Source organism: Pongo pygmaeus, chromosome 6, assembly GCF_028885625.2.
Source record: "Pongo pygmaeus isolate AG05252 chromosome 6, NHGRI_mPonPyg2-v2.0_pri, whole genome shotgun sequence".
Lineage (NCBI taxonomy): Eukaryota > Metazoa > Chordata > Mammalia > Primates > Hominidae > Pongo > Pongo pygmaeus.
This window is the reverse complement of record NC_072379.2, coordinates 69,897,003-69,957,950: the sequence shown is the minus strand read 5'-3', so window position 1 is coordinate 69,957,950 and position 60,948 is coordinate 69,897,003. Positions and strand designations below refer to the sequence as shown.

Below are 60,948 nucleotides of genomic sequence, written 5' to 3'. Positions count from 1 at the left end.
TTGACAAGTAGCCTTTTAATAGGTTAAGCTGACTTGACTTGGACTTTGAAGTCAAGGTCCTTGAACTGAAGGAAGTTCTATTCTTGCCTTAGATCTTTTAATGATTTTTCTCCTGACTGGTATTCTTACCAGTGATTGCTAGTTAGAGGGTTCTTAGTAGACTACTTAGAATTACTGAATTCAAGAAAGAAAGAAAACAGATTTAGACAGTCATAGAAGATCATTTGAAGAAGATTGTTGCTCCGAAATCGGTAAAAAAGGTTTAATTAGGCATGTTGACCGTCTGTGTAAATGACGTTTACAGATGATTTATGTTAGCTACATTTTTTTAACAGTTATTTCCTGTTTTTTTCTCCCTAAGCTGTTGGATCTCACATAAAACTGAAATTTTTGTTATTGTGGTAAATACATATAGCATAAAAGCTATCATTTTAACCATTCGTAAGCTTGTAGTTCAGTGGCAGTAAGTACATTCGTATTGTTATGCAACCATCGCCACCATGCATTTCCATAACGTTTAATCTTCTGTACCCATTAAGCAATAACTCCTCATTCCCCTCTTCCCCTGGCAACCTCCACTCCACTTTCTATATGAAAACGATTCTGGGTACCCCATATGGGTGAAATTGTATAGTAGCTGTCCTTTTGTGACTGGCTTATTTACTGAGCATAATGTCTCAAGGTTCATCCACGTTGTTACATATGCCAGAACTTTCTTCTTTTCTTTCATTGAGATGGGGTCTTGCTATGTTGGACAGGCTGGTCTTGAACTCCCGGGCTCAAGCAGTTCTCCCACCTCCACCTCCCAAAATGCTGGGATTACAGGCATGAGCCACTGTGCCCAGCCATGAATTTTCTTCAAGATTGGATAATATTTCATTGTATGTATATGTCACATTTTGTTTGTCCATTCATCCATTGATGGACACTTAAGTTGCTTCCACCTTTTAGCTATTGTGGGTAATGCTATGAGCGTGGGTGTATAAATATCTGTTCCCTGCTTTTAGTTCATAAGCATATACCCAAGAGTGGAATTACTGGGTTGGATGGTAGTTCTATATTTAATTTTTTGAGGGACCACCATATTGTTTTCCACAAAACAAAAATGGCTGCACCATTTTATATTCCCACTATGTTATTAACATTTTTATTTGGCTGTTTGAAATAGCACTCTTCAGTCTTCTTGTACTCTTCTACTTCTCTGTAGTCAGAGAAATAGTCAAGATATACTTTCACTTGAAATTTATTTAAATGCAAATGATAGATTGTGAGATGACAGAAGAGGGATTTGGTAGAAAGAACAGGCATTGCTAATATTTCAATGAGTTTAGAACAACCATTTCTGTCTTTTTATCTTCTATTTTTTTTTTTGGAGACAGAGCCTCTCTTTGTCACCCAGGGTGGAGTGCAGTGGTATGATCTCAGCTCACCGCAACTTCCGCCTCCCTTGGTTTCTCATGCCTCAGCCTCCCGAGTAGCTGGGATTACAGGCATGGGCCACTGTGCCTGGCTAATTTTTTTGTATTTCAAGTAGAGTTGGGGTTTCTCCATGTTGGCCAGGCTGGTCTCGAACTTCTGGGCTCAAGCGATACGCCTCCCAAAGTGCTGGGATTACAGGCATGAGCCACCACGACTGACCTCAATTCTGTTTTTAACCTTGTATGTACACATTTCCTGTAGTTGCAATTATAGCATAGAAAGTCTTAAATTCTTTTTTACTTAGGCCTTTTCTGTTTCACCATTATGTTTATTATTTTTATAGATGACAACATAGTGCATTTTGTCTTAATATACCATGTAGCCATTATATTTTTGGGAGATTGCTTTTCTTTGGTACATTTAAATAATGTTACCATTGGCATCTTGACAGAACTGTTTCTGTTGAATGATTTCCTTAGGATAAATTCTCAGTGATAGAGGAGACTGATGGGACAAAGTCAATTAATGACTCATGCTTTGTGTTTCTTCAATGCTTTTAAAAGGGGGACTTATTTTCCTTACAGCTGTAACATTTGATTTCCTAAATATTTATTTATATTTAAAAAGTATTTGTATGTGTTAAGATATTTTGCCATTCAATACATTTTAAGAAGTTAACCTTAATTCACGTCCGCACAGTGAAAAAATATTTTGCTATACTATAGGAGAAACTTGAATCACTTAGAAGTTGTCATTTAAAATATTTGTTTATGGAAGGGAAACCTCTTTTTCCTCTTGTTATCCCTCAGAGAGCTTTTTAAATGGAATGTTTTACCTTTTTCAGCACATGTAAGTTATCTACTTGTGAGAAGGGAGCTGATTAACCTGTGATATTTTTGCTGAAGATTTGTATGTCATTAAATCAGCAGTATATGCTCAACACCTACTAATGATAGTAGTCACTATGAGAGAGAGAAAAGATTGAAAATATATCCCTGGAAAAATTAATAATGCCAAAAGATCTGTTCAAAAAAGGTTTTATCCAAAAAAGTTAATCAAGACAAGCAACAGATACTGCAAAGCATTATATACAGCACCATAGTCCAGGGGCCAAAGAAATCAGTAGGGGCTGGGCAATAGAGGAATTCCATATATTAATGAATGTGAGATTAAGTATAGAGTGAAGAAATTAACACATAATTCTAATTTCTGTTAGGCAGAATGCTCCCCTACCCTGATGCCACAGCCTTTCACGTTTCCTAAACCCTAGTAACCTCTGATCTCCATCTGCCTCATCAACACGTCACCACCCTTTGCTCTTCTTCCAATTAGTCACACGTTGGCTGAATTCATTTCACTCCAGTACTTTAGGATCTTGACAGACAAATTGATTACAAGGCCAATTCCCAGGATTTCTTTAGGGTGTGTTCAGGGGTGCAGATGTTCTTTGGATGACCTTTGTACTAAATTAGACTTCTGAAGGAGAAAGCTACCTGCCAGAGGCTTTCCCTGAGAGCATTAGGTTGGGCAAAATCTGACTAAAATTTAATTACTAAATGAAAGTGTCTACATTAGAGTTCCTGGCCAGAGTTGACTCTAGGTAGTAACGTGATTTTCTTGGGATGTTTTTCTAAATATTATTTTATGCTAAAGCACATGGCTTGATACTTCTGTTGATTAAGCTTATGTCTACTTATGGTCATCTAGTGAGAACCTGTGGTGTGGTGAGATGATAACTTGGTCTTTGGTCTTCATCATTTGAACTAGTTTTGGTTTTGTCTTGTCCCTTCCTTGAGCATTTTGTGTGTGTTTAATCCTATTTGGTACGCGAACCACTGTGAAAGACCAAGTTGGAGAAAACAGAACACCCCTAAAAGGATTTATTTTTTTTTAGAAAATCATGGCTCAATATAGTAGTATACAATATTGTTTTCACACATGTACACTTGAAACCAAATTTCTAAAACTTGTTTTTCTTAAAAAATAGTTGTTGTAACATTAAACCATAACCTAATCAGTGTGTTCACTATGCTTCCACACTAGCCAGTCTTCTCACACTTCTTCTCGTTTCAAGTCTCAAGGCCTGACGTAGACAGAAGGGCTTGGAGATTTTTTTTCTTTACAATTCGGTCTTCAGCAACTTGAGAGCTTTCTTCATGTTGTCAAGCACTAATGGGGGATAAAAGCAGGAGAGTCAAGACACCATCATACGTTATATCGATATAATAAACCCCAAACTTGGATGCTCGATTCATTATTTAATGGGATGCTTTTTTTTTTGAGACAATGTCTCACTCCCACTCAGGCTGGCATGCAGTGGCTCAATCTCTGCTCAGTGCAACCTCTGCCTCCTGGGTTCAAGTGATTCTTCAGCCTTAGCCTCCTGAGTAGCTGGGATTAGAGATGTGCTCCACCATGCCCAGCTAATTTTTGTATTTTTGGGAGAGATGAGGTTTTGGTATGTTGGCCAGGCTGGTCTTGAACTCCTGAGCTCAAGTGATCCACACACCTCGGCCTCCCAAAGTGTTGGGATTATAGGCGTGAGCCACTGTGCCCAGCCTGATAGGATGCTTTTTAATCATAAGGTGAATAGTTGGTAATCTTACTGTAATTTAAAACAATTATATGAAATGGCTTTTGTGACAATCTAGTTTTCTAGTGTATTCATTCCTTCCCAGATCCTTCATCTCCAACCCTCACTTCCAAAAGAATCCTTTTATAAGCTGTAGCAGCAGAAGATAATTTTGGCTCATTTAGAAGAAAATTTAAATAATGTTTAAAAGAAATGTCTATTAGTAGGTGTGTGCGGCTACTGTAAGTTGGTTTAGAAGTAGGGGAAATATAAATAATAGCAAACCAAGTGCTTTATGCACATGAATTCTTTAATCCTCATACAAACACAATTAGAACTTTATATATACATAATGAAACAGGCAGAGAGAGGCTGAGTAGCTTGCTCAAGGTCACACAGCTAACAAGTAATGCAGCTACTGTTCCAGAGCCCAAACTCTGGGTCACTGTTTCTTCAACAGCAATTCATCAAAATGAGGTATGTGATCTACTAAAAATAAGATGTCCACTCGATAGGCATTGAACAGCCACTTATTCACTCTTCCTACAAATCTTTATTAAGTGCCTGTTCTACAAGGGATTGTGATATTACTTGTGTAGAACACCTGCCTTTTAAGAGCTTAGTATTATTAAAATGTATGGTATTATCTCAAGAATGGCTGACACTACTTGGAATGTGCTTCCCCTGGTCCAGCACACACTGGAAACATTGCTAATGGACCATGATCATCTCTCCTGCTTCCTAGACACGGCCTCACTTCTCTTCCCAACATGACGTTCTAAGTCAGCACTGGCCAATAGAAATTTCTGTCATGATGGAAATGTTCAGTGTCTCGGCATTGAGCACTTGAGATGTGGCTAGTGTGACTGAAGGAATGAATTTCTAACTTTAACTTAAGTAGCAACATATGGCAAATGGTTAACATATTGGACAGTGCAGTTCTAGGCAGCCACTACTAATTGATCAGAGTTGGTTCCTAGGATAAAACCCACTTTTCTTCCCAGAGGACTAATCAGATGTCACAGCTAGCTACAGCCTTGCATTGAGGTACCTCATCTGCCTTAAGTCAGTGTCTCTCTCTCTCTTCCATTGATGGCAACCATAGGGAAGGTGATTTTCTTGGCAATCATTTGGATCATCTTCAAACTGATCTTTAAATTGAACCTGCATTTAATTTTAAGCTGGACTGCACATTCTTTCACTTTTGTTATTTAAAAAATTAAGACATGCAGATTATTACAATTATTACACTCAGTTCTTTGATAGAAGGAGTGTGTGCTAGTGTACCTAACAGAAAGCCTGAAAATCAGGTAATGTGGTCATATAATCCTCCTAGAGAAAAAGATACCTAATCTAAATAATTCATCTTCAATTGAGATTAAAAACAAACAAACCTGAGATGGAAAGAGTGTGATTTGCCTGAGGATGCAAGGCTGGTTAGGGTCAAACTGAGTCTGAGGCGTCCCTAAGCCTAGCTCTCTCTCACCTCACCTTGCAGCCTCTAGTCCCATCACTACAGCAATAGAGGTGTTCAACTCTTGGGCAACATCCAAATTGAAGGTAACACTTACACAGAGCTGTATCTGTAGGTTCGTAAGCATAGAGACGATTTGAATATCTTCCAGTGATATCGGCTCTAACTGTCAGAGATGGGTCTGCAAAGATAAACGAGGCAAAAGGGAATGGAATGGTTTGTTTTCAAATAACCTGTATTTATTGCCCCGGGGAGCTGAAGTTCATGTATTCATGTCCCGTGAAGGAATGGAGTGTGTCTGCACTCATGAGAGCTCTGATCCATCCGCTCTACTACCCAGCCCCTGGCAGTTAGTAGCAAATGCAGGGCTGGAAACATCAACAGCTGTGCAGTGCTATTTGTGGAAAAGGTTATGAACCCTTCTGTCCTATCTACAGCAACCTGAAAACAGAATAATATATATTTAGGGGTGACATGGTGTTTAGTTTTTTGGTGAAAACATTAACATTCTCTACTGCAAAATTATTTTAAATTCTTGAAATGATTATGTTGTAGTTTACATGTTTCTAGATCACTGGAAACCCACATCCAATGCTAGTTTTCAAAACGAGTTGTTTTTTTTTTAAATTAATAGAGGAATGCAAGTCCTTAACAACAGCAAAGTTCAAATAAGCATATAGTACCTTCACTATATTTTACTTTATTGTTAATTAACTGCACTTTTAAAAGTAGAGATTGGTCTTCTTTTATGTATACTTATATCCCTCTAAATTTAAATCCATCTTGCCATGTTTTATATTTAACTTGAAGTGATCTAATTAATGAGAAAAAGGGGTATTTTAAAATTAAGGTGCATCCAAAAGGGAAGCGTGAGGATACAGAGAGATCTGGAAACCTTGCCTTGAGAGACGTAGTCGAAAGAACCTAGGACACGTGCTCTGAAAACGAGACAAGGAGGCCATGTGAGAACCATCTGCATGTTTGCAAAGTCTGTCGCTGGTACTGGAGTGGGCAATCTGTCATTTCAGAATGTTGGACTAAGGCCAGACACATAAATTACAAGAAGCAGATGTACATTTATTCACCAGATTTAAGACCAACTATACTTCTGTTTGGTGCAGAGGATACAAAGACACGGTCTAATCTTTGTAAGAAATTAACCTAAGAAGGGCCTTTTAAATACCCAACTAGCAGCTTACCTGGCTGCACATTGGAATCATCTGGAGAGCTGTATGCCTGCGTCCCACCCCCAGAGATTCTGATTTAATTGGTTTGAGGTGTGGCCTGGGCAACTTGATCTTTAAAATCCTCCAGGTGATTCAAACATGTAGTCAGGGTGGCTGCTACGGAGCTAGAAGAGCAAGCTGCCTTGGAGCTGGTTCTTAGGACTGAAGGGATTGAATGTGGGTTAAAATGCCCTTCCTCGGGGATGCTGTAAAAAGAATTCCTGTACAAGGTATGACCAGACAATCTATAAATTCCCTTTCAATGTTAGGATTCCAAATGTACTAAATTCTGACAAAACTAAACCTATAAAATTAGTGCTTTAGTTCAGCCTTCCTCCTTTTTTTCTACCTCTTGTTTTTCTTTTCCCTGCTTTGTACATTCAATGTAAACTTTAATGAATTACACAGGTGAATCATATGATTAGCATGAATTCTTGTAAGTGATGGATTTCATTATGGATTGTCCTTAAATCAGTATGACTTTGAACAAAGCGAAACTCAGTACATTCATTCAATAATTCAACACATAATTGATGGAGAGCCTACTGCAGGGTCATGTTGGGAATATCATGGTGACCTGAAATAGGTACAGTCCCTGCCATAGGGGCTTATAGTCCAATGTGGGAAATATTTATTACATAACCACCCCCAAAATGCAAAATTATACCTGAGGAAAGTATTACTAAAAAGAGAGACATGGTGCCACAAGAGCACATAGGGATTTGACTGGGTCAATGAATGATGATTGGGGAGTTAATGATGTGAAACTGGGGGACAGGGAAGGAAGTGGGAAAAGCACAGGAAAAGTACCAGTGGCAGGAAGGAGCATGTGGCTCCTTTCATGTCTTTTTCCCACCTCATGTTCCTTTTTTTTTTTTTTTTTTGAGACAGAATCTCGCCCTGTCGCCCAGGCTGGAGTGCAGTGGTGCCATCTCTGCTCACTGCAACCTCCGCCTCTAGGGTTCAAGCAATTCTTGTGCCTCAGCCTCCCAGGTAGCTGGGATTACAGGCTCCTGCAACCACGCCTGGCTAATTTTTTTGTGTTTTTTAGTAGAGATGGGGTTTCACCATGTTGGCCAGGCTGGTTTCGAACTCCTGACCTCAAGTGATCTGCCGGCCTTGGCCTCCCAAAGTGCTAAGATTACAGGTGTGAGCCACCCAGTCTTATTCCTAACTTTCTTAAAAATAATGATAAAAAATGTCAGAAAAATCTAATACACAAAGTGAAAGTTTGCTAGATTAAAAAATAAATATTTGCAGGCCTCTTGTATTCAGGAAATTTATCAATATGTTTAAATAGTGAATAGGGTGCTTTGTTCTCAGAAGTAAAGCAGAAGATGAAAAGTTACAATTAGCACGTGAGAAAAAGTGTTGTGTGGAAATAGGTAAAAGCTCACATTTTCTAAAGAAAATATGTTGCGGAACTTAAAGGAATGTCATACTCCTTGCTAGAGCTTAGTGATGGCATGGGCCATGGCAAAGTGGCAAGGGACAGTGGGGAGGAGAGAAGGAAGATGGCAGCACTAGTATGTGTTTCTGAGTTATCTCATTGTCACTTCCACTTACCAACAAACATAATCCTGGGGACATACTGGCCATCAGGAGAAAGGTGTTTGTCAGTTGTTTCATACTAAGATAAAAAGAAAAGCATCTTTTAGTTTACTTTTACTTTTCAGTCGTTTTCAAACTTGTTAATACAAGAATCTGTCCATTTCTGGCCAGGCATCTCAAGATATCATAAGGCACCTCCCTTCCACAAACAGTTTATTGTGTAGATGAGGAGACAAGTTACAAGCATGAAATAATAAATAAGATAGAGCAGAACATGAGATAAAGTGCTGAATGGATGTGATAAAGAGCAAAAAATTAAGGGAAAATTTGGAAGGAGTTACTGTGTTTGGGGAAGACATCTTGGATGAAATAAGAGGCTATTAAGGAAAAAAGCAGATGTTATTTCTAGAGAAATTACAGACAAATATGGGATTTTCTTGAGTATTCATTTATCCTTTTATCAATTTTTATTTAGAACTGTATTTAGCAAGGCACAGTGCTTATCTTTAATGAATGCACACTCTATTGAGAGATACAGGTAGGAAAATGAATATTGAGGATTCAGTGGGTGAAATGTTACAGTGTAGGATGTGCAGGTTTGGTGATTGCCTTGAGCAAGACATTTAGCCCAGAATGCAGATTCCACTCCGACTAGGACTTTCTAAAGTGGATAAGGAGGAATCTTTCAAAATGAACAGGAGTCAGTTACGTGGAAAAGAAAGACACTTCGTGCAGGGGCAAGAGTATGGAAAGGACAGGCGGAGCATTTTCTTCTATGGCCAAGTGCTGGGGAAGGACTGAGTTGGGGGGATGCACGAGGGCAGTGGTGAGAGAAGGTGCTAGAGCTGCTTCAGGGGCCAGCTTAGGAATGACTTTGCACACCATGCCATAGTGTTTTCCTTTGTTCAGAAATAATTAAGAACCACTGGAGGGATGTTAGAAGAGGCACTGTGACCCCAGTTTGGTCTGTAAAGCAACTACTCTGACAGCCATGTGGGATTAGACAGAGTTTATCTTGTAGACCGGGAGCCATTTAGCAGTATTACAGTAAGCTAGGGAAAGTGAAAGAGGCTTACTAAAATAGTGGTCCTGAGTTTATAGAGAAGTGACTAATAGCAGGAATACTTGGAATTTAGAAGCACAGGGCTTATTGAATGCTGTAGGTGAGTAGGAGAGTCCAATCTAGCACAGTACCACTTTCAATAAAATAGGGAATAGAGAAAGAAGAGCTATTGGAAAAGCGCAAACCAAGATGATTAATGTGTGAGATATCTGGAATATGGTTGGATAGACAAGTTGGAAGTTGTTTCATGTTTAGGTAAGATGTAGGAATTATTAGTGTGTTGGAATTGATTAAAGGCAGTTGTGGATGAAGTTGTTCACTGAATACAAAATACGGAAAGAGAAAAGGGTCAAGCAGAGATTCATCACGTCACTCACATTAAGGAGGAGGAAGAGGAAGAGGAAGAGCCCATGGAAGAAAGGCAAGGAAGAACTACTGGTGCGAAGTGGTCTTTAAGGAAGACAACCTGTGAAGAGGAAGGGCAGGGGGCTCAAAAGGACATATGATTATGTAGAGTCATTTTTTTGTTGGCTTGCTTTTAGAAGGAAAATGAAACATTTGTATACAGTAAAAAGAACTTGCCGAGACAGAAAGCTTGAGCACCATGAGGGGTGGTGATGGCGAAGTAAGGTGGGAATGCATGAAGCTAAACACAAGAGGCATGATTAGAGTTGGAAAGCCACAGAGCTGTCTCTTCCTGAGAGATGACCAGGATTAAGAATGGGTGTAGAGAAGCCGGGACTGTAGAGGGATGGGTACAGCAAGTAACAAAAACCTTCCAGCAACAGAAAAAATTCTGACTACGGGAGAGAATTTTTCAGACAAACTAAGATGATTAATTACTAAATAAAAACAGACACGCCAAATGGATTATTAATAAAATGAAATATCTTCTTTCCCTCTAATTTATGAGATGGGATATTTGGAAGCAATCCCAGTTAATGCAATATAACTAAGATGTATAGGAAAAATGAATCATCCATTTCAAGTAATGAGCCATAGAGAAATGTTAGTTAATGATGAAAAGGAAACTTACAACCAGATTGAGGAGGACAAACTGCTCTGCCAATTTCTGGATTTCTTTATTTTCAGCAAACACTTTCTTTAAAGCTATAATATAAAGAAAAATCATTAAGCATCCATCTTAGCATTGGTTAAAAGCTTTGTTCTATTTTAAGTTAAATTGCATTTTATTTATTTATTGAATTGCATTTTAAATACAGTATTCTACTTTGGCCTTTTAGCAAATGATTAGTGAAGTAATATCTATGGCATTGACTACCTCTGCTTTCTATTCACTCATTCATGCATTCATTCATCAATTCATGTTTTCTCCAGTTCATATTTATTGAATGGCTGCCATGTGTTAAGCACTGTGTTATGCACTAGGGATAGTGCAGTGAAAAAAAAAGCATGTGTTTTTTTTCATAGAGCTCAAATACTTGTGTGGGAGACAAACCATAAACAAAGAAGTAAATAGATGATAATTTCAGGTAGAGATATGTGCTTTGAAGAAAAATAAAGCAAAGCAAATGGTTTAAAAACTGTGACTGGTCAGGGCAGAGCTTCCTGAGGAGCTAACGTTGAAGTGAAGGAGTGGTCCATTTTGAGGTAGGCCGCTGTGGGCAGGGGGAACTGCAAAAGCAATAGCTGTGAGGTGGGAATGAGCTCAGATGTGGGAGGAACAGCATGAAGGCCAGGCTGGAGAGAGTGAAGAAAGCAAGAGGAGAGTGGTAGGAAGGGAGAGATAGCTATTGGCCTGATCATGTCGGCCTCATAGTTTGTGATCAGGAATTTGGATTTAATTATGTGATAAGAAGCCACTTGAGCACATGAGTGATGGGATCTGATTTATGTCTACCAGCCTCACTCTGGCTTCTGTGTGGACTGGCTGTAGGGTGGCCAGTTAGGTGACTGTTAACGGTAGTCTAGACAAGATCTGATCTGGGCTTGGACCAGGGCAGTAGCATGGAGGCAATAGGAAGTGGTTGGATTTGGGCCCAGTGCAAAATGAAAGGGTAGAGCCCCTTGTTGAAGAATTACTAAGACTTTTAAGACAATGACAGCCAAGTTTAAACCAAGTGTGGAAACCTTCTAAGCTTGGGGCCCTGTGAGATGGCACAGGCTTCATGCCTGTGAAGCTGGTGCTGGTTTAAGGATATATTTTGAAGATAAAGCCAGTATTTGCTGGTGTATTGAACGTGGACTGTAAGAGAAATCAAGAAGTTGAAGATGAATCCTAAAACTAGTTTTTCAACATATGTACCAATGGTTATCACAAAATGTGGAGATATTTGAAGTCACTTTTAAATATGTTTTTACTATATAAAATATTCTTTTTTTAATGCAACTCTGGTTCTAAAGATACAAACATGAGTGATCTGAACCCTGGCCCTAAGGCTAAAAGCCTATAAAGGAAATCATATTTAGAAGAATAAATTACCTTGACTGTGTGGGCACTCATCCAAGTGATGAATAATCATCAAGGGTTTGTTGCTTTAAAAGACAGAGAGATTAGACAAATTTTAATGAGTAAGATTTCACATATATCTACATGTCACTAGGTGGTGCTCTTGAGAGCTTTGAGGGAGCTCTGAGTAATCCTGATCTTTACCTTGTCTTGGATTTATATAGAGCTTCTTCATATGTCTGAGTCCAGATGAGTTGGTCACCCCAACCTAGAATGAAATGAATCATTATATTTGAAGCTTGTATAAATTCAGACCCAAAGCTGTTGAAAAGCAATGGTAAAGACTGGGTTAATAGACGTGATACTAAAGAAGAAAAACCCTTGGAGAAAGTAGAAATAATTATAAACAATGATAAATCTAGAAGGAACACAACCAAAAATAACCTGGCGCCAGGTTAGAACCAGGTTTAAGCACCAAGAGAGAGGAAATCTTTTCCAATTAAGTAGCAGTTGGAAGCCAACAAGAAGCTGACTCCTACCTCTGGAGAGGGTCTGGGGCAGTTTGGGTCGAGAGTCCTTTGTGTCCTTTTTGGCTGCAGGTTTGACTGTGGTATCTCTGGCCAGAGTGTAGGAGAGGGCCACAAGGAGCAAGAATGCTGACACTGAAATTTTCTCCATGGCAACTCTAGTATGGAAAACCAACCAAAATCAGTAAACAAAATTGAACTAGCAGTCTTCAGGGTCTGCAGGTTGCCCCACAACGGTGGAATATACCAGAAACTAAGGCTCTGCTGAGACTGGACATAGGAGATTGGCGTAAACAACTCTGTTCCATGGGGTTTTCCTAAGAATACAGGTGGTCTTTGACTTACAATTGAATAATGTTCCAATAAACCCATTGTAAACTGAAAATATTGTAAGTCAAAATGCATCCAGAGTAGTCTCTCCTTTCCCAGGGTTTTACTTTCTGCGGTTTCAGCTATCCACGGTCAACTGCGTCCAAAATAGGTGAGCACAGTGCAATAAGATATTTTGAGAGAGAGACCAAATTCACCTAACTTTTATTATAAGATACTGTTGTAATTGTTCTGTTTTATTATTAGCTCTTGTTAATCTCTTATTGTGCTTAATTTATAATTTCAACTTTATCATAGATATGTATGCATAGGAAAAAACATAGCATATGTAGTGTTTGGTACTAATCTGCGGTTTCAGGCATCCACTGAGGGTCATGGACCATAACCCCCACAGATAATGGGGGAACTACCGTAATACACCTAACCTACTGAACACCACAGCTGAACCTACCTTAAATGTGCTCAGAACACTCACATTAGCCTACAGTTGGGAAAAGCTATCCAACACAAAGCCCATTTTATAGTAAAGTGTTGAATATCTCAAGTAATTTTTATGAATACTGTATTGGAAGTAAAAACCAGAATGGTTATATGGATACTTGAAATACAGTTTCTACTGAATGTGTATTGCTTTTGCACCATCATAAAGTGAAAAAATTAGGTCAAACTTCTGTAAGTTGGGACTGTTTGTATATAGTATGGATAGCTGTCTATTGATCCACATAGATACAGACAAAAAGATATAGATCTCTATAGATATAGAGTTATCTATATCGATATATCTGTATAGAAATAGATAGAGATATATTTTAAGAAAATAGATGTACATACTCTAGTAGCTAAGGAAATTTACATTTACTTTTTTTGGAGACAAGGTCTCATTGTGTTGCCCAGACTGGAGTACAGTGGCACAATCTTGGCTCACTGCAACCTCCACCTCCTGGGTTAAAGTGATCCTCCCTCTTCAGCCTCCCAAGGAGCTGGGGCTACAGGCATGTGCCAGCATACTTGGCTATATTTTTGTATTTTTTAGTAGAGATGGAGTTTTGTCATGCTGCCCATGCTGGTCTCAAACTCCTGACCTCAAGTGATCCTCCTGCCTTGGCCTCCCAAAGTGCTGGGATTACAGGAGTGAGCCACCATGCCTAGCCAATATCTTAGTTAAATTACTTTTTCTTTCTGGCATTCCACAGTTGATTCCCAGGAAAAGCTAAAGCCTATGAACAGGAAAGTAAATGGCAAGATAAGTTTTGTGAGTGAGGAGGGAGGGAGGAGCAAAGTGAGTTGCTCTAGCAAGTCACTAAGGTTGTCCACAGGGCCATAACACGGAAGGCTGGAGATTTGGGATTCTGATAAAACCAAACACTAAAAGTGCTAAAAAGGAAATATGAAACCACAGCACCTAACTCTAGTATTGGTGAATGGTTTTGAATGAAGTCAAATAAACTCTGCAAGGAATTACTATTGTTAAGCAGGAAGTTTTTCATAATCTAATATCTTGAGTGGAAACCTTTGCTAAGCATTAGCTGATTTTTTTTAAAGTGTTGCTAAGTTACCAGATCAAAATGATGTTTTGTATTTAACTGACCAATTATTAACTAATTCATAGAATGTAAGCACAAAATGTCTTACTCAGAAGAGATGTAAGCAAAAATCAGGGATATACTTTTTTCATTTTCTATACCTATAAAGATGTGGAAATACCAATAACTTTTGTCTTCTGGAGTTTTGCAAAAACAACCTTAGTGTACACTGTAAGTCAACAATTCTCAGCCCTCTTTGTATAAAGACTTCTTTTTAATGTTAAAAAAAATCAAGAACTTTTACATGAGAATAATTATACTTTTGGAATACTGGTTGGTTCAGAAACATATGGCAAATAATTCCTTTGAATCTATCAACAAACATTTGATTTTGTCTTTTATTTATAACAGCATCTATGTATATTCTAAAAAACAGTAAATTGATGGTAAAGCATTTTTATTTACTTAGTCCATTTACAGTTCTTGTTTTATAAGTAGCTATTAGGACCTTGCAATATCTCCAAAGATCACAGGTTGGAACTATTGATATATTGCTTGTGTTTTACGGCAGGATGACTCAAGGAAGGCTAATATAACTCCTGCTGTACAAACATCCTGCTCTGCGGTGACTTTCTGAGATTCACTCCACTGAGTTTTCGTAATATGAATAGATTCTGCCCTGCAAATTTCCTGCATAAACCACCTCACAACACAATTCCATGGAACATATTGATAATTTGGAGACACACAGACACACACACACACATAGGTACACACACACACACTGTGTGAAGTCAGCACTTTTTACTCGTCACCGTATCCCTGTCTTCTTGTCTTTAGCAAAGAATGAACTTGCAAGACATTTTAGTGTCCCTGTTTGTAAATGCTTCAGGAAAGCAACCAGCTCTCTCCTCTAACAGCCTATCCCATGAATTTAAAGATTGCAGAGGCAACAAGAATGTCTTTGCACCAAAAAGAGAAAGAAAACTGTTTTCTGATTTGCAATAATATATTCCAAGTGGGCAATCTGAGCTGAGGTGTCATAGTGGAGAAGCCTATGTATGGGGCTTTGCTTTAGCCCGTGGGAAAGAAAGCTTTAGATGGTGACTGAGACGAAAATCCCTGGACCCTGTCCCAGGCTTGAAAAGTCCTAGGATTCACCTACTCTTGGAAATTTTGTTTCCCAAAGGAGAAAGCATTTCTCTGAACTAACTCGGGAACATCACACTGTGCCAGCTCTAGCCAAAGAAAGGCCCCAGTAAGCCTTTGCTGGAAATTCCATGATTTCCCTTCCGAATCCTACTTCATTGCCCTTGGAAACTTGCAGTTCTTTGTTGCTTGATTGCCTACAACTTTATATAGCAATCAGAGGCCAGAATTTGCTCCAGCAAGTACCCTTCTAAAGCTGCTGTCAGGAGCCTTACCTGGATTTCCTTACCCACCTGCCTTGTGTGAGTCGGCGGCTAGGATGCGGTCCAAGCTTCTGAGTGTGCCAGCACAGCTGAGTCTCTATTTATGCACCAGGGCACACCTCAATCCCACCCACTAGTGCTGCATTTACTTGTTGCTAACTCAGAAACGAACCTTCCTTTCCCCAAGTGATTATCTTCCCTGGGTTAAAGAGTTCCTTGTTTTTAAAAATAACATTGCAAAAGTATGCTTTTCAGTATGCATGTTTTTAACTATTTGTGAAGTGTATTGTTAAGAGGTTTTGAAACGATGGGCAGAGTGCCAAATCCAGGTAGACTTTGAATGAAGACATTTGATTTGCCTGAAGGCTGATTTGTCTTTACATGATTGGACGGAGTTTGTAGTTTGTAGATTTTTTTTCTGCCCCGTGGGCAGATTGCCTTTATTTACTTGAAAACACACAAGAGATGATTCACAATTCTGATCCTCACAGTCATATATCCTGCCATACTCCATTATGATAAAAATTATTTTCTACAATACTTCCCTGCTCCTGTTAAAAAAATGCATCCTAACTTCTACAGGTATGAAAAAAATACAAATCAAGTAACCCATATAATTTTTCAAAATTGAGGAAGTGTCGGCAAAAAAAAAACAACAACAGCCTAATATCGTGAGCTTGTAATAACTGCCTTGCCATTGAATGTATGCAGCAACTTCCCTCCACAGAGTTCAAAGGTATTTCACAGATAATCTCTTATTTAAAGGCAAACTTTCCTGCCACGCAAGCAGGAAGCAATTTACTCCATTTTCTCAGACCTAAAAACTAAGGTCTGCAACTAAGTTTTTTTTTTCCACTCAAGATTATTTAATTACTCCCTGAAGATTTTAAAACTGGAATTTAAATTTTCTGTCAGAAAATTTTAATCCTGTATTTTGTTCATGAAGTTGTGTGCAGTCTTTAAAAGCTCAGAATGAAGAAAATTTTAACAACAGAAAGTTAACGAATGGGATGCAAGCCCTATATAAATGACTTTTTAAAATGAGTTAAGGGCATAATATTTCAAAAACATTTGCAAGTATGTATATTTTTCCAATAAATCCTTGAATTCTGTGGGCAAAATCGTGATTCTCCAAATACTGAATTTCCTTTTAATTCTAAATGAATTTACAGAAATAATTTCTTCAGGAGTTTGAAAATGATGATTTGAGCAAAATTCTTAAAACTAGCAGGCCCTTGTATAGACCCTTGGAATATACAATTCCAGTCTTTCATTTTACAGATGAATAAATGAAGATAGCAAAAAATTCATAACTTTTTGAAGGTCTCACAACTAGTTTAGGGCAGAGTTGGGACCAAAGTCCTTCAGTCCCTTATCCGCTGAAAGTAACAAGTGGATGGGATTTGGAGTCACGACATTCCCATCTGAATCCTGCATCCTGGTGCGTGCTCTTAGGATGACCTGAGATCTCATTTAACATCCCCAAAACTTCAGTTTCTCTATCTATAATATGGGGATAATATTAACATATGGGACCGTTTTGAATATTAAATGACTTTTCCCTGTATTGCCACATGGTTTTTCCCTCTGTACCTGTCTGTGTCGTTTTTTTCCTTTTCTTATAAGGATATCAGTCATATTGTATTTGGGTCCTGCCTAATGACCTACTTTAACTTAATTACCTCTTTAAAGACCCTATTCTGAAGTACTGGGGATTAAGACTTCAACATATGAATTTTTTTTGGGGGGGGACACAATTCAGCCCATAACATTTGATAAAAATAGCTAATGCATGCTGGCTTAAAACCTAGGTGTTGGGTTGATCTGTGCAGCAAACCACCATGGCACACGTTTACTGATGTAACAAACCTGCACATCCTACACACGTACTTCGGAACTTAAAAAAAAGTCTCTGATTTGTTATAGTTAATTATAGTGATATAATTATTCTATACTCATGTGCCTAATCTCATGTCAGGAAAAACCCACAGTTTGTCATAGTGGCTGAGGGATGGCAAGGAGGAGGTAATTATTAGAACATATCCTATACATGCTATTGTGGCTGTGGAATCTTTGGCATATCTGTCTTGGTGTGAGGTAACTAGGGTCCTGTAGATGGTACATATAGTATGCTTTGAGACAAGCAAAGGAGGGGTTTTTGTTTTATGCTATTAAACTTCATCACTTTTAACAGTGATGCCATGTGATCAGTCCTTCAGGTTTGCCTGATCTGTAAAAATATGTTGTTATCAGGTAGATATTTTGGATAATACCTGAGTAGGACTTCCTGAAGTAGGATTTTGATAATTTGATATACCGGTCTAATAGTAAGTAAAACTAAGCTTGGTACCAGGGACCCTAACAATGGTTGTAATTAAGTGGATATTATACCTTTGTGTTTTAAATGTTTATGTCATTATAATTTTAGAGGCATTTATTCAAGCATATTTTATTTTATTTTTTAAAATTCAACTTTTAAATTTAGAGGGTACATGTGCAGGTTTGTTACATGGGTATATTGCGTGATGCTAAGGTTTGGGGTACGATTGATCCCATCACCCAGGTAGTGAGCATAGCACCCAATGGGTAGTTTTTCAGTCCTTTCTCCCTTCTTTCCCTCTACCCTTTTGGGGTCCCCAGTGTCTACGGTTCCCATCTTTGTGCCCATGTGTACCTAATGTTTAGCTACTACTAAGTGAGAACATGTGGTATTTGGTTTTCCATTTCTGCATTAATTTGATTAGGATAATGACCTCCAGCTGCATCCATATTCGAGCATATTTTAAAGTGGATTATATCTTATTTTTGAGTTAAAACAGGAGACTTATAACTGGCAATTATTGTGTAATCTAGTATGCATGAGTAGCTAACTCTTGTGTTTCATTTACTCATTCATATATTTTCTTCACCAAGTATTCATCAACTCTGTTTATGCAGCAAATATTGTGCCAGGCATTAAAAATATAAAAATGAAAAAATGATGGTCAGTTATTGAGTTAGCCAGACACATACATAGATAATTGCAATTCGGAGTGATGGGCCATGCTATGGCAAAAACATGTAGCAGTTTATAACACTGTTTCTACTCTAAGGTTACTTACGATGTGATTGAAGAATTAAGATGGAACAACACTAAAAATTAGCCATTCACATGATAATGGCATGCAACAAGAAACAAGTAAGTGGGATAGACATCAGGTGTGATTATTTTTCAGAGAGAGTAGAGATTGCTACCTACTAGAGTGCTCAACTTGACGGCAGAAAGCAAGATTTCCAAATAGAGACAATGATATAGAATTTGCAAAATATATTTGTGGGGTATTTAGGGACAAGCCTAGCTGAAGTGAGAGCCATCTGGGTAGCTCATAGACAATAGGGTTGGAGAGGTGTTTGGGGGCTATTTGCCTGGGCCTTTAATGCCATTCTGAGTTTAGACTTTACCCTCAAGAGGAAGAATGTGAGGGTTAAGAGGGCAAGCTGTAGATTCAGATAGGTTCGAGTTTGAATCAAGTTTCCTGACTATTACATACTTTACTAATCCAGGCAACTTACTTAACTTCTCTGTGCTTTAGTCATCTCACTTGTAGGTCTTCCTATCCCCACTTTTTTACTATATAGGATCTGTGGAAGATTACGTAAGATAATAGATATAAAGTGCTTAGAATGGTACATAGCACATAGTAAGCACTCAAAAATATTAGTTATTAATACAGAATGTATTACTTCTCTGTATTATGATCATTTAGGTCTCAGTCTATGACAGCAGAATCTTTGTTGGATTACCCTTTGATTATAACCTATCACAAGGCTTAAACTTTTAACACATATTCATTGGAAAAATTAATTTGTCATTATAACAATCTCACCAGACTTCATTATTTTCTTTTAAAAAAGTAAAAAGGCTCAGGTGAGTGGACGTAATTAACCCAAAGCCACGAAGCTGATGAACAGAGAGAAGATCTAAAATTTTCCATAGTTGGTGATAATTAATCCAGTATTTCTTTCAGTCCATCAGGCTGCCTTCTGATGTCAGGAAATAATGAGATAAGCCTGTAGATGCATATAATTCCACATTACTGAATTATTATGAGCCTTATGCAGAGGGATGTGCAAACGACTTCTTGTACTCAAAGGGTTTGCCTCAAAGAAGACTTGTCAAAAACATATCTAACTGCTGACCAAGTAGCTGAATAAATTCTCCCTAAACTCTAGCTTAGAGAAATAGATAGCATAAAAATTCGTGTTTTGACAGAGGAAAACTTGGTTACCATTTGAATTTATTTTAATTTCTGGATTGGGCTTTTGTGCACAGAAATAATGGTTTATAGTTTCTGGAGTTTTAATTGATATTCAGTAATGAAATTGTTAAAAATAGTTTAAACTGTACTTATATATCTAATTCTCTTAAATTTTCTAAATGCCCAACAGAGCAGATTTGCAAACATAATTAGCAAAACCTTTCTAAGCATTTTAGCAACTCTTATAAATATTATAAATAAAAATTACTGAATAATCAAGTTCTATTAGTTATTTTAATCTTGCTTCACAAATAATTATTTTGTACTTTTAAAATTAAAATCCAAATTCTAAGCACAAGACTCATATTTGCATTGTTAAAATATAAGCTTCTTTTACATCTTACAAACACTGAAATGACAAACACATAAAGTTTATTGCAATATTTTCAAAACTTAAACATAACATGAAAGTCTTAATACTATAGAGTACTGAGGGTTAGGTTTGAGTAAGCTTACCGGCTTTACTCTTCTTTGTATTCTTTCCTGAGACTAGTGATGGAGGAGCAGATTTACTGCTTGGGTGGATGAAGGTTCCTGGGTCTAAAGTTTGGGACCATGATATGGGTCAAAGGCTGAGAACCAGTCACTGATACGTTAAACTTAATGTCATACAATTAGATGTGTTTCTTGCGGGAAAGTATAGAGCAAAAGGACCAGCATACAACTTTGGTGATAATTGTCCATTTAGGAGTGAGGAAAAGAAATACTTGCAGAGCACATAAAGTATAAAGTGTGAGGACAGGCAGGACGGTGTCATAGCCCTGTATCCAAGTCCAGTAGGAACTACAAATCTCAAGGCAACAACCAGTGCCAAACGCAGTGAGACTTGTAACTAGACACTAGGAGAATACACTGACTGTATAAAAATCAGTGGCTTTAAATGAAAATTCATGAAGCGTTCTTGGGTTGAAATAATGAAAAGCTAAGTGCTCTGGTGCAGTGGTGTATTATCTTTTGGGGTCATGAATGAGATGATTATACTTCTCAGTTTGCCCAGGAGAGCCTCAGTTTAAGCCTGTTGCTGGGTATAATAATTGAGAACGTCTTCTTTCATTCTCAAAAGTACCATGATTTGGACAATAAGTTACATGATCTGGATGATGAAATCTATTGAATTTATCTGCAGGTAAGATAACATATATATGCATATGCATAATTTTACAGTTACTTCAGAGGGTTCACTTGTATACTGAATCCAATCCTAGGATCTCTTTGAGGGATTTATAAACCCTCAAACATTTGCTCTTGTGTTCAAGTTTCTATGCTTAGCGTGCAGGTAAAACCCTGCAGGTTAAAAACTTTTGCTCTTGTGTTCAAGTTTCTATGCTTAGCCATTCTCAAGGAGCCCACAGCTTGAGATTTGGCATGTAACTCTCCACACTTGTTTTACAGCATAATCTAATATTTCTTCCTGGTGAGCAGAAATTTTATACCCTGTACTAAGCTGGAAGGAATCCTAGTCTCACAGCCATTCAAATCCCTTGTTTGCTCTGAATAAAGTCCCACAGCCTGAAATCCTTTTAGATCATGGTGGAGGTGTGCTTTGTAGAGAAGGAGGAATAAAAACTAACTTAAAATGTAATAACACCCAAAGTTATTAAGTGATTTCCCCACGAACTCTGATCTTTTAGAAGATGGGTATTTATAAAGCAGACATTAAGATCTTTCTTTTAGAGTTTGCAGTGAATAATCTCAGTCAATACTTAGAATTTTCCATCGAAATGATGTGCTTCTAATGAGGTTGAATAGGCTACAAACAGAGTGCATTAAAAAACAAATTGGGTTCAGTAACTACTTTTGCCATATATGAAAGGCAGATTTTGTACAGATTTAGACGACGTGTCCTTAGCAGTTCGAGTCTGACCCTAGAGTCAATATTTTTAGATGACAAATATGCTCCTTCGGGTGGAGCACTGAATAAACAGAGATGCTGTCAGAAGATGTCATTCTTCCTTAAGCATGGAAGTGACTTAAAAAAAAGGCCTAATTCTACCTTGTAAGACAGCTTTACGTTGACTAAGTTCCACGAAGTTTCTTCTGATTCTTTTTTTTAAAACCTTATTCCTTTGAAAACTATTATATAGTTATTATCCAATGTAAACAGTTATCTTGTGGTCATGACTAGACCTAGAGTTTTCTATCTCATTATCTAGTCATCAGTATACTGAAAAGGCAGTTGTTTCATAAAGAGCATTAGTAAATAAAAACCAACATATTATGGAAATAATAAGTGTATTACATATCAATATTAACTTGGTAAATATAACACGTGGTATACTACATCATATAATATAATACTTCAGTTTATGAAGTTTTTTCTAACAGGCAAAACCCCCCAAATTGTAATATTTTAAATCCGCAACAGAATACACACTTTATTATTAAATAGGCTCGAAAGAAAATACTATTATGCTTATATTTTTCTCATCTTTCAAATAGTAATAAGTAACTTTCCAAGACCTCACATTTTGTGTGCATGTAATTGAATATATTTCTAGGAAGGCCTAACTACTTTTTCTGTGATCTATGATTTCCAAATTTGCCTCTAGTGAGTGGGCTTGTGCTTGTCTTTTATACCAATTGGTTTTATTGTATTGTTTCTCCAAATAAAAGAATTGGTTTCAAAGGTCAGAGTTTGGGTAACCTTGGGTTTTCAAAAAAAACCTGCCATATTGTTACTTAAAGAAGCAGAATCACTTATTGCTTTCACAAATTATTTTGGGATGCTTTACCCTGCTTTTTATGTTTTATCCTTAATGTTAAGTACCAATGAGAGAATAACACGTACTGTGTTCTCAGTATTCTTCTGTTTGCAAGTGTTTTCCATATGACTCATTCTGTAATAACTTTTTTCTCATAGTCCTCAGCAGTAGGTCAGCCTAGAAAGCAAACAGATAAGAAACTTGTCACATTTACTTTCTTCCTGATTTCTTTAAGTCCTCGTCATCATTTCAAGACTAAGCTTTGCTATATTCACTGCATTCCATTTTTTTTTTTCTAACCTGTGATTTTAGGGAAAGATCACACTTGTTCATTATTTATGGTCTTTTAGACTCTGTATAGTGGGGGAAAATGCGTTTCAATTCAGTGAATACTTATGATGTAACTTTATACGTGTCTCTTAGTTACAGTTAAACTAGTTTTCTATTATTCCCAGTTTATATTGGCTTGCCGAATGAAAGGTTCTCTTAGTCCAAGCAATTCAACCAACTAATTAGTATAAATGGTAAATTATTTGATGAATTTGGTGAATTTTCTGAGGCTGCCAATATGGTTTGAGGGATATCTGAAAGTATCCAAGGCATGAAATGTAGATATTCTATAAGGAGATTTCCATATGACATGATTAAGATCACTTTGTTTAAAAAACCAGAATTAGCACTAAGACAATTTTTGTTTTTTAAGCGCCAAACTACAGATAGGAAAGTAACTTAAAAAAATTTCAAACGAATATATGGACATTTTGTTTGTGACTTAAAAATTGATCTCATTAGATTCATTTTTACTGGCCTGGCTCAGGATGATTTTATACTGCTCTTAAATGAAAATCTTTTTTCTCAGGGTGCTTTCAAATTACTTTTATATGACATGTCCAAAGTGTATCATTTAAACTCAGATTAGTTTAGAAAACTGAGATTAAGGACTTCCTGAAGACAGAGGAAGGAAATAAAGCAGAAAAGCTGTGAAAATTGTGATAAAAATTTCTGAAAACACACCTTCGTATATGTCTTAAATTGTTATTAATATCTATAGCTATGATTTCTGAAGTTTTATTAGGGTACTCATTTGTTAACCATGATACTCTCAAAATGTAATTGGTCACTTATATTCTGTATTTTCTTTATTATTTGTAGTGAATTGGTTGCCATAGTTACTGCACTTTCAGCACTATTTGTCAACTTTTTATCATAAGGTTTTTCTGCATAATTTTGCCTATTAGGGTCATTTAGATAACTTAGTATTACTGCACTGTGGAACAGTTGATTAAAGGACCTAAAATGATTGCTTTGAGATTACTAAGATATTAATTTGGAAGACATTTTTCTATAAAATGACTCTTATGAGTAAAAATGAAATTTATATGTTTACGGGTTATGAGTATTACTTTTATAACTATTTTGAACAGTATACACTACTGAATTTTGGCAAAACTGCCTTCCTTTGTTGACTAACTACATGTTCTGAGCCAGAGTAAACCAGAGACCATGTATAAAGTAATATAATATTTATTCTGGCATATGTGATCCAAGAGAAATTAAACTTTAAAAACTAATCTCCGAAAGACATTATAGCAGAAACAATAGTACATCCTGTGGCATCTTGTCACCTGAAAACACCACAGGTTTCAGTGAAACTAAAGATTGAGACTGGCACACAATTTTTTTTAAATGACATCTTTTACATGGCAGTTTTGCACATATTTATTCTGAGGTTCAGATTTTTGTGGCCATTTTCACTTTGGTAAGGCACTCTGGAGGAACATTTCAGGTTAGGCAATAACCCAACACAGATGTATTAAGCTCAGAAGAAGGAAGTTACCAATGCAAAAATAGTGCCCAGGGGGCCAGTTTATGCTAATAGCTAATTGCCAGAATTCTAGGGTGCTGGGTACACACACAGAGTTTTACATTTTATTTCCAACCACAGGTCAGCATCAAAGATATGACCACAGAAATGCATTGTGTAGTCTGTCTTACCTAAAGTCGGAGAAAGAAGTAGTTCCAGAGTCATATCTGGACTCAGTGCTTATTTCAAAAGGAGGATAAATAAGATAGTGCTTCCTCCACCTCACAAGACCTGGAAGACCCCTTGGTCCTCTACACACCCTCGGCATCTGTCCCAGCAGCTAGACTGGCTATCCTCAAAGCTTCCTTTTCAAGGATGCCTGTGTATTCAGTAGGCAAAGAGCAATGTTATGACCAAAAAAAAAAAAATCGTTGGGAGGCCGAGGAGGGCGGATCACAGGGTCAGGAGTTCGAGACCAGCCTGGCCAAAATGGTAAAACCCTGTCTCTACTAAAAATACAAAAATTAGCCAGGTGTGGTGGTGGGTGCCTGTAGTCCCAGCTACTCGGGAGGCTGAGGCAGAAGAATCGCTTGAACCTGGTAGGCGGAGGTTGCAGTAAGCCAAGATCGTGCCACTGCACTCCAGCCTGGGCGACAGAGGGAGACTCCATCTCAAAAAAAAAAAAAAAAAAAAAAAAAATGTGTAAACCAGAGCTGAGTTTGTTAGCATAATGCCACTGGGGCTCTAGAGAGAAGTATTGTGCTATCTCATTGCTAGAATTGGGGCAGAGTGCTGTCTTTTTGACATCTGGGGAAGGTTTCCCCTTTATAAAATGCAAATGGAATCACATCAAGTCCTCTCAGACAGTATCTGGATGATATTCCACTTTCACCACCCCAAGTTGTTGACCTGGTACACTCTCTACGTGTTTTGGTGGTTTTATTTTTCATTTATAGACATTTTGTTGGGTTCTTTCTCAGTCTACCTGTTTATTTTTATAGCCTTCTACCTTTATTGTTTCTTTTAAACATTTCTTTAATAAGTATAAACATTTAAATTGGAAGTACTAAACAAACCTATTTGTTTTGCTTGTTGACTCTCCCTTGAGGGGATGCTTTTCTTGGAATGGTCCATTTTTTTTTTTTAATTTGTGAACTCCTCTTCCTTGCGGATTATTTTTCTGTTGGAATCTGGTGTGCTGGGTTGCAGACAGGTTTCTATGGAGTCTTTTTGAGTTTGCATCTGGCAGGTGCCTGAATAGTATCCCCGGTCCACAGCCATTTTTATGTTAATTACTTTCCTTAAAAGATTTCAGCACAATAAGGATAGCATAAACTTCATTTCCAAACCCACACATAGGACAGACTTAGAATTTTGCTTTATCGCAAGAGCATGTTTTGTTTTATTTTGGTTTTCTCTACCAGGTCTCTGCAAAAGACAGGTTTCTCTTTTGGGTTTCTTGGTCGTTAGGTGGTATTTTCTAGCCCTCTTTCCCCAGGGTCCCTAGTTTCAGCAGAGCTCACAGCTTTAGCTCCCTTCCGTGAACCCAAATCACTTTTTCTGAACCCACTTGACATTTCCGAATGTTCCCTAGAACCGTCAGTTGGAGGGGAGTAGGGATAAAAGAAACCCTGTCTCCTGGAATATCCAGGTCTGAATTGATTTGTGTTAATGTGAACTCTCATGATTATTATTATTTTTTTTAATGAGTATCTGCTCCCTGGACAAGAGGATCCAGGGGGACAGCTTAGAGAGTGTTGTCTAAGGAGTGATTATTGCTATGGTAACATAGGAGTGGCTTTATTTAAAGTTTTGGTGGAGCCAGCACCAGGCTTTACTCATATTGATTGGTGAGAGGGAGATTGAAGAAGGGAAGTAGGTGAGGTGGGCAGCCAGGGGCAAGCCCGGGCCAAGTCAGGTGGTGACTATAAAGGTGGTGAGCAGCAGATGGGTGCCCAGAGAGAGGCCTGGTTTAGGGTGGGTGAAATGGCAATAGCACCTCATTCTTCTTGTAGAAGTGGAAGAAGGCCTCTATTTCCTGCTTTTATGTATTTGTCCTTGGAATGAGAAATGATAACATTCAGGTTATGTGTGCTCTAGTGTAAACATCTAAGAAGGTAATCTCATGGGATAGAGGGTAAGTCGGCAGATTTCCCAGGATGTACCATCTTCATTCTAAGAAAACTCAGTGTTTAATACTAAGCATGTTTTTAATACATCTAATATACTATCCAGGGGTGTGCGTGTCTGTGTCTGCGTATTTGTGTGCATGTGTATGTGTGTGTGTGTGTGTATATATGTTGTATATGTATATGTACGTATATGTATGTGTCTGTGTGCATATAACCAGGTAGTATCTTTGGTGGTGGTGACTGATTAGTAACGGTGAAGGAAACTTCATTCAACCAAAAGGTAATTGTGACATGCCCACTACTTCCAGGCCCTTTTTTAGAAACAGAAGATTCAGCAGCAAATAAAACAGCAACATTCTTGGGCTCCTGGCATTTACATTCTTGCACAGAGAGGCAGACAATAAACAAAATAAGTTAGTGAAACACATAGTGTGTTCCATAGAAGTAACAAGGATGGAGAAAAATAAAGCAAATAAGGAGGACAAGGAGCGTCGGTAGACGTGTCTGCAATTTTAAATGGAGTGCTAAGGGAAGGGAGACAGCCAGGCAGAGGAAAAAGCAAGGGCAAAAGCCTGCCCTGCGGTTGGAGGAGGCCATTTGGTTGGAATCACATGAGCTGGGGCAGGCGGAGTAGAAGATGCAGCCAGAGAGATGCTGATTTCATTGTGCGGCAGACAGCCTGAAGTGCAATCTCTGTGGAACTGAGAACACCGGGCAGAAACTCTAGTGTCTGTGTAAACTGATTCTTTGGATTAAAGGGTGATGCGGGATTACGGGTGGGTGTCAGAGAGGGCACATTTTGTTCCCAGGGTCAGCCTCAGGAAAGGCAGAGTCCATGAAGCGTTTCTCTGAGGCCAGTTTTACCTACTTCAGCAGGCTCAGCTTGTCCTGATTCCCAGCACCATTCTCTCAGCCTCCTGTGCTCAGCTGTGATGCTTCCAAAGTCACCAGGTAAACTTGTCCCTGTACAGCCAGGACCTGGCTGACACGGATTTAAGGTCATCACTCACTTTGCCTCTTTAAGATGCTTGAAGAGGAACACCCTTTAAGACTCAAAGATAGTTTAACTTGATTCCTTGCACACAGAAAGTTACTTTTGTACTTAACTGTGTGTGTGGCATTGTACTAGGTACCTCAGGGATATACAAAGAGGAGTGAGACATGATACCTGCTCCCAGGGAACTTGATGCGTAAGACAGGGATGGGGAGGAAAGAGACTTTCACAATCAACCATAAAGTTCTGCTAATGATAGCACTTCAGAAACGGTTAACAACCAGTGTAGAAGATATTTTTCAGGAGGGAGAACTTGCAATTTTTAAAACATAAGGATGCCAGCAACTGCAAAAGCTGGTCTTGTGTTTCGGTATGATCCTCAGCGCCCTATTTTAGCCTGGACAGCCTGCAGCACTGTTGGGTGGTGTGAGGCAGCAGGAAGAGCCTGGGCCGGTAGGGCTGTGCCCGGGGTTTGATCCTGCCTGCTGTCTGAGGGACCTTAGGAAGTTTCTTCATCTCTCTGTAGCTCAGTTTTCTCATGGGCAAATGAGGAAGAAAATAGTAGCTACTGCACAGGGTGTTTTAGAAGAACAAGCAAGTTAACATCTGTCATGTACTAAGAATAGTGCTTGGAACACCATAAGGCCTCTGCAAATGTTATATAGTATCCCAAGCAGCAAACCCACTTCTTCTTCCTCTTTTCTAGTCACCAATTCTTGCTAGTTGCTTTATCTTTATTAATAATTGATGCTTGCATGAACAAATAACACAACTTTTTCTTCCATTAGGAGCAATCTGGAGACTTTCAAGAGAGAAATACATGGAGAAATCCTATAAACCCTGGGGGAAAAAAGTTCTTAAATTTTATAATTGTTCAGTGTTACAGGAGTTTCTGGATAGGTGAGCTTTTAAAATTAAACTTTAATGAATGTTACTTAGCAGTCTTTCAATATATTTTTCTTTATAGCAAGTGTTTTAGTAAATAGAAAAATAATTAAAAGCATGAATATATATATATATATAAATTACAAGTAACTTCTGTGCTTTCCAGTTATTTGTAAATTAAAACTTAGAAATTTTTATCTCACCTGCGTCTGTACAGAATTTTTAAAGGGTCTTTCGAAGGTCTTAGAATCTGTAATTCATGACATACAAGGAAGCTAAAAATGCTTGATTTGTTCAGAAGCTATTGTAGGTTTGTCTACTCACACTTCACATCTGTAATCCGAGAATTTACTAAGCTACTTGCTTATGAATAAGCTGACTCACAGCACACCCAATTCATGCTTGAGTTTGTAAAAAAAATAAGTCTTTTGTAGTGGCATAGTTGCTACCAAATAGAACTTGACTCAGAGTTTTTCTAAAGGAACATATGATTGAGGGAGGACAAAATATGAAAAGCAGTTGGCAAAAAATGGGGGAAATATATGATCTATGAGAAGTAAGATGGAGAGAGAGAGAGAGAGAGAGAGTGTGTGTGTGTGTGTGTGTGTGTGTGTGTGTGTGTTTCAAACCATAGTATATGAACATCAAGGGTTCCTAAGGTATTTTTACAGATTCTCTGAAGGATCCTGTGGAGGAAGAGAAAAACTAGGTGGTCCCAAATCTCATTTAGAACAACTCTCACTTTTTGTTTTACACAGTGGACTTCTGAGTGAAAACTTCTTTTGAACAAATTTTTATAGAAGCAAAACATTTGAAAGCCTCTGTTATAGACCAGACTCTTCATTGCTAGCCTGCCTATTTTGCCCATCCCGAAAGGGCCAGTACCTTGCATGATGACTCGCACAAGAGGAATTCAACAAACATGCATTCAGTGAATAAAGAGAGATAGAAAAATGCGCCCCATCCATTTGGTTGCTAAACATAGAGTATGTTTAGGGGAGAAGTAGGAACCAAGATTTCAAACAAGGCAGCTGCAGCTGAAGCATGGAAAGACGTGGATTGCTGCACTAGGGGTTTTACACTTGGTTTGGTCAGTAGTGGGAAGTACTTCTTAAGTAAGCAGGGGCCGGGTGTGGTGGCTCACGCCTGTAATCCCGCACCTTGGGAGGCCGAGGCGGGTGGATCACGAGGTCAGGATATCGAGACCATCCTGGCTAACACGGTGAAACCCCGTCTCTACTAAAAATACAAAAAATTAGCCGGCTGTGGTGGCGGGCACCTGTAGTCCCAGCTACTCGGGAGGCTGAGGCAAGAGAATGGTGAACCTGGGAGGCGGAGCTTGCAGTGAGCCGAGATTGCACCACTGCACTCCAGCCTGGGCAACAGTGCGAGACTCTGTTTAAAAAAAAAAAAAAAAAAAATTACATAAGCAGGAAGAAATTAGCCTGAGGCTGTCTTCATGCTTCAAGTTTCTACATAATAAACTGCAACCTAACTTAGTATGTAAACAAACCGAAACCTAATTTAGGAGTATGTGTTTTGTAACAAATAGCTAGGTTTTAGCCAGTCACAGGTGGCCAACTCATCATACCATGCCCAAATAAGGTAAGTGCCTCATCACACTGTACCCCAGTAAGGCAGATACCTAGCTGTAGCCAATCAGGTGATTTCTCAACTTTCCTTTCACGTTCAGCCTATGGAAGCTTGCTGCTCCCATTGGTGAGCAGAGCTCTCTGAACCTCTTCTGGGTCTGAGTGTTACCCAGTTTCTAAATTGTTCTTCACTCAAACTCTATTAAATTTAATTTGCCTAAAGTTTTTAACATACCTTTTTTTAATTTTTAAAGTTTTTAAATTTTTAGATAAAAATGTGTTGAGATGTAATTCACATACAATTTACCCATTCCACGTGAATAATAAGGTGTTTTTATTATACTCACATGTACATGCAAGCAACATCACAGTCTACTTTAGAATATTTTTATCACCTCAAAAAGAAACCTTGTTTCTTTTAGCTGTTCTCTCCTATTTCCCTACCCTCCTCCTCCAGACTTAAGCAACCAGTAGCCTACTTTGTCTCTAGATTTTCCTGTACTGGACGTTTCATATAAATAGTCACATGTAGACTTAGCACAATATCTTTAAGGTTCTTTTACTTAGCATAGCGTCATCATGTTGTAGCATAACTCAGTACTTCATTCCTTTTTATGACTATCATAATTAAAACATTTAGATGCTGATTTTTAAAAAATGTCGACTTTTATTTTATAAACAGGGGGCACATGTGCAGGTTTATTATATGGGAATATTGTGTGATGCTGAGGTTGGGGATATGGATCCTGGCACTCAGGTAGTATGCATAGTACCAATAGGTAAGTTTTCAACCCATGCCCTCTTCCCTCCCTCCCCATTCTTGTAGTTCACAATGTCTATTGTTACCATCTTTATGTCTGTGTGTGCTCAATGTTTAAAGGGTATTTAGGTGAGAATGTGTGGTATTTAGTTTTCTGTTCCTGAGTTAATTAGCTTAGGATGATGGCCTCCAACTGCATCCATATTGCTGCAAAGGACATGATTTTATTCTTTTTTATGGCTGTGTAGTATTCCATGGTGTATATGAATTACATTTTCTTTATCCATTCCACCATTGATGGGCACTTGGGGTCAGTTCCATGGCTTTGCTATTATGAACAGTGCAGCAATGAACATACAAATGAATGTTCGTTTTAGGTAGAAGGATTTATTTTCCTTTGGGTATATACTCAGTAATGAGACTGCTGTGTGGAATGGTAGCTCTGTTTTAAGTTTTTTGAGAAATCTCCAGACTGCTTTCCACAGTGGTTGGACTAATTTACATTTCCACTAGCAGTATATAAGTGTTTCCATTTCTTTGCAGCCTCACCAGCATATGTTGTTTTTTGACTTTTTAGTAAGAGCCTTTCTGATTGGTGTGAGATGTATCTCATTGTGGTTTTGATTTGCATTTCTCTGATGATTAGTGATGCTGAGCATTTTTTCATGTTTGTTGGCCACTTATGTGTCTTCTTTTGAGAAGTGTCTGTTCACTTCCTTTGCCTATTTTTTAATGAGATTATTATTTTTTTGCTTGCCAATTTGCTTAAGTTCCCTATAGATTCTGGATATTAGACCTTTGTTGGATGCATAGTTGGTGAAAGTTCTCTCATTCTGTATGTTGTCTCTTTACTCTGTTAATAGATTTTTTTGCTGTGCAGAAGCTCTTTAGTGTAATTAGGTCCCACTTTTCTATTGTTTTTGATGCAATTGCATTTTGGTATGTAGCCAAAAATTATTTGGTCAGTCATTGGCTAAGAGAAAAAAAAATTCTTTGCCAAGGTTAATGTCAAAAAGAATATTTCCTAGGTTGTCTTCTAAGATTTTTATACTTTTAGGTGTTACATTTAAATTTTTGTTTCATTTTGAGATAATTTTTATATATGGTGAAAGGTAGGGTCCAGCTTCAATATTTTGCATATGGCTAGCCAACATACTAATGCTTCTCAAGGAGACTCATATGATTCAGGCTGGGCTTTCAATTAAAAGTATTTTATGTTGTTTTGAATAGGGAGAAAAAGTGGTATAGAAGACTATTTGGAATTTTAGTTGATATTTTAGACTAAATTGGGTTGTGCCAGTGGGAATAAATATGAGGAACAGAGGAAGTAGAAGAGACTGAATTGGCAACTGGTTTGGTGTAAAAATGGAAGAGATGTATTTTACTTTGAGATTTTTTTCTTTCTTCTTTCTTTCCCTCTTTCCCTCCCCCCCTCCTTCTATCCCTCCCGCTCTCCCTCTCTCTCTCCTTTCATTCTTCCTTTCCTTTCATTTCCTTTCCTTTCCTTTCTCCCTTCTCTTCTCTTCCCTTCCCTTCTTTCCTTCTTTCTTTCCCTCCTCCCCACTCCCTCCTCCTCCTCCTCCTCTTCTTCTTCTTCATCTTCATCTTTACAGTTGAGGAAAAAAACTTCAAGATTTTTAACCTAAAAGATTTCTAGTGATGGGGTAAAAGAGAATAAATGTGGGATGGACTTATTATATCTAAAGAGCAGTGGATGATGAAGAATAAAAACAGGCCATGAGAAATGGCAAGAAGGAGACCTTTGATTTAATATTTGGAGCAAACAGTTTATTTTTAATCTGAACTTCCCTAGTATTTACTGTCTGCCACTCAAAACTCAGACTCAGAAGTGAGGCCCTACAAGTTACCTGGATTTTGGTAAATGAATTTCGGTGTTATTTCCTATGCTTAGGTCTTCATTTAGGTCCCTTTGCCCAAGTTTCACCTGCTGTGGTCCTTCTGAAATAGGGCCGCATCCTTATTCTTCCAGAACCTTCCTAAAACTAGCATTCAGTAACTGGAACTCTGCTATCTGCTCTCAGAATTCCCTCATGCTGTCTGTTGGAATATCTGAATGTTGCCTGCTTTTGGGTATTTCCATGCTCTGTTTTTCTTGTTAGGGCTCCCTGGCTCTCCAAGTTGAATCTCTCCTCTGGAATTGTTTGTCTGAAATTAACTGCCACTTCTAGATGATGTTTTCTCCTTGACTGATTGAATTTTCTACGAAAATTAGCATCAGAGTCTGAACATTCAATGCTGCCTGGCTCTCGGAGGTCTCTTTCCAGGGTCCTTAGTCCCTCACTTTATGCCCCACCTGCTGAATTGGACTGGATCATTCCTCACTGGATCAAAGGCACCAATTGCTTTCCTGCCTCAACTCTTTGTAGATCTCATTGCTCTGTTCTAAAGGGTCATTCTACTTTCTTCTTAGAACAACTGGCCATTTTGGCTTTGTTTTGTTTTGGTATGGGGTCTCGTTCTGTCACCCAGTCTCAAGTGCAGTGGCATGGAGTGCAGTGGTGTGACCTTGGCTCACAGCAACCTCCACACCCTGGGCTCAAGTGATCCTCCTACCTCAGCCTCCTGAGTAGCTGGGACTATAGGCGTGTGCCACCAAGCCTGGCTATATTTTTGTATTTTTAGTAGAGATGGGTTCTCACCATGTTGCCTAGGCTACCACTGGCTATTTTTGCCACCATTTCAGAAAAGCTTCCATAGCCATTGTATCCAAGAAAGTAGGCTTCCCTTGCCATCATCTATCATTTTCCCCATTTCTTTCCTTCATAGATATTTCACAGATACTTCAATATCTGCAAGTATTTTTTAAATCTGTTCACCTGTGTCTTCATTGTTTCCCCCACTATATTGTACGCTCTATGTCACTGTTGTTGCACTTCCAGTGCTAAGCATAGTATGTGTTCCAAAAGTATTTGCTAACGGAATATGTGTGCCCTTTTATATGATGTGAAAGTAGGTGATTGGGAGCAAAAGCCAGTTTTTAGGGCTTTAAGATGTGATTGGGTGGAGAGTAATATGTGGAAAACTAATACCAATAACTCAAGAAATGGGTGGCAAGAGAGGCTGATACTTTGAGGGAGTAGCAGGGTGTATAAAGGTTTATTTTAGAGTAGAGGCCATCTGAGCTTGTTAGAGATAACAAGGAAAGGATTTCCAAGGACTGCAAGAATTGAAGAGACACAATGATCCATGGTGAAGCAGTGAAAAAACTTAGGAGGAAAGGTTTTCCTTGACAATCTGTAAGTAGAACATCTTTTCTTTAGCAGCAGGTAAAAATTTGGAGGACAGCAGGAGGGAAGCTGATGGGGTTCAGTATGGTTGTTTTTCATCACCCATGTAGTTGGGAGGTGGTTTTGTCTACTTAAGCAAAGTTGGGTATTGCAGAAGGAAAAGACTTGAAACAGTAGCTGAGATCAGAGAGCCTGACTTCAGACAGCCAGGGTTTATGACCTTTCTTCAGAAAAATCAATTGCTTTTCAATTACAGAAATTATACAGTAGAGATTGTGGAGTTACCATTCACTTAGGGACTTTTCCATTTGTCTTCTTTTTTTATTTTGCAGCTTCATATTAGTGTGAGATAAGTTGACAGCATATTTTATGGGTCATTTAGCAGATATTTGGGATAAGGGGAAAATGACATTAGAGAGAGGAGAGTTCCTGTTATATTAAATAATACAGTAATTTTTTTTTTATTGCATGGCATGGGGTGATATTCTATTTGAGCCTCTTTTTTTCCTGCTAGAATTAAATTTTCTTTGCATGGTTAGTTATACTTAGGGGATAAAATTTTTTTTTAAAGCTGAAAGTGTTATTCAACTTGATGACTTCTCACTTGACTAAAAGAGTGAGAATAACATTGGTCGCTAAATTTGATAAATTGTGTATGCCTTGGGGCCTCAGCCTCTCCATTTTAAAAAAGTGTATGATAGTAATGAACTACATTGGGTTGCTAGGAGGAAAATAAACAATGATATTGTAAAGGGCTGGCTAAATATTAAATGCTATACAAATACCTTTGGTGCTGCTATCCAGGAAGGACTCATGACCTTTTAGATAAAGTTTATTAAATTTCCGAGGGAAGAACATGAATGAACAACAAAGCAGGCATTGCTATTGGAAATTAGTCCCCTGGTATATTACTGATAAGCAAGACTGGTTTTCAGTTATACTTTCCTGTTGAGGAAATGCAAACACTTTAGTACATGATCTTACAAATAGTCTTAGTCTCATGAAGCAGGGGGCCATTTTTACAAAGAAAGGAAGCTTGATCAAAGAATATGTGACTTGATAAGGATCAGCAAGATGGCAGATGAGAGGGGAAATTTACATTAACATCTGGTTCTGTGGGTAATGAGTCACATGCTCCATGATTCCAGCAGGCTTGCACCAAGAACAATTCCTGGTACCTAGTAGGTGTTCAATAAATGTTCGTTGCTTCAGTGAATATTATTTTTAAAATGTCCCATTGTCTAATCGCCAGTCTGCTAATCAGTGTGAAATACATTCTGCTTTCCTCTGCAACAATAGATTTGTTCATGACTCTGGGTTTCATGTGGGTTTTAGGATTAGGATTGTAATTTTGAGGTTATATCCCATCCCCCAAATAAATAAGAAGTGAGCTAAGTGGACAGTCAGTCTCTTTCCTGAGTGTTACGTGTTACTGTTTGCAGCATACTTTTATATTCGTTTTCTCTGCCAACCCTACTAGGGCAGAAAAAATGAAGTCTCTACCCTAGTAGGGTAGTCTCTATTTAACTAGTCTCTATTTAACTTTGCTTAACCAAGCATGAAAGGTAGGTATTAGTTCCATTTTTCTGAAGAGTAAACGGAAATTTCAAGAGATTATTTTCCTGCCTAATGTGTTACAATTAGTACTTTGCAGAAACAGGGCTAGAAATGAGATCTCCTAGTTCATAGCCCCATGTTTTTTTCTTTCCTAAAACAAGAAACAAAACAAAACAAATGAATACATAAATAAAACTTGAGGATCAGTCCTTTAATAAAACTATAAATTACAGTAACAAGAACCTGTGTTAAATAAGAATAAAATGCCTAGAAGTCTAGTATTATTATTTTTATGGAATATTATATTAGCTAGAGTAATAGAAATAGCAAACACTATTGCCAGATACTCTCATAAGTGCTTAATTTAGTGCTCATAACAATTCTTTGATGTAAGTACAACGAATATTGCTATCAAATCTATTTTATCATTGAGTTTGAGCAGCAAAATTGGAAAATGACAATATCATACTATCCAAATCAATTTGTTTCCTCATTTTAAGACAGCAAGTAGTAGGAATTTAAATAGCAAGATATTTATTCCAATCCATTTAGTTCCTAAATTTAGACAGTAAGGATACTTATTATATTTGCTTTATATAAGAGGAAATTGAGGCCAATGGAAGTGAAGTAACTTGCCAAAGGCCACACACAGAGCTTCGATCCAGGCAGTCCAGCTCTAGAATAAGTTCTGATTTACTAGACTATTCTGTCCTTTATCAGTTCCCTCAATAATGTACCAGAAAGCTCAGGGCCTTAAGTTTTGAGGAGAAAGAAAAAAATAGTAAAAACAAGGGATTATTACAATATAGTCAGGAAATGAGAAGGGAGGACAGCTCTAATGATGTGGGTAGGTGAATTTGGACCAGATGACATTCACTTACCTATGGTTTTACTTCAAAACCTGGGAATCAACAGATGCATTTTCTCTAAGATATCTGCTGCTCACCACATTACATTCACTTACCTATGGTTTTACTTTAAAACCTGGGAATCAACAGATGCATTTTCTCTAAAATATCTGCTGCTCAGAAACCCTATTTATTTTAATGTTTTTAGAAAAGTGATTAACCCAGCTGAAATCAGTATTAGCTACTTTACCTTCCTTCTAGGTGTGTGTCTGAAATTCCAGCTCTGGGGTACATGCTGAACAGGTTCTGCTTCATTCAGCAAGTTATACCAGAGAAAACAATTTATTAGTGCTGTTTCCTAAGTGATACTTGCTGGGCAGTATTTCTAAGAGATGTTCTCTAGAAAAATGGTTCTCTGGTCAAATAAGCTGGAAATCACTGTATTATACAGTGAGGATCTCATGGAGGATTGCACATTGGCATATTAAAGGTTTTATGAAGTTTTGCAGGAAAGAAGTCATTTAACTTTGCTTAACCAAGCATTTATTCAGCCTATTTAATAAAACATTTTTTAAGGAGTTTCATTGTTGTAATTATTTGTAAAACATCTATTAACATTCATGGAACAAGCTTCAAGAAATCTTGAATTAATGTAAAAAAGTCTCATTAAAATAGATATTTTACAGACTCAGACCACAGCTTAGTTGACATGTACAGTCAACTTACTTGATAATGTACAGTCTATTCAGAGAAAAATACAGTACTTACCCTCTTTAATATCAATAATGCTCCCATGTGCACAATTTCTTTTATCTACATTATATTATTTGACTCTTAAAGCCACTACTTGAGAAGGTAGGGCAGATATTATTCCAGTTAATGTAAGAAAAAATGAGGCTGAAATGGGTAGCATCATCAGCTACTCAGACACTCAGAGAGATGGTGGTTGATGACAAGACACTGCTTCACAAATGTATCAAACCGTCTTATCTCTTGTGATCTTGCTTGGCTGGGGGGACTTGTGTTTAGAGTTGTACTTTTCATAATGGTTGCTGGTTCATGTTGATCTAGCAACATCCTCTTTGGTGATTCCCATTAACGGTCATTGGAAAACATCTTATGTAACATCTGGCTGCGGTGGAAAGAGAAGTTTATGGTCATAGAAAAATACAAAAATAAATATTCTATGAGAAAAGATTAGTATGAATTTGTGTTCCAGAGAATTGAAATAACTAAAAAATACAGTATGAAAAGAATTATAAAGATTGGTTATTATGGAGTTGTGTTAACTTTCACAAAAATTACTGGACATTGAATAATAGCCCACAAGTCGACAAGAATTATAATTACAATGTTTTTCAAGCAAGTAGGTGTAGGGGTTTGTATCTAACATTTTTTCAATAGAATTATAGGATTTTACATTTGAGAATGGTTTTACAGATCAGTTAATCCAGATCCCTTATTTTACAAATAAGGAAATAGGCCAAGATGAGTTAAGGGCTCTACCAAATACTTAGTGCTTTAGTGCAAAACTGGACAAGATCCCAAATCATCTCTTCAAGAAAAGACTGCCTGGAAATTTGGGAGCAAGATGGCCAACTAGAAGCCTCCAGTGATTGTCTTCCCCGCAGGAATGCCAAACTGAACAACTATCCATACAAAAAAGCAACTTCATAACAACTAAAAATAAGATGAGTGATCACAGTGCTTGGTTTTTACATCATATCAAGGAAAGAAGCACTGAAAGGGGTAGGAGACAGCCTTGAATCACTGACATCACCCTTCCCCATTCCCTGACAGCAGCCATGTGGCACAGAGAATCTGTGTGCTTGTAGGGGGAGGGAGAATGCAGTGATTATGGGACTCTGCATTGGAACTCAGTGCTACCCTGTCACAGTGAAAAGCAACACAGGACAGAACTCACTTGGCACCCACAGAAGGAGCATTTAGATCAGCCTGAGCCAGAGGCAAATCATCCATCACAGCAGTTAGAACCTGAGTTCTAGCAAGTCCTGCCGCTGTGGACTATATTGCTCTGGGGTCTTGAATAAACTTGAAAGGAATTCTAGGCCATAAGGACTACAATTCCTGTGGTGGAGTGGACTTGGGTACATGTGACCTAGTGAGACACCAGCTAGGGTGGCCAAGGGAGTGCTTCTACTACCTCTCCCCCAACCCCAGCAGTGCAGCTCATAGCTCCAGGAGAGACTCCTTCCCTCTTTAGAAGAAGAGAGGGGAGAGTAAAGAGGACTTTGTCTTGCAACTTGGATACTTGTTCAGCCACAGTAGATAGGGCACCATAGTCCTGAGGCCCCCATTCCAGGCTCTAGCTCCAAGATGACATTTCTAAATATACCGTGGCCCAGAAGGGAACGCACTGCTTTGAAAGGAAGGACCCAGTCCTGGGAGGATTCATCATCTGCTGACTAAAGAGCCCTTGGGCCCTGAATATTCAGCAGTGATAGCCGGGAAATACTTGCTGTGGCCTTGGGTAAGACTCAGAGCCATGCTAGCCTCAGGTGTGACCCAGTATATTCTCAGCTGTGGTGGCTTATGGGGACGAACTCCTTCTGCTTGAGAAAAAAAGAGGGAAGAGTAAAGGGAACTTTGTCTTGCAGTGTGAGTGTCAGCCCAGCCACAGTGGGGTAGAGCAACAAGAGGGCTCCTGGAGTACCCAGTTTCAGGCCTTAGCACCTAGACAGCATTTCTGGACCTGCCCTGGGTGAGAGAGGAGCCCACTGCCCTGAAGGGGCAGATTCAGGATTGGCAGCATTCACCGTAAGCTGACTGAAGAGCCCTTGGGCCTTGAGTGAATATTGGCAGTAGCCAGGCAGTACTCACAGTGGGCCTGGGGCACTGAGGACCATACGAAGAGATTCTTCCACTTGAGGAAAGGGGAGGGAAGAGTGAGAAGAACTTTTCCTTGAGGCTTGGATGGCAGCTCAGTTGCAGTAGAATAGAGCATCATATAGATCCCTAAGATTCTCTACTGCAGGCCCTGGCTCCTGGATGGCATCTCTGGACCTGCCCAGGGCCAAGATGAACTTTCCGCCCTGAAAGGAAGGACACAAGCCTGGCTGGATTTGCAACCTACTGATAATAGACCCCTTGGGCCTTGGGTGAACATAGGTGGTAGCTAGGCAGTGTTCGCTCTGGGCCCAGTGCTGTACTGGCTTCAGGCCTGACCCAGAAAAGTTGTAGTGGTGTTGGACACAGGGGTGCTCTTTCAATACTCCTCCAGCTCCAGGTAGCTCATCACAGAGAGAGACTCTGTTTGCTTGTGGGAAGGTAAGGAATGAGAGCAAGAGTCTCTGCCTGGTAATCCAAGGAATTCTTCTGGATCTTACTCAAGACAACCAAGGTGGTACCTCTATGAGTCTGCAAAAGCAACAGTGATACTGGGCTTGGGGTTTCCCCTAAAGTAGATATGGCTGCAGTGAAGAAAGACTAGATCATAACACCCAAGTCCCTTTGAATACCCAGAAAGCCTTCCTAAGAAGGATGGATACAAATAAGCCCAGACTGTGAAGACTATGATAAATACCTGACTCTTCAATGCTCAGACACAGACAAACACCCACCTGCATCAAGATCATCCAGGAAAACACGACCTTACTAAACAAATAAGGCACCAGTGACATATCCCAGAGATACAGAATTATATGACCTTTTAGATAGAGAATTCAAAATAGCTGTTTTGAGGAAGCTCAACAAAATCCAAGATAACATGGAGAAGGAAGTAAGAATCCCATCAGACACGTTTAACAAAGAGATTGAAATAGTTAAAAAGAATCAAACAGAAATTCTGGAGCTGAAAAATGCAGTTGACATACTGAATAATGCATCAGTCTCTTAATAGCAGAATTTATCAAACAGCAGAAATAATTAGTGAGCTCAAAAACAGGCTATTTGAAAATACACAATCAGAGGAGACAAGAAAAAAAGGAAAAACAATGAAGCATGCCTAAAAGATCTAGAAAATAGCTCAAAAGGGCAAATCTAAGAGTTATTGGCCTTAAGGAGGAGGCAGAGAGAGATCAGTGTAGAAAGTTTATTCAAAGGGATAATAATAACTTTCCCAACCTAGAGAAAGATATCAATATCCAAGTACAAGAAGGTTATAGAACAGTATGCAGATTTAAGCCAAATAAGACTACCTCAGGACATTTAATAATGAAACATCTAAAAGCCAAGGATAAAAAAGGATCCTAAAACCAACAAGACCAAGGAAACAAATAACATACAAATGAGCTTCAGTAAGTCTGGCAGCAGACTTCTCAGTGCAAACTTGATAGGCCAGGAGATAATGGTATGACATATTTAGAGTGCTGAAGGAAAAAAAATTATCCTAGAATAGTGTATCCACGGAAAATGTCTTTCATATCTAAAGGAGAGATGCTTCCTCAGACAAACAAAACCTGAGGGATTCCATCAACACTAGATCTGTCTTACAAGAAATGTTAAAGGGAGTTCTCCAGTCTGAAAGAAAAGAATGTTAATGAGCAATAAGAAATCATCTGAAGTTACAAAACTCACTGGTGCTAGTAAGTCCACAGGAAAACAGAATATTTGTGTCAAAAAACAACATATGAGTGTAAACTATTCATATGTTGAGTGGAAAGACTACAAGATAAACCTACAAAAATAATAACTACAGTAACTCTTCAAAACATGGTATAATAAGATATAAGTAGAAAGAACAAAAAGTTAAAAAGAAAAGGGATGAAGTTAAATAGAGTTTTTATTGGTTTTCTTTTTCTTGTTAGTTTTTTTTAAAGGCAATTAGTGTTAAGTTGTAATCAGTTTAAAATAATGATTTATAAGATATTATTTGCATGCCTTATGGTAACCTCAAATCAAAAAAACTACAACAGATACAAAACAAATAAAAAACAAGGAATTAAAAAATACCACCAGAGAAAATCACCTTTACTAACAGCAAGATGCAAGAAAAGGGAAAAAGGAAAAGAAGACAACAAAACAACCAGAAAACAAACAAAACAACAGGAGTTAGTCCTTACTTACCAATAATAACATTGTAAATGGACTAAACTCTCCAATCAAAAGACATAGAGTGGCTGAATGGATAAAGAAAAAAAAGACCCAACAATCTGTTGCCTACAAAGAACACATATAGACACCTATAAAGACACATATAGACCAAAAATAAAGGGATGGAAAAAGATATCTATGCAAATGGAAACCAAAAAGAGCAGGAGTAGCTACACTTATATTAGACAAAATAGATTTTGAGACAAAAAAACTATGGAAAGAGACAAAGAAGGTCATTATGTAATGATAAAGGAGTAAATTTAGCAAGAGGATATAACAATAGTAAATATATATGCACCCAACACTGGAGCACCCAGATATATAAAGCAAATATTATTAGAGCTAAAGAGAGAGATCAACCTCAATATAATAATAGCTGCAGACTTCAACACCCCACTTTCAGCACTGGAAAGATCATCCAGACAAAAACAACAAAAAAAATCAGACTTAATCTTTACTATAGAACAATGTATCTAATTGATATTTCTAGAACATTTCATCCAATGGCTACAGAATACACATTTTCTTCTCAGCACATGGATTATTATCAAAGATAGACTGTATGTTAGGCTACAACAAAACAAGGCTTAAAAAATTCAAATTATTGACATCATATCAAGCATCTTCTTTGACCACAATGGAATAAAACTGTAAATCAACAACAGGAGGAATTTTGGAAACTATACAAACACATGGAAATTAAATAATATGCTCTTGAATGACCAGTGGGTCAATGAAGATATTAAGAAGGAAATTAAAAAATTTCTTGACACAAATGTAAATGGAAACATAACATATCAGAACCTATGGGATACAGTGAAAGCAGTACTAAGAGGAAAGTTTATAGCAATAAGTGTCTATTTCAAATAAGTAGAAAAACTTCAAATAAGCAACCTAACATTGCAACTTAAAGAACTAGAAAAGCAAGAGCAAACCAAACTCAAAATTAGAAGAAGAAATAATAAAGATCAGAACAGAAATAAATGAAATTGAAATGAAAAATATACAAAAGATTAATGAAACAAAAATTGGTTTTTGAAAAGATAAAATTGACAAACCCTTAGCCCAACTAACTAACAAAAACAGGGATCGCTCAAATAAATCAGAGATGAAAATGGAGACATTACAATTGATACCACAGAAGTTCAAAGGATCATTAGAGGCTACTATGAGCAACTACATGTCCATGAATTGGAAAACCTAGAAGAAATGGTTAAATTCCTAGACACATATAAACTACCAAGATTGAACTATTAAGAAATTAAAACCCGGCCGGGCACGGTGGCTCAAGCCTGTAATCCGAGCACTTTTGGAGGCTGAGGCGGGCGGATCACGAGGTCAGGAGATCAAGACCATCGTGGCTAACACAGTGAAACCCCGTCTCTACCAAAAATCCAAAAAAAAAATTAGCTGGACGTGGTGGCAGGCGCCTGTAGTCCCAGCTACTCGGGAGGCTGAGGCAGGAGAATGGCGTGAACCCGGGAGGCGGAGCTTGCAGTGAGCCGAGATTGCACCACTGCACTCCAGCCTGGGCGACAAAGTGAGATTCCGTCTCAAAAAGAAAAAAAAAAAAGAAAAAAAGAAATTAAAACCCAAACAGACCAATAACATGTAATGAGAGCAAGGCCGTATAAAGTCTCCCAGTAAGGAAAAACCCAGGACCCAATGGCTTCACTGCTGAATTTTATCAAACATTTAAAGAGAAACTAACACCAATCTTAATCGAGCTGTTCTGAAAAACAGGGAAGAAATACTTCCAAACTTATTTTTCTGAGGCTGATATTACCCTGATACCAAAACCAAAAAAAGACACGTCAAAAAAAGGAAAGGACAGGCCAATATCTCTGATCAATATTGATGCAAAAATCCTCAACGAAATATAAGAATACTGAATTCAACAACACATTAAAAAGATCATTCATCTTGATCCAGTGGGCTTTATTCCAGGGATGTGAGAATGGCTCAACATATACAAATCAATCAATGTGATACATTATATCAACAGCATGAAGGACAAATATCATATAATAATTTAGACTGATGTTGAAAAAGCATTTTATAAGATCCAACATTCCTTAATGATAAAAACCCTGCAAAAACTGGGCATAGAAGGTACATACCTCAACACAATAAAAGTCATATTCAACAGACCCACAGCTAGTATCATACTGAAAGGGGAAAACCTGAAATTTCCTCTGAGATCTGGAACATAACAAGGATGCCCACTGTCATGTTAGCACTGTTATTCAACATAGTACTGGAAGTCCTAGCTAGAGCAATCAGATGGGAGGAAGAAAGGGAATCCAAAAAGGACAGGGAGAAGTCCAGTTATCTTTGTTTGCAGCTATTATATTTGAAAAAACCTAAAGAATCCACCAAAAAGCTATTAGAACTTATGAACAAATTCAGTAAATTTGCAGGATACTAAAATCAACATGCAAAAATCAGTAGCATTTCTCTCTCTCTCTCTTTTTTTTTGAGACAGGGTCTCACTCTGTTGCCCAGGCTGGAGTTCACTGGCATGATCTTGGCTCACTGCAACCTCCGCTTCCGCCTCCCAGGCTCAAGTGATCCTCTCACCTCAGCCTCCCAAGTAGCTGGGACAACAAATGTGCACCATCACTCCTGGCTAAGAGTGTGTGTGTGTTTTGTAGAGACAGGGTTTTGTCAGGACAGATCTTTCAAGTTGTCCAGGCTGGTCTTGAACTCCTGAGCTCAAGTGATCCGCTTGCCTCAGCCTCCCAAAGTGTTGGGATTATAGGCATGAGCCACTGTGCCTGACCCAGTAGCATTTCTACATACTAATAGTGAAAACTCTGAAAAAGAAATCACGAAAGTAATTCCATTTACAATAACTATAAATAAAATGCATGGGAGTAAATTTACCCAAAGAAGTGAAAGATCTCTATAATAAAAATTATAAAACATTGATGTAAGAAATTGAAGAGGATATAAAAGAAATGGAAAGATACTCCATGTTCATGCACCAAAAGAATCAGTACTGTTAAAATGTTCATACTACCCAGAGCAATCTATAGATTCAATGCAATCTCTATCAAAATACCAATGATATTTTTCACATAAATACAACAAACAATCATAAAATTTATATGAAACCACAAAAGACCAGAAGAGCCAAAGCTATCCTGAGCAAAGAGAACAAAACTGGAGGAACAACATTACCTGACTTCAAGTTATACTACAGAGCTATAGTAACCAAAATGGCATGGTACTGGCATAAAAACAGACACATAGACCAATGGAACAGAAAAGAGAACCCAGAAACAAATCCAGACATCTGCAGTGAACTCATTTTCAACCAAAGTGCCAAGAACTTCCAATGGGGAAAGGACAATCTCTTCAATAAATGGTGCTGGAAAAACTGGATATCCTTATGCAGAAAAATGAAACTAGGGCCCCTATCTCTCACCGTATACAAAAGTAAAATGAAAATGGATTAAAGACATAAATCTAGACCTGAAATTATGAAACTACCAAATGAGAACATTGGGGAAACGCTCCAGGATATTGGTCTGGGCAAAGATTTTTTGTGTAAGACCTCAAAAGCGTAGGCAGCAAAAGTAAAAATAGACAAATGAAATCACAGCAAGCAAAAATGCTTCTGCACTGCAAAGAAAACAATCAACCAAGCAAAGAGACAGCCCATAGAGTGGGAGAAAATATTTGTGAACTATCCATTTGATAAGATATTGATAAACAGCATATTTAAGAAGCTCAAACAACTCTATAGGAAAAAAAAATCTAATAACCTGCCTTAAAAATGGGCAAAAGATCTGGATAAACATTTCTCAAAAAAAGACATACAAGTGGCAAACAGGTATATGAAAAGGTGCTCAATATCATTGATCATTGGAGAAATGCAAAACAAAACTACAATGAGATATCATCTCACCCCAGTTAAAATGGCTTTTTTCCCCCTTAAAAGACAGGCAATAACAAATGCTGGCAGGGATGTCGAGAAAAGGGAACCCTCGTACACTGTTAGTGGGAATGTAAATTATTACAACCACTATAGAGAACAGTTTGGAGATTCCTCAAACAACTAAGAATAGAGCTACCATAGGATCCACCAATCCCATTACTAGGTATATAAATATATGCACCTACTATGCACATACCCCATAAATATGTGTGCCTATTATGTACCCATAAAAATAAAAAAAATAAAATGCTGTGTATTATAGTGAAAGACAGTAGGCAAATTCCCAGGTTCAGATCTGATTGCTTTTGACATGCAAATAAGTCTCCAGAACATGAATAGAAACCTAGCCTCTGTACCAGAATCTGACTGTAAAGACTTGGACTTTCAATTGTCCTCTTACATCTTGGAACATTTAATTACCTGCTATCCTGAAATTTGTAGAATTCCCATACCTGATTATCTCTTGCTTTGAGAAGCTTGACTCAACATCAGTGTAATTTGACATCTTGTTCTCCTAATTCATCGTGGCTGAAAAGATTTTTCTCTTGTTCTGTCTTCATTGAGTTTTCATAGATTCGTTCCACTCTCGTGGCTTAATGACTTTGGGTTGTCTGTTGGCCTTGTGAATCTAATTCCTATTAGCAATGTTTCTCTCTCTTGAACTCAATTTCTTCTGGCATTTCCTCCTAATGAGAACACTGAAGTAATAAATTCTCTCAATAAAATTCTCTATACAGTCACCGTCTGAGTAAGTGGAGCCAGACTACTTATGCAGGTGAGCCAGGTATAAGCATACCTTCTGGCCCAGACACTTGTAAATGAGACAGTATCTGCCTTGCAGAGCTTGTTTTAAGAATTAATAATAATTTTTACAAGATGTCTGGTATGTAACAGGTACCCAATAAATGGAAGATATCAGTATTAACATTAGGTACAGGGCTATCTCTTTGAAAAGCAATTACATTAATGTACCAAAATGAAATATTAATATGATAAAAGCTATCCCATGTGTGTACAGGGGAGCTAGGAGAGGGGTACAATTCAGTGAAGTCTAAGTGCCTTATCTCTTGGGATCTTGCTTGACCCAGGGCTATATTAATTCTTTGCCAAAACAGGCCCCTTGTTTTTCAGACAATATTTTCCTCAGTGTACCTTCTGATTAATATTGAGTGTGAGACTAATGGCTATTAGTGGGAGATGCATTGAGTATTGACTCATGTTAAAATCAATATTCAGAATAGAGGGAGGTTGAAGCTGAGATACAACTTACATCGTGGAAAGCATGGCTAAGCCATTAGCAATTTCCACCTAAACTTGAAAGAATGAGACCTTTTTCCTGGCTTCCTATAGGTTATGTGAACAATTTTTAGAATTCCATTTTGACTTATCTACAGCATTTTTGAGTGTATCTCTTTGTTTAGATTTTCTAGTGGTTGCTCTAGATACTACATTCTATCTATCTATTTATCTATCTAATCTTAACAGTTTACTGACACTGACATTTTACCAGTTTGAGTGAAGAGTGGAAAATTTACCTCTCTTTAAGTTTCTTTACCTTCTCCTTTTTAAGATAGAGTTGTCTTAAATATTTCCTGTCTATATCTTGAGTACCACATCATATAATACTATAATTTTTGCTTTAGCTATCAAACATAATTTGGAAAACTCAAAAGAAGGCAAATATATTGTACTTCCCTATATGCTTACTCTCTCTGCTGTCTTTTCTTCCTGATGTTCCCAAATTCCTTTTTTAGCATTTGCATTCTGTTTCAAGAATTTTCTGTAGCCATTCTTTTCAGGTGTAGATGCTGATAACAAATTCTCTTAAGTTTCATTAACTGGAGGATTCCTTGATTCTCCAGATGCAGGATGCTACTAGGTTCACAGTTTTTTCTTTCAACATTAGAAAAATGTTGTCCCTGCTCCTGTCCTCCAGGGTTTCTGATGAGAAATCTGCTGTCTTTTCAATAATTTTTCCCTATATGTCATACATTGTTTTTCTCCCTGCTTTTTAAGTCTTTGTCTTTAGTTTTCAGAAATTTTATTATCATATCTTAAATTTCTGTAGGTTTCTCTATCTGGATTCTGTGGATTTCTATCTTTTGTCAAACTGGGAATCTGTCAGTCAAATTATGTTTTTCAAATACTTTTTCAGTCCCAACATCTCTTTCCGTTCCTTCAAAGATGCCAATGACATGAATGTTAAAACTTTTGTTATAATCCCACAAGCCCCTGAGGTGTGTTCATTTTATTTTTTCATCATATTCTGTATTGTTTAGATTTAGTGATTTTTTTCTTCTACTTCAAGTTTGCCAATTCTTTCCTCTGTTTTCTTCATTTCTCTATTGAGTTATTATTATTTTTTTAATTTCAGTTGTACTTTTCCACTTCAAAATTTCCATTTGGTTTTTCTTTTTATTCATTCTTCTGTTTCTTTGCTGAGACTTTGTAATTGTGAAATTTGCTGTAAGCATGTCTGTAATTGCTCACTGAGACACCTTTATGATGGCTGCTTTAACATCTTTACCAGGTAATTCCAACATCTGTGTCATCTCCGTGTTGACATCTGTTGACTGGCTTTTCTCATTCAAGTTAAGATTTTCATGGTTCCTTGGTATGATGAATGTTTTTTGTTTTTGAATGTATTCTGGACATTAACTCTGAGAGTGGTGAAAGTCCTTGCTTCTTAGTTGGTCTTCTTGACACCATCACCCGTGGGAGGTGGTGCCTCATTATCCGCAGGTGGTGGTGGACGTCCTGGCTTTCCACTCGGCCTTTGCTTATAAAAGTGGTAGTAAAGCCATAACTTTTCTAACAACATTTGGTTGGAGTAGAGTGCTTATTGTCCAAAAGTTTTTTGTCTTTCTCGGCTGTGCCTCTCTTGTTTCTTTGGTTAGAAAGAGCACGCCTTTATTGGAGCTTATTTTATCTGTGCCCATTAGAAGTTTCAGGTTGCCAGTTTCTTCTGTCTTGATTTTAGAATATTTGAGGCAAAAAACAAAAAAACAAAAACAAAACCCAGAGAACTCACCACTGTGTTATTTCTCCAGTCCCAAGGTCTCTGGTTTGCCTTCTTCTCTATCTCTAAAAGTCTTCTTATGTTTGTTTTATTTATAATACCCATGATTTTTAGCTGTCCTTAGTGAGAAGAATAGAAATAAGTATATCTACTCCATCTTGTCTAAAACTCTAGAAGTTTTTCTCTGAGATTTTTATCCTTGCAAAGACCGAAACAACTCAGTTTAAGACTAAAGTTTAGAATTAGGGAGAAATAACACAAATAACTTTAATAATACTACTCCAAGCTATTGAATGCCAACTATGTGCCAGAAATGTACAATCAGTTATTTCTAATCCTTACAATAATATTATAAAGCAGTTATTACAATTCCAATTGTATAGATGAGGTAAATAAGTTCATAGAGATTCATAATTTGTCCACGATTTCTTAACGACTATCCGGGAACCTGCCCCGATATTCACGTAGGTTCTTTTCTATTTTCCTTAAGCATCGGCCAGCTTGAGAAATAAAGGGACAGAGTACAAAAGAGAGAAATTTTAAAGCTGGGCGTCCAGGGGAGACATGACAGGTTGGTAGGATCTGTGATGCCCCACAAGCTGCAAAAACCAGCAAGTTTTTATTAGGGATTTTCAAAAGGGGAGGGAGTGTGCAAATAGGTGTGGGTCACAGACATCAAGTACTTTACAAAGTAATAGAATATCACAAGGCAAGTGGAGGCAGGGCAAGATCACAGGACCACAGGACCGAGGCAAAATTAAATTGCTAATGAAGTTTCAGGCACCATTGTCATTGATAACATCTTATCAGGAGACAGGGTTTTGAGATCAACCGGTCTGACCAAAATTTATTAGGTGGGAATTTCCTCTTCCTAATAAGCGTGGGAGCGCTATGGGAGACTGGGGTCCATTTCCCCCCCGGCAGTCTCGACCATAAGAGACGGCTATGCCCGGGGGGGGGCCAGTTCAGAGACCTACCCCCAGGCGCGCATTCTCTTTCTCAGGGATGTTTCTTGCTGAGAAAAAAATTCAGCAATATTTCTCCCATTTGCTTTTGAAAGAAGAGAAATATGGCTCTGTTCCGCCTGGCTTACCAGCGGTCGGAGTTTTAGGTTATCTCTCTTGTTTCCTAAACATTGCTGTTATCCTGTTCTTTTTTCAAGGTGCCCAAATTTCATATTGCTCAAACACACATGCTTTACAATTTGTGCAGTTAACGAAATTATCACATGGTCCTAAGGTGACATACATCCTCCTCAGCTGAAAGGATTAAGAGATTAAAGTAAAGACAGGCACAGGAAATCACAAGGGTATTGATTGGGGAAGTGATAAGTGTCCATGAAATCTTTACAATTTATGTTTAGAGATTGCAGTAAAGACAGGCATAAGAAATTATAAAAGTGTTAATTTGGGGAACTAATAAATGTCCATGAAATCTTCACAATCCACGTTCTTCTGCCATGGCTTCAGCCAGTCCCTCCGTTTGGGGTCCCTGACTTCCTGCAACAAACGACTACATGTTGAAACCAGGAATCAAACCCCTGTCTGATTCTAAAGACTGAGCTTTTATTAATAAGTTAAAATATAAAGATGAGTGGGTGTAACCACCCAGCAGGTTCACCTAGCCCACTGCCTAGACAGAGCCAATTTATCAAGACAGGGGAATTGCAACAGAGAGTTTAATTCACACAGAGCTGGCTGGACGGGAGACCAGAGTTTTACTGTTGCTCAAACCATTCTCCTCCAAAACTCAGGGATTGGGGTTTTTAAGGATAATTTGGTGGATAGGGGGTGAGAACATGGGGAGTGCTGATTGGTCAGGTCAGAAATGAAATCACAGGGAGTCAAAACTGTCCTCTTGTACTGAGTCAGTTCCTGGGTGAGGATCATAAGATCAGATGAGCCAGTTTATCCGTGTGAGTGTTGTGGTCGATTCACCCAGTGCAAGGTCTGCAAAATATCTCAAGCACTGATGTTAGATTTTACAACAGTGATGTTATCCCGAGGAGAAATTTGGGAGGTTTAGAATCTTTCAGCCTCCAGCCACATGACTCCTAAACCATAATTTCTTATCTCGTAGCTAATTTGTTAGTCCTGCAAAGGCAGTCTAGTCCCCAGGCAGGAAGGGGGTTTATTTTGGGAAAGGGCTGTTACCATCTTTGTTTCGAAGTCAAACTATAAACTAAGTTCCTCTCAAAGTTAGTTCGGCCTATGCCCAGAAATGAATAAGGACAGCTTGGAGATTAGAAGCAAGATGGAATTGGTTAGGTCGGATATCTTTTAGTACCATAATTTTCTCAGTTATAATTTTTGCAAAGGCAGTTTCAGGGAGAATGGAGGTTGGGCCTGCAGATGAAAAGGAGAGTGGTTATTCCCAAGTTTCAAGCTATTATCATGATAATATGACAATACAAATATTCTAAGATGCCCTCACATACAGATAGCATGTGCTGGACTACATGTATGCGCTGTCAGAAAATATTCCTATTAGTGGTGGTTAAAATATTTCCTCTTTTTATACTTGGGTTGTTGCGGTGAAGAGTTCAAAATATATGAAGATTAGGAGGGAATTCAACTCAATTTATTCAACTCATGATTCTTTGCAGCTCATAATGGTAATATCAGATAAATATTTATTGAACGAATAATTACTATTTATCAAACACTTGTTAGGGTCTAAGTTTGGTGTTTTGCTACATTATCCCTCTTCCTTAAAACAATCTGTCAAGTGGGTGCTATTATTAATAATACAATTATATAATTATCTACATAAAGCAATGGAGGTTTTGAAACAAATTAGGTAATTTATCTAACATAGGTTAAAAATGGCTGAACTGGAATTTGAATCTAGCCCCTCTCTAACACCTGGGTTCTTGGACACAACATACCCTACCAACAAGTGCTGAGAGAAATTAGAGGAAGCCTGACTGCAGAGATGAGATAGGCCCAACAGAGAGCAGAAACATTCCTGTAAATGCTGCTATACTGAAGCCAGGAATCAGAGTATGTTGTTAATTGACACCTATTGGTTACAGCCACCTAGGTAGATACTTCGAATTCGCCCTTTTAGAATGGTTGGTACTTTGTCTTTGTACTCGGATCCAGTGACATTTGCCCCTAATTTATCTTCCTGTGTTAGTTCTGTCCGGAAAGCTCCACAGTGACTGCATGACCTTTGAGGAGAGGATACCATGATTTATATTATTATTTTTCTCTGGTTCCTTTTGTTCTTTTAATCTAAACCTTTGTCATTGATGAGTCTGAGTAATTAGGTACAGCAGAGGGAAAAAAAAGTTAACTTTGGGTTGAACACTTTTAATGCTGCAACTCCATAAATAGTTAAGTGCCAGTTTGAAATAGTGTCTTTTGTGTTGCTCTGATGTCATGCTGTCAATTATCATTATTTTGGACTTTATGATAATATATATCCAGCTAGTTGATGTTAAACTTTGAGTAATGTTTAGAATCAAATGCCTTTGGAAAAGTGAGTCTATGCCAAAAAATGGTGTAAATAAGATTTCAAGTAGGAACATTTACTTATTTAAGACAACAAACTAATTAAAAACTTGAGTAGTTATAAAACCAAATAGCATTAGGTTGCAATCACTCTGTCTATACAGTTTATCTTATATATTAAAAACAGACCATTTTTATCCATTCACTAAAGTGAAGACTTTAACAGAAATTGGATAAGCTAGATCCAGTTACTGTCTAAACTTGAAGGTAAACTATACTTATTTTTAACTAGTTCATTTTGTATTACTTCCTGAAGTACAAATGAGCTATTCACTGAGAATCTGGGGAAAATTCCAGATCTGTTAGCCAATTCAGCAGTCTGCACAGTGGTTGACTGATGGTGTTGATTGGTGTCTGTGAGATTTTGAGAGCTCTGGAAGTATCAAACAGAACAACACACACGAAAAAGTAGGGAATGGATTGGAAGACCTGGGAATGTTTCTAACCCAAAGGACTTTCTATATCCTTTAGTATCTAAAAAATTCTTGTCCTTCTATAAATCTGTCCCCAGCAGCAGATGAGGGTGGCCTTCTCCTAACTAGTTACCTTCCCCTGGGGTCCTACTTGTAGTTCCAGATCAGAGATTGGAAAACTAGTTCAGATGACCTCCTACTCAACAATGGATTTGAATTTAGAACCTTAGGTGCAAATGAATAATGATGTTTATTCCAAAAGAGAGTGTTTTTCCTAGTTTTGAAGATAAGTTGAAGATTATAAAGGATGGACCTTTGAGTAGTCATCATTTACTACTGGGTAAATGTTTATCAGTGTTAGGGTCTGAAATTTTTACTTCCCTTTTCAGGCATTAGTCTGAAGCAGCCAGTGTATTTAAATAAGCCAGGTAGCACTTGATTGGCCTCTGGTGATTCTGTTTAAGTCTATCCATCCTGGGTCAGATGACCTAGAGGTAACTGCAGAAACAGATCTCCTGGTAATTGTTGCTAGCTGCAGAAATATTTTAACTGCTGGTTTTCTTTAAATTATGATTTACTCCATGGTAAAATGGTAAAGTCAGCACTCTTAATTCCAAATTTTGACTCTAAAGGTTAAGAAAAAATCAGGGTCTCAGATATAGAAGCTTTTGGAATAGGGAAGGATTTAAATCAAAGGTAACTAGCTTTAGGTAATATAGAAAGACAGTTAAAAAAATAACCCCAAAACAAGAACGACTCCCACCACCCACCACTGTTTTATTTCTTGGCTCACTGTACTTTGTATGTGTGTAAACTTGTTCACATTTAAAATTACTCTCAAATGTATTCAAGTAATAATTTGGTTCTAAAACTAGTCAGGGTGATTTTGGCATTTGGTTATAAGACAGTGTTATGTAAACTCTTATTGGGTAAGGCTTTAGAAAAGAGTGTTTCTTTTTCCTTCTTTTAAATAGTCAGAACTAGCTTATTTGTGGAAAGAATGTAGCTTAATATTCTTAACTTGCTTTTGGATTTTCTGCTTGCGTGTCTGTACATTAAAAGTTGGTCATGCTTCTCAATTTAAGAAGGAAAAGTGTTTTTCTAACTTCAGCAAGATGTTAGGTAAATAGTCAGCTTCATAAGAGAGCTTTATGCACTACTTGGATGGAAGTATCAGTATCAGATTATCTTTTATAAAGTTTTATAATTTGTTTTGTGCTGTGACACATGTTTAAAATACTCAGGATTCCTTCTGGCTTACATATCAAACTACAACAAAAATCCCTTTATTTGACTATACTGAAAAAAACTTTCTAAATAACAAAATCTTACTAGCTCAATAAAATACTCTATTATCTGAGGGAAAGTGGAAAGGGCATGTTAATCTAGACAATATGAAAAATGTAGGCTGGACCTGGTGGCTCACGCCTGTAACCCAAGTACTTTATGAGGCTGAAATGGGCAGATTGCTTGATCATAAGAGTTTGAGACTAGCTGAGGCAACACGGTGAAACCTCATCTCTACCAAACAAAAACAACAACAACAAAACAAAAAACAAAAATTAACAGGATGTGATGGCATGGGCCTGTAGTCCCAGCTACTCCAGATGCGGAGGTGGGAGGATCTTTTGAGGCCCGGAGGGGGCGGTTGCAGTGATCTGTGATCCTGCCACTGCATTCCAGCCTGGGAGATAGAGTGAGACCCCCATCTCAAAAAAAAGAAAAGAAAAGAAAGATACAAATCTAAAGATGTCCCTGAGGGAGGCTCAGGTCACTACCTAAGGAGAAGTCAAAGAAGAACAAAGAAAAATGAAAAAGTCTGCTATGTTAAAAGTTCTGAAACATTTTCCTGTAAATGTTTATTTTTTTTAAATGGCAATATTAAGCTTCAGAAACATTGGTTTAACATCTATATTTATTCTTCCAGCCAATCGATGCAGACTACTTTAGATGTGTATATCTATTACTTTTTTGTCTTTATTGATTTCTGGAACTCTCTCTCAATATTTATTTCTCTTTGTTCAAAATTTGTGTTTTGTCACATTAAGAAATCTTCCTTAAGATATCTGCTGTCCACCCGTTTCAAATTAATTTATTTTTTTCCTCCCGGTTCATAATCTTCACAAAAATACTTAAAGTTAACCTGGCCCTATTTCAAACTCTGGCCAGAAATGTCTGGGTTATTTTTAACTTAAGTGTCCTGTGGAAGATAATTTTATAAACAAACCAAAAGCAGTCTTTGATAATAGAATGTGTATGAATTTGGGATGCAGGTAGAATTAGTTAAATTATTTAGACTGAGCTTTAGCTTTCTTATCTATAAATTGGAGGGAAATATACTAATTTCATAATGTTACAAAGATCAGATATTTAAAAAGTGCACATTCCACTAAGGCTCTTTGCACACAAGTGCACAATAAAGGACCACTATTTTTAAATCATAAGAATTTTACAACTTAGTCCTGAAAATGAACAGAATGCTTACAAATAGAGTTGTTTTTTGTTCATTTTCTAGGCACATGCTAGCTCGACTGAATTTTTCTCCTTACCTAGTTTATGATAAGTCCTGATTATCTATATATCTGAAAAAAACCTTTATTTTGTTTGTTACCTTTGCACTGCCTAATTTCAGAAGTGGCTTTGAAAAATTTGTGATAGTCCATTCTCTTTCAAAGTATAGAAGCCTAGTATGCTTTTAACAGTTCTGAATGAATTGTTGTGTTTAGGCAATGGTTATTTGACTCTTCAAAATTAAGTGCATCCTCAAATTGTTTTGTCATATGGCGGTGCCATTAGAGGTAGTCATCTTTCAGGTTGTCTTAAAAGTTTGTCTCTCACTATCTCTCTTACTCTCCGTCAGATTGTGTTTTCTCAATAGCTTGCAACAATATCTTTCAATTCACGTGCTCCTCTTTCAATGTTACCTTGACACTCCTTCCATTTGAAATGTGGGTTTCTTGTTTCCTCATAAATCTGGTGGTACTATGTGACACTATGTGACTTCAAACATGAGGTCATAAAAGTAATAAGACTTCTGCCTGGCTCTCTTGGGATGTCTGCTCTTGGAACCCAGCTGCCACGCTGTGAGAACCAAAACTAGTCCACATTGGGAGACCACATGGAGAATACACAGGTATGTTTCTGGCGGACAGACCAGCTGAGGTCCCTGCTGACAGCCAGCATCAACTGCCAGACATGTTAGTGAAGACTGCTTAAGATGATTCTAATCCTCAGCAGTTGAGTCACACCCTCCTCTCCTTGCCTTCAAATCTTCCCAGCTGAGGCCTCTGACATCAGGAGCTGTGCTCTGTGTGAAATACTGACCCACAAAAATCAGTGAACATTAAAAAATCACTCTTTTAAGATACAGAACTGTGTTTAGAGATGGTTTGTTACTTAGCTGTAGCATCTGGAACACTTTCTTTTCCTTTTCTCTGTTCCTCCTTCCACAGGCATGTCAATGGAACTTAATTCTGCATTACTGAGATGCATATTTTGAATAGATGTGCAGTGATAAAAATGGCTTGCCTTTTCTCAGAGCATGCTATGTGCTAGGCACCATTCATTGTGAACACTGTATATATATATTTAAATCTTCCAATGATATGACAAGAGAAGTACTATTACCTGTATTATTTTCCCTACCTACAAATGAACAAACTGAGTCATGAAGAACTTGTATAACTTGTCAATGTCAACTATCTACTAAGCTTTGGCTCCAAAACCCTCACTTGAACATTGTAATGTATAGAGGTAAGTGAAAGTAATATTAAAATTCCAGGCAGGGAGAGTTCAGTTTACTTTTTAGGTGTATAGATTGAAAATGTTAAATTCCAAATATACTAAAAACTTTTTTTTTTTTTTTTTTTTTTTTTTTTTTGAGACAGGGTCTCACTCTGTCGCCCAGGCTGGAATGCAGTGGCACGATCTCAGCTCATTGCAACCTCCACCCCCCAGGCTCAAGTGATTCTTCCACCTCAGCCTCGCAAGTAGCTGGGACTACAGGTATGTGGCACCATGCCCAGCTGTTTTTTAAAAGAAACATTTTGTAGACACGGGGTTTTGCCATGTTGCCCTGCCTGGTCTCCAACACCTTGGTTCAAGTGATCCATCCCTGTGGCCTCCCAAAGTGTTAGAGTTACAGTTGTATCCCCTTTTTTTAGTAGCTTAACAGTTTAGTAACTTAATCCACAGTTTCTGGGATCCAGGAAACTGTGAATTAGTAAATCTAAGCTTAGAAATCAAGATTAGCTTTAAATTCTGTCTGTTACAATTATATTTCTTCTATCCTCAGATGCACATTTTTTTCAACATTTTGCCAACTCAGAAATGAGAATGCCTTTTACAACTGGTCATGTTTTGTCATCGAATTGGCAATATTTTAAGTCATTTTTAGTGTTATATATAAAATAATGATCCTTCTTACAATAGGTGCTGTCTTATTTTAGTAAAATGCATATATTTTACATTTTTAACCTATCAGATACTGGAATCTGACATACACTATTGTTGCAAAAACGGCATACATAGATAAGGACAGGACAAATAATTCAAGAACCCTCCTAAGTCGTTGCTGCAATGTTAAACTGAATAGTGAAAGAGTGTCAGAGATCTAGCAGGCTCTAAAATAAGGCCAGTGTTAGCACCCATTGTTACCTTGAAAGTATATGTATGAAAGCCCATTTCCCTTGGGTAATTGTCTTCACATACAGACACTTGGTGATCAATATTTAACAAAGTCACTGCTAGAATTAGGTTTCATAAGGATACAGCCCAAACCCAGCCCAATTTACTTGGGGAACTGCTGGTGTTGCCAATTAGTCTACTCTTCTGTACATAAAGGCAGCTCCCGCATCAAAGTTCTCTGGTACCTCATTTTATTCTGACATTTTTCTTGTAATATTTTTTCCTAAATTGATTATCTTATATTTAGCTTTTTCCAAAATATCAGAGTACCTTGCAAGCTTTCATATCAACTTACAGTTTCTTTCATCATTGGTAGTGGTGAAAGTGCTAAACATTGCTGATTCTTGTTTTCATCCACCGTATCCAATTTTCAGAGTTCAGTCATGTTCCTACAGGTTTAACTTAGTGATTTTCATGTGTTTAGTGATTTTCATGTGCTGGATTGGCCAGTCCAAGGTCCTGATATTCATTAAAAGAATGATCACATTATAATAAGAGTTGGGATTCTTTTAGGTAGTGCTTCTAAAAGGAAAGCATTGTAGTAACCAACCAGGTGGTAAATGGCTGATCTACTGGGGCCATTGTAGCCATAATCCCTGACTCAATAGCTCCACATCTTTTAGTTTACATTCTTTCTTTTAGTCGGGCTGTTGCTCTTACAACTGACTTTCTGGTCAGGTTTCAAGAAATTGGTTCTTCTATACTCCTCTGAGAATTTCCTTTTGTTTCAAAGGGAAAAATAGCAAGTAACTGTTTTTAGATTAAATGAAGCATCTATTTCAGTTCATAATGTATAAATTGTAGTAATTAAAGGTAGAATGACTTTTTAAGTAATTATATTGCATGTGATGCAATCCCAAAGAGATACAGTGCTTTCTAAGACTACATGGTTAGATGGTTGGTATGTACAACTGCCAGGGTTTACTAAAGCCAAAGAGGCAGTGTTCTGAGTTTAGATGAGAGAACAAAAGGAACCAGTCATTTGAAGAGCTGCCTGGGAAAAAGTGTTTCAGGCAGGAGCAGCAAGTGTAAATAATCTGAGGTAGGAAAGAGATTCTCAGCATGATAGAACAAAGTAAGCAGCCAGTGTCCCTGACATCACAAGTAAGCAAGAGAGAGATTGATGCTCAACTGATGGAGAGAAGAGCAGGGAAACAGAAATGGATCATAAGCACTTGACCTGCTAGGAATCATTGATATTGTTAGTTGCCTCCTTAACTTCCATTTTCTTCTTTTTGATGTTCCCTACTTTTTGAGTCTTACCTTCCTTTATGCATTGATCATGTACTTCAAGAGGAAGCTGACTCCTCTCCATTTCCATGATTGGGTCCTGGTTGGCTTGGGCCTATCAGCATATTTCAACTCTGTGGTCAATACATTGTTTCCAGGGAAAACCACAGGACCCTTGCTCCTTCCTTTTGGACATGAAAACAACTTGTTGTCCTGATGGCATTTTGTAGACATCTTATGAGCTGTCATTGGGAGAAATTCAACACTGTGGATGGTAGAAGAAAGCAGAAAATGGGACTTTGATGACAATTTTGAGCTCTGGATTTTAAAAATATAAGTTAATAAATGTTTTTCATTGTTTAAGCCAACTTGATTTGGATTTCCTTGTTTTGGCCTGTAGAGTCACAGTCCATTGAAAAGTAATGGTTTTATTCCAGGGAATGGCATTGCCTTTGTGCCATTTTTAAAAAGTTTATTCTAGTTTAAATAATAAAGGTATCTATTGACTCACAAAGGGAAAAACCAGAGCATGGAGAAAGGGTAAGATGTAATTGTAGTAATGTATGCAAGGGAGTAGTGATTAATCCTAAGCTAGTGACATTGCAAATAGAGGAAAACACATATGGAAAAAAATATATTTTGGCACTAGCATCAACAGGACTTGTTAAAGGGTTGTTTTTAGAAAACAAGGAATACAAATAATCATGGATGACCTCCCCAAAACTGTAGGAAGGTTTTGGTTTAAAAAATTAAGATGGTTTTAAAAATTAAGCTACTGAAATGGGAGTAGCTGGTTTGGGCATGGGTGGAAAACAAGGATTTCAGTTCACGATATGTTAAAGTGTAAAAGAACTGTTTTTCTTTGATGAGGATATGTCAATTATATAGTTTTATATATGAGTGTGTGACTCAGTGGAGAAATCAAGGCTGGAGATATGGTTTGCGAGACATCAACATGTAATTGGGTTTTAAATAAATGAAATGAGATGAAGTAATCTATGGAGAGATTGTAGATAAAGAGTTAAGGAGAGCCTGGGATAGAGCTCACGCACTTCAAAGTTTGGAGGTTGACTAGAAGACCTTGGGACGAGATTAGGGAAAATTGGCCAGAAAGGCAGATGGGAAATGGAGGATGGAGAGTTACAGTAACAAAAAGAGGAATTGTTTCAAGAGAGGTATTAACACTGTGGAATCCTGATGAGAGTTTGAGTAGGGAGTGAAAGATATGTAAATAATCAAAGAATAATTTAATCATGTTTTATATTTAAGACAGATATGTTCTAATATCTATGCTTTGAAGATATTTCATGAATGATGAATCATAATTAAGCAGAATGTCATTTATATGTCCATATATTTCAGAGAAAAATAAATAAAGTAAGCAGAATATTTTACCAAAGTAATGATTCTAATTCAAATAACTCTCAGGCACTATATGGCTCTATCCAATAAAAAGAATTGAAAATATTCCCATATTTAATTGCAGTTCTCAAAGAACATTAATGGAGATCTATGCCATAGTTCATAGCCTCATTTCTCTTAAGTGCCTTTCCTTTTCTCCTTTAATTCTCTCAAATTTGTAGAAGAGAGAGGGGAGAGGGGAAGAATGAATGTGTGTGTATACACGTGTGTGTCTGTCTCTAATATTTTTCCCACATCTCTTGCAGATACCCATCTCTTTTGTTTCTCTTTTATTCCACCTTCCCCCATGTCTTACCACACTGCCATCTCCCTGTGGTTGCTGAGATTTTTGGTCCTAGTACCAGCCATCAGAGACCATTCTTGGAGGATTAAAAGACCCAATTATTTCTCTGGACCTTCCTCCTGGAGGGAAATGCAAGAAGTTCCTTGGAAAGCGTGTATTCTTCTTTCACTCTGATTGATGTTTCCTTGTAGAGAAACTCAGATGAATCAAATTATCTTTCTTCTTAAATCTAATTTTCTAGCCATGTTGGATGAGAGAGTTTAGGGTTCAAATGACTTCTCTTTTTGGGGGAATATTTATTTTAAATAAATTTTCCTATTCATTGATTCCAAAAGTCAAAATGCCAAATTTGAGGACTTAAAACATTCACTGAATTTGTGAAATAGTTTTTCATTCCAGTGGTTGAATCTTGCTTTTCTTTTGTTGCTGCTTTGGAGAAGGTTAATGTGCTTCCCATAATGTCATCACCCTGTTGAAATCCATCTGCCCCATAGCTCGGCAGTGGCGCAGCCCTTTCAAGTTCTGCAGGGAAACCAGATCAAATAAAAATATCCAGCTCTTCGACAAGTATGTGAAAAACAAAAAGAAAAAGCCCATAAAGAAGAGACAGAGCAGATACCCTTGCCCTAGAGGTGTAATGTGAAACTAATGTTCTGTTAAACCTGTTGAGCATTACTCAGATTCCTTCATGAGTACATTCACACCTGGGGGAAAAAAATGACCACTGTCATACTATGGAAAGAAACAACAGAAATTACTAGAGAAAGAAAAGTAGATAGGCTCCATTTTCTGGTTCCAGTTGGAAATTTAACTTGAATCTTTTTGTTAGAGCTAAAATATGCTTAAACTGTACATTTTTAAGAGTTCTCTCAATGGGAGAAACATAGCAATTCCTGAATATAACTCACTATGCTTGTGCCTTCCAAACATTTTCTTTCATTTTTCAGGGCAGGTTTGAAGCAGAAGAAAAAGGAAAGATAGGAGTCACAGCTCATTCACTCACTTCCTATAATGTTTAAATGCTGAGGTGTCCTAAAACTTCTGATATTCTTTGGAAG

The 60,948-nt window shown here is 37.7% G+C and overlaps 1 protein-coding gene across 4 annotated transcripts; it reads right to left on the bottom strand.

The window, feature by feature from the left end:
- Positions 1 to 2,318: 2,318 nt before the first annotated feature.
- Positions 2,319 to 45,902, bottom strand: AGR2 (anterior gradient 2, protein disulphide isomerase family member). Of its 4 annotated transcripts, none has more exons than XM_063667146.1 (9): positions 45,775 to 45,902; positions 22,594 to 22,684; positions 12,255 to 12,400; positions 11,920 to 11,983; positions 11,749 to 11,801; positions 10,342 to 10,415; positions 8,258 to 8,321; positions 5,563 to 5,646; positions 3,355 to 3,588 (listed from the first exon to the last, which is right to left on the bottom strand). In XM_063667146.1, exons 3-9 carry the CDS (start codon positions 12,391 to 12,393, stop codon positions 3,539 to 3,541), a joined length of 528 nt encoding a protein of 175 aa, XP_063523216.1. In that variant the 5' UTR covers positions 12,394 to 12,400; positions 22,594 to 22,684; positions 45,775 to 45,902; the 3' UTR covers positions 3,355 to 3,538. The 4 variants fall into 4 exon arrangements, with proteins under 4 accessions (XP_054351769.1, XP_063523216.1, XP_063523217.1 ...); XM_063667147.1 differs by lacking the exon at positions 45,775 to 45,902 and adding an exon at positions 37,096 to 37,194; XM_054495794.2 differs by lacking the exons at positions 22,594 to 22,684; positions 45,775 to 45,902 and adding an exon at positions 15,520 to 15,584 and having other exon boundaries at positions 2,319 to 3,588.
- Positions 45,903 to 60,948: the final 15,046 nt, after the last annotated feature.

What these genes read in the sequence shown, in the direction of transcription:
- AGR2 (XM_063667146.1), bottom strand. Translation starts at nt 12,393, where the DNA reads ATGGAGAAAATTTCAGTGTCAGCATTCTTGCTCCTTGTGGCCCTCTCC. An exon ending in TGAGTGCCCACACAGTCAAG is followed by an intron (nt 10,416 to 11,748) that starts GTAATTTATTCT and finishes TTTATATTATAG; the next exon opens with CTTTAAAGAAAGTGTTTGCT. An exon ending in CCCCAGGATTATGTTTGTTG is followed by an intron (nt 5,647 to 8,257) that starts GTAAGTGGAAGT and finishes TTATCTTTGCAG; the next exon opens with ACCCATCTCTGACAGTTAGA.